The sequence below is a fragment of the Oncorhynchus masou genome, chromosome 4 (assembly GCF_036934945.1).
Source record: "Oncorhynchus masou masou isolate Uvic2021 chromosome 4, UVic_Omas_1.1, whole genome shotgun sequence".
Classification (NCBI taxonomy): domain Eukaryota; kingdom Metazoa; phylum Chordata; class Actinopteri; order Salmoniformes; family Salmonidae; genus Oncorhynchus; species Oncorhynchus masou.
The window spans coordinates 4,845,180-4,917,268 of record NC_088215.1 but is presented as its reverse complement, the minus strand read 5'-3'; the positions used below and the strand labels follow the sequence as shown (position 1 = coordinate 4,917,268).

The 72,089-nt window shown below is 42.3% G+C and overlaps 1 protein-coding gene and 1 pseudogene across 2 annotated transcripts; one reads left to right on the top strand and one right to left on the bottom strand.

Moving 5' to 3' along the window:
* The first annotated feature begins 22,899 nt into the window (after positions 1-22,899).
* On the top strand, positions 22,900-34,687 carry LOC135521975 (GTP-binding protein 2-like). 2 transcript variants are annotated; one of them, XM_064947826.1, is made up of 12 exons: positions 22,900-23,453; positions 23,938-23,964; positions 24,137-24,321; positions 24,507-24,618; positions 24,920-25,117; positions 26,753-26,927; positions 27,320-27,539; positions 28,546-28,681; positions 29,031-29,089; positions 31,161-31,332; positions 33,470-33,634; positions 34,463-34,687. In XM_064947826.1, exons 1-12 carry the CDS (start codon positions 23,238-23,240, stop codon positions 34,655-34,657), a joined length of 1,860 nt encoding a protein of 619 aa, XP_064803898.1. In that variant the 5' UTR covers positions 22,900-23,237; the 3' UTR covers positions 34,658-34,687. The 2 variants fall into 2 exon arrangements, with proteins under 2 accessions (XP_064803898.1, XP_064803906.1); XM_064947834.1 differs by lacking the exon at positions 22,900-23,453 and adding an exon at positions 23,462-23,632.
* Positions 34,688-40,367: 5,680 nt separating this feature from the next.
* LOC135520291 (apoptosis-stimulating of p53 protein 2-like) lies at positions 40,368-60,061 on the bottom strand (annotated as a pseudogene).
* Positions 60,062-72,089: the final 12,028 nt, after the last annotated feature.

Sequence of the window (72,089 nt, the reverse complement as noted above, 5' to 3'; positions counted from 1 at the left end):
CTCCGCTATGCAATCTGGTTTCAGAGCTGGTCATGGGTGCACCTCAGCCACGCTCAAGGTCCTAAATGATATCATAACCGCCATCAATAAAATACAATACTGTGCAGCCGTATTCATAGACCTGGCCAAGGCCTTCGACTGTCAATCACGGCATTCTTATCGGCAGACTCAAAAGCCTTGGTTTCACAAATGACTGCCTCGCCTGGTTCACCAACTACTTCTCAGATAGAGTTCAGTGTGTCAAATCGGAGGGCCTGTTGTCCGGACCTCTGGCAGTCTCTATGGGGGTGCCACAGGGTTCAATTCTCGGGCCGACTCTCTTCTCTGTATACATCAATGATGTCGCTCTTGCTGATGATGATTCTTTGATCCAACTCTACGCAGACAACACCATTCTGTATACTTCTGCCCCTTCTTTGGACACTGTGTTAAAACCTCCAGACGAGCTTCAACACCATACAACACTCCTTCCGTGGCCTCCAACTGCTCTTAAATGCAAGTAAAACTAAATGCATGCTCTTCAACCGATCGCTGCCCACACCCGCCCGCCCGTCTAGCATCACTACTCTGGATGGTTCTGACTTAGAATATGTGAACTACAAATACCTAGGTGTCTGGTTAGACTGTAAACTCTCCTTCCAGACTCACATTAAGCATCTCCAATCCAAAATTAAATCTAGAATTGGCTTCCTGTTTTGCAACAAAGCATCCTTCACTCATGCTGCCAAACCTACCCTTGTAAAACGGACTATCCTACCGATCCTTGACTTTGGTGATGTCATTTACAAAATAGCCTCCAACACTCTACTCAACAAATTGGGTGCACTCTTTCACAGTGCCATCCGTTTTGTCACCAAAGCCCCATATACTACCCACCACTGCGACCTGTACGCTCTCGTTGGCTGGCCCTCGCTTCATATTCGTCGCCAAACCCACTGGCTCCAGGTCATCTATAAGTCTTTGCTACGTAAAGCCCCACCTTATCTCAGCTCACTGGTCATCATAGCTGCACCCACCCGTAGCACGCGATCCAGGAGGTATCTTTCACTGGTCACCCCCAAAGCCAACTCCTCCTTTGGCCGCCTTTCCTTCTGCCAATGACTGGAATGAATTGCGAAAGTCACTGAAGCTGGAGGCTTATATCATCCTCACTAACTTTAAGCATCAGCTGTCAGAGCAGCTTACCGATCATTGCACCTGTACATAGCCCATCTGTTAATAGCCTAACGAAACTACCTCATCCCCATATTATTATTATTTTCTCCTTTGCACCCCAGTATCTCTACTTGCACATTCATTTTCTGCACATCTATGACTCCAGTGTTTAATTGTTAAATTGTAATTATTTTGCCACTATGGCCTATATATTGCCTTACTTCCCTAATCTTACTACATTTGCAGACACTGTATATATACTTTTCTATTGAATTATTGACTGTACATTTGCTTATCCCATGTGTAACTCTGTGTTGTTTGTGTCGCACTGCTTTGCTCTATCTCGGCCAAGTCGCAGTTGTAAATGAGAGCTTGTTCTCAACTGGCCTACCTGGTTAAATAAAGGTAAACTAAAAAATTGTCATTAATGGATTTCACCTTTGAGTTGTCTCGCGGAAATGTTCTTACTCTTTCAAGTGACTGTTCGACATGTTGACTGCTCGATCCACACAGCAGACATAGGGGGCTAGGTTAGGAATGCTGTGTTGCACGTGTAGCGCACAGTTTTATGTGGTGTCATTACGTCATGTACCTAGGTTATATAGGTATGCACATCGGTGTTAAACTAGACATCGGGCCGATGTTGGCATTTTTAGCGAATATCTTCCGATTCCGATATGTTCACAGATATATCGTGCATCCCTAATTGTAGTTCTCAATATCCATTTCTGCTCAGCCTAAATACATGACATTTCATGAGAGAACAATTAGATTTGAAGCTCTACATCATTTGTTTTTTCATTCTCAATTGTGTTGATGGCCACCTAGTAAAAAAAAAAGAAAAAGAAGATGAGACTAAATGTTCTGAAAAGACAGGTTATTAAGGGATCTGATTTGGATTGAATCTAATAGGATGTTGGATTTATCATGTGGAGGTTTCATTTAGGTCTCTCTGTTTAACTGAATACTCTGTTTTTGGCAGGAGAGAGATCAGACTCTCGCTCTGCGAGTGGGAAGAGTCCTTCAGAGGAACCAGACCTAGAGAAGCCCAAACCAGCCAGACCACATCAATGCTCCCACTGCGGAAATAGTTTTACTTGGTTAGTGGATCTGAAAAGGCATAAGCGTATACACACAGGAGAAAACCTTTACCACTGCTCTCAGTGTGAAAAGAGATTTTCAACATCAGTCATTACAATTGTACCAGAGAGTATACACAGGTGCAAAACCTTACCACTGCTCTGAGTGTGGGATGAAGTTTGTGCTGCCAGGAAATTTGAAAAGACACCAATTGGCACACACGGGAAAGAATTATTACAGCTGTGATCAATGTGGGAAGAGTTTTACTACCTTCAACTCCCTGATAAACCATCAGCGAATACACACCGGAGAGAAGCCTTACAACTGCTCTGTCTGTTGGAAGAGTTTTAATCAACAAAGCAACCTGAAATCACACCAGCGGAGAGACTCAGGACAGAAGCTTCATCACTGCTCAAATTGTGGAATGAGTTTTACTACTTCTAGGGAATAAAAACAATTCACCTGTGAACACACACACAGGAGAGAAACCTTACAGCTGCTCTGACTGGGAAGAGTTTTGCTAAAATAGATGGACTGATGGTACACCAGGGAATAACAGAGCAGAGAAACCTTTTAGCTGTGATCAATGCAGGAAGACATTCACTCAGTCAGCACATCAGGCTCTACACAAGAGAATACACACAGGGGAAAGCTTTATCACTGCTCAGACTGTGGGATGAGCTTTACTAACTCAAGCCACCTGGCAGCACATCAGAGAATACATACAGGAGAGAAGCCTTATGGCTGTGATGAATGTGGGAAGAGTTTTGTTTTGTTAATTCAGGATCTCTGATTAAACACAAGCAAACCCACACTGGAGAGAGGCCTTTTCATTGCTTTGAATGTGGGAATTGTTTCGTTGGGTTGGAACATTTTAAATTGCACCAACGAGTACACACAGGAGAGAAGCCATACTACTGCTCTGACTGTGGGATGAGTTTTACTCTGGAAAGCAACTTAAACAGCCACCAGTAAACACACGGGAGAGAAGCCGTACCCTGCTCTGACTGTGGGATGCGCTTTACTTTCTCAAAAACCCTGACCATACACCAGAGAACACACGCGGGAGAGAAGCCATATCACTGTTCTGACTGCGGGAAGCACTAGTATTGATTTAGAGTGTAGTTATATTTCTATAAAACAAGGTATCTGGAAAAGAGACCTCGGTTGGTCCAAGGTTAAATAAATATAAAACAACAGATGTTGTGTACCGCCACATTTCAGATATTTAATGTTTGAGCAAAAATATTTAATAAAACAAGGTAGATTGGTCCTACTACTGCTCAAATGGCGGTACACAACATCTGTTGTTTTATATTTATTTAACCTTGATTTTTACAGGGAGTCAATGTCTATACCGAGGTCTCTTTTCCAGATGAGCCCTTTATAGTACGACAATACACATAGAAATACAAATAACTACACATTCATATACACAATAAAATACACGCCAAAACAAAATAAAAGACAAAGTAACAAGGTCCCCTAACAACCACATTCCACACTAAAAGGTGCAAGGAAATTAAAAGCTGATTTACCTAACTCTGGACACTAAAGGAGTCTCCAGAGTTAACCAACCCTGTGAACGGGTTTGATAACTTGTCATTTTTATTCTTAACCTTTGATGTTTTTTAGTAGGACCAAGCTACCTTGTTTGGGGCGGCAGGGTAGCCTAGTGGTTAGCGCATTGGACTAGTAACCGGAAGGTTGAGAGTTCAAATCCCCAAGCTGACAAATCCCCACAACAAATCTGTCATTCTGCCCCTAAACAGGCAGTTAACCCACTGTTCCTAGGCCGTCATTGAAAATAAGAGTTTGTTCTTAACTGACTTGCCTAATTAAATAAAGGTAAAATAAAAAAGAGAACATGGAGGAGGCTGAAAAGTTGTCTGTGTTGTTTTCATATCACTTTTACAGTAGTCTATCACACAATGTCTGTGTGGAATGCAAATGAATGATAGGCTACACTTGGTATTGGTCCTACAACATACAAAATGTAAACAAATGTAGGCCTATATGGTACACAATAACGTAACGTTATGACTATAACTACAGTTCCCTGAAGGAGGGAAACTATGGGGGAGTCACACTCTCGCAACTTCGGTTGAAAGATATACAATCATGCCTGACAAGGCCAATGAAATCCGTGCCTTGCTGGAAGTCCCACCTTCCACAGATAAGCGTGAGGCTCGGAATCATTAAAAAAAAGTCCCAGGGGAAAATGTTTTATCGTGGTTACGCTACCAACCAGTCACAGGCGAGAAAGCACCTTGAATCCCAGGAATGAGCCATCTATGGGGGAGGGTCGCCACCTCAAGGACAGACACCCAATTTATTACTCTCATCCTGGGGAGATTGATATACATTACACCTTAAACAGTGAATACTGTGGAACACGGAGTAACAGAGGGAGCAGCATAGCCTGTACAAATAGCCTGTACGTCAAATTCTTATTTTCAATGACGGCCTAGGAACAGTGGGTTAACTGCCTGTTCAGGGGCAGAACGACAGATTTGTACCTTGTCAGCTCGGGGATTTGAACTTGCAACCTTTCGGTTACCAATCCAACGCTCTAACCACTAGGCTACCCTGCCGCCCTGCCTCATGACCAAAAGTATGTGGACACCTGCTCTTCGAACATCTCATTCCAAAATCATGGGCATTGATTTGGAGTTGGTCCCCCATTTGCTGATATAGTAGCCTCCACTCTTCTGGGAAGGCTTTCCACTAAGTGTTGGAACATTGATGCGGGCACAAAGGTGTTTGATGGGGTTGAGGCCAGGGCTCTGTGCAGGCCAGTCAAGTTCTTCCACACACATCTCAACAAACCATTTCTGTATGGATCTGGCTTTGTGCATGGGGGCATTGTCATGCTGAAACAGGAAAGGGCCTTCCCCAAACTGTTGCCACAAAGTTGGAAGCACAGACTTGTCTAGAATGTCATTGTATGCTGTATTGTTAAGAATAGTATATCAATCAACAGCAATTAGAGCTGTAAAACCAAGCAATGACATTAAGAATGAAATAAAGGACATACTGTATAATATTCTATATGCCGGCTTGTTTGTAGAATGCCTAGGTCTGGTTTTGACTGGCCTTATACACAACAAACTTACCTCCTGCAATCATGTGTTGGGGTGGAAGGTAGCCTAGTGGTTAGAGCGTTGGACTAGTAACCAGAAGGTTGCACGATTGAATCCCCGAGCTGACAAGGTAAAAAACTGCCATTCTGCCCCTGAACAAGGCAGTTAACCCACTGTTCCTAGGCCGTCATTGAAAATAAGAATTTGTTCTTAACTGACTTGCCTAGTAAAATAAATTAAAATCTGTCTCATAATTCAGGGATATCTGCACACATTTTAACAATGTCGTTTTATCATAAAATATGCTGAACTCAGACGCTATTCATATACTGAAGATAAACCTGTTCTAAACCTCCTATATTGTTTAATACATGCTGTTTCAAAACCTGCAGGGTAGCTAGTCCTGACACCTCTAATGCGCTTAGTTGGCTTTTATGGTATCTTAAAAAATGCCAAATGGAACATCTCTAATGGTAAAATATGTTTAAATATGCTCTCTGGCTTCCACAGACTTGAATGGTACAGAGTTGACTGCTTTGCGCACAATTCTTGCAGCACTCACATGATCTGTTGTGTGTTAGAGGACAATTCCAGACAGTACTCCTATGGCTCTGATGTCACAGAGACAGCCAACTTTTCCATTGACTTCCATAATTGCATGAGCAAATATGCCTTTCGTACAAGATCATCGACCTTCTATGTGCCACACCACAGGCCTGTAGACTGCACACTTGTACACTGCTCTGAAGAAAGTATTGGAAGAACCTTTTATAGTACATGCAGGAGAATATCATTTGTTTTATAATAGTTATAAATATTTCATAACTAACTGAACTGAAAAACAAACTTCATAACTAATTTAACTGAAATTGTAATTGTGTCCTCGGAAATATTTCTGTTGACTTTTAGATTTGCCCTCCGGTTCGGGTAAAGCACACCATGACTGTAAACATGGGACAGACTGTGTAAGAACGAAGCCAATGTAAACTTGGCTGATTACAGCCTGCAGAATTCTCTGAATCTCAAGGTAATATATAAACAGGGGCACAACTTTCACTGAGGGGGGGAACATATGGACGCCTGGATAAAAATAACAGTAAATAGTTAAACTACAGTATACAGTACCAGTCAAAAGTTTGGAAACACCTGTTCATTCAAGGGTTTTTCTTTGTTTACTATTTTCTACACTGTAGAATAATAGTGAAGACATCAAAACTATGAAATAACACATATGAAATCATGCAGTAATGTGTTAATTAAGCAAATTAAAATATATTTTACATTTTAGATTCTTCAAAGTAGCCATCCTTTGCCTTGATGACAGCTTTACACATTCTTCTCATTCTCTCAACCAGCTTCATGAGGAATGCTTTTCCAACAGTCTTGAAGGAGTTCCCACTTATGCTGAGCACTTGTTGGTTGCTTTTCCTTCACTCTGCGGTCCAACTCATCCCAAACCATCTCAATTGGGTTGAGGTCGGTTGATTGTGGAGGACAGGTCATCTGATGCAGCACTCCATCACTCGCCTTGATCAAATAGCCCTTACACAGCCTGGAAGTGTGTTTTGGGTCATAGTCCTGTTGAAAAACAAAGGATAGTCCTACTAAGCGCAAACCAGATGGGATGGTGTATTGCTGCAGAATGCTGTGGTAGCCATGCTGGTTAAGTGCCTTGAATTCCAAATAAATCACAGACAGTGTCACCAGCAAAGCACCTCCACACCATCACACCTCCTCCATGCTTCACGGTGGGAACCACACATGCGTAGATCATTCGTTCACCTACTCTGCTTCTCACAAAGACACTGTGGTTGGAACCAAAAGTCTCAACTTTGGACTCAGACCAAAGGACAGATTTCACTACCAGTCTCATGTCCATTGCTCGTGTTTCTTGGACCAAGAGAGTCTCTTCTTATTATTGATGTCCTTCAGTAGTGGTTTCTTTGCAGCAATTTGACCATGAAGGCCTGATTCACGCAGTCTCCTCTGAAGAATTGATGTTGAGATGTGTCTGTTACTTGAACTCTGTGAAGCATTTATTTGGGCTGCAATCTGAGGTGCAGTTAACTCTAATGAATATATCCTCTGCAGCAGAGGTAACTCTGGGTCTTCATTTCCTGTGGCGATCCTCATGAGAGCTAGTTTCAGCATAGTGATTGATGGTTTTTGCGACTGTGCTTGAAGAAACTTTCAAAGCTCTTGAAATGTTCCGTATTGACTGACCTTCACGTCTTAAAGTAATGATGGGCTGTTTGCTTATTTGAGCTGTTCTTGCCATAATATGGACTTGGAATTTTACCAAATAGGGCTATCTTCTGTATACCACCCCTACCTTGACACAACTGATTGTCTCAAACGCATTAAGAAGGAAAGAAATTCCACAATTAACTTTTAACAAGGATCACCTGTTAATTGAAATGTATTCCAGGTGGCTACCTCATTAAGCTTTGTTTAACATTTTTTGTTTACTGCATTATTCCATGTGTTATTTCATAGTTTTGATCTCTTCACTATTACTCTACAATGTAGAGAATCGTAAAAATAAAGAAAAACATTTGAATGAGTAGGTGTGTCCAAACTTTTGACACGTACGGTATATTAATAAGATTACTTGAGCTCTTATTAATATACACAGTATTGGCCAGTTTCCCGGACCCAGATAATGCCTAGTCCTGGACTAAAAAGCATTTTCAGTGGAGATTCTACTTTGAGCATGCTTTTTGGTCCAGGAATAGGTTCATCCGGGCCAGGGAAACTGGCCCTTAAATGTTGATTATGTCTGTCTCTCTCTTTTCAGACTATGACCTGCCATTTTGTCGTGCTTGAGGTCCCACATTCTGCCTTTCCAACCCCAAGCTACCTTCTGTTGGACCAGTGCAATTGACATGGACTTGGAATTTAAGTTTGTCAAAGCATTCTGGAATGAACTAACCCTGCTGTTGCATCACCATACATCTACAACTCCTTAAAAGCATTTTGTCAACACAAACACAATATTTGGAGCTTGACATTTAAGCTTTGATTTTACAGTCTTTGAACTCTTTTAGTATGTTTTACCTGTTCTTTGGTCACCACGGTCAAGTTCTACTGATTAATTAAGAGCTTAATAAATTACTTTAAAAGGGGAGTTTTGGTGTTGTTTTTTTTTACTTGATTTAATACATTTTTAATTTGTCAAACTTAGTAGTAGGAACACATGGGTATACTTTATTTCACTTCAGTTTTAAAAAGTGCCTTTGATGGAGACCTATAAATGTTTGTAATTTGGAATGTCAGAGAAACTATTAACTATCCTTGGTAATGTTCTCTCAGTGTTCTTTCTGTCACAGACGTGTTTAAATTCTCATGCAGTCGTTCCCCAAGTTGTGTATGTATAAAAAAAAGGGCACTGAGCCCAAGTCTACATAATTTCAGTAGAGGTGTTTTAAAATGAGGGGTGCTGTAGCTCTGTTGGTGTTGCTGTTCTGTCTGTCTGGGGCATGGGCTCAAGGAGAGCGTGGATTTTTGCTCAGGGTTTTGGAAGTGAAAAGGGTATTGCAATAGTAAAATGGAAAATGCTAATTTGATGTAGCCCTACTTCGCCCATTCATCCGGAGAGAAGGTAAAAAAATATATGTTTTATTGTCACACACCTGATAGGTGCAGTGTTGAAAAAAGTACCCAATTGTCATTCTTGAGTAAAAGTAAAGATACCTTAATAGAAAATGACTCAAGTAAAAGTGAAAGTCACCAAGTAAAATGCTACTTGAGTAAAAGTCTAAAAGTATTTGGTTTTAAATATACTTAAGTATCAAGAGTAAAAGTATAAATCATTTCAAATTGCTTATATTTAGCAAACCAGACGGCACAATCTTCATGTTTTTTTTTGTATTGCAGATAGCCAGGGGCACACTTCAACACTCAGACATAATTTACAAACAAAGCATTTGTGTTTAGTGAGTCCGCCAGAACAGAGGCAGTAGAGATGACCAGGAAGGTTCTCTTGATAAGTGTGTGAATTGGACCATTTTCCTGCCCTGCAAATCATTCATAATGTAACAAGTACTTTTGGGTGTCAGGGAAAATGTATGGGAGTAAAAAGTACAATATTTTCTTTAGGAATGTAGTGAAGTAAAATTTAAAGTTGTCAAAAATATAAATAGTAAAGTACAAATACTCCCAGAACTACTTAAGTAATACTTAATAACCTAATAATCAGTGTGGCTATTTAAACTCTGAATATCAGCTACCCAAATCCATCAGGAGTTATCATGAGCCTATTTACAATGTGTTTACACCACGGGAAATGCATAATAATTGTTTTTCTTCGCTATGATGAGCTTTTACTTTGACCTGTCCTGTTTTTAGTTGTTTGTTAATATGACAGCTCATTATTTATTGGATTGAGTGCCATTTAAGTTAGGCTATTTAATCGTAGAAACCCGCATGATGTGAAGGTGACCATCTCATTACATTGTCATACATGTTATGTAATTAATTTCATTATTCTTTTGGCCAAATTTCATATTCACAAATGTACATTTACAAACAAAACACCACATTTTCTTACCTTACAAAAAGTAATTGAAATGTATTTTAAGACAATTAAATACTCTACTAACAAAAAAGCTGTTAGAATAATAAGTGTATTTATGTCCCCTAAGGTCCTTGTGTAATGTGATATTGTACCCCTTAGCCCCGCCCCCAGCCCGGCCCCCTATACCCCCTAGCCCAATTGTCCTTTGAATATTATTTATATATACTTGTGTTCCCACATGTACTTCATGTATTGATTTGTTTTTAATAAAAAAATGTAATAGGTTAATTCGATTTCAATGGAGTTTCCTATCTCCTCAAAAGTATATCTGACCTGCCCCCATGGTCAGGAAGCGATTGGTGAGGTCCTTTCTCCCGGTATTCACGAGTTACCACAGCCTCAAAGTCATAAACTCCGCCTATTTCTGCAATTTATCTTCTTAAAATTGTATTTTAAACCTAACCTTAACCACACTGCTAACCTTATGCATAACCTTAAATAACCAAAAAACACTTTTTGTTAAAAAAACAACTATGTTTTTTACCATTACAGCTAATTTCGACTCTGGCTCTGGTATTAACAAATATCAACAAACAAAAGAGGAATAGTCACATGCAAACAAGCATACATACAAACTATTTACATTGCCAGAAATCCTAAACAAACAAATCATATTCATTAATAATACAACAAGTTGTAATTGCCTTTTTGTTTTTCCTTTTAGTTAAAGAAGTGCCATATTGTTTAAATTCATTTATAAATTGAAAAAAGTTAGGTTTCGAAGTAGACCATTTACATTTGTGAATATGAAATGTACCTAATATTATTCACAGTTGAATTAAAAATACTACAATGTCAGAATTTCTGAAATAAATCCTTATTTTAAAACCATTAAATAGTACAACCGGTCATATATTTTTTGTAACAAAATTCTGTTTGTCAATCCAAAAAAATTCCTATAAATACAGGCAAAAAATGGTCTCCTCCATTCCACAAAAATCCCATTTATAGTCAATAAATTATATGTAACATTTTAAATTAAACGGATACAATATTTGTTAGCAATTTTCTGTGCTGTCCCCCATTGTATTTCACCATTGATATTTGACCAAAAGAATCTTGCTAGAGGGAATTGTAGTATCATAAACAATATTCTTAATCTATTTATTACTACATTTATCTTTGATGTTAATATTGCCAATGAATATATTTTCATGTAAATCTATGTTACTTACATCAACCACAGATGAATTTAAAAGAGATATAACCCCCCCCTGGAATCGCATCAAAAACAATTGCATATTCGTTCGGGGTTATTGGAATTTTAAACTTATCCAGAAATTCCCCATATGAGAGTAGATATCCATCCTCATTCAGTAACTGACCCACCAAAATAATTTTATTCTCAAACCAGTTATGAAAAAAATAGACTTATTTTTAAAATCGTATATCTTTGTTATTCCATAGAAAGTATCTGTGAGGGGAAAATTTGTGTTTACAAGCGAACATCCAAGCTAATATTGCCTGTTTATGGAATTTGGACAATTTTACTGGGATTTTATCAACATCAAAAGTACATCGAAGCAAAAATTCTAAACCACCAACAGAGTCAAATAAATACTTAGGGAAGATACCAAATACTCTTCTGGTTCTACTTCAGAATCCAATTTATTTTACAATTATTATTTAGAGTATTGAAATCTAAAACCTCAAGACCTCTTTGTTCCTGGGTATTAGTGAGAATATCTTTCCGTAGATAGTGAGGCTTGTTCCTCCAAATAAAATTATGAAGAACCTTATCTAAGTCCTTTACAATTTTAAGGAATAATTCAAGTGATAATGAGACATAAACCGATCTGGATAACCCTTCAGCTTTGGACAATAACACCCAACCGTGTAACAAAATATCTCCCAGCAACCAGAGGTTCAATTTCTTCTTTGCTTTCTCAATAATGGGGTTAAAGTTTAATTCACTCCTTTGTTTTTCATCGTTGCATATAACAATTCCAAGATAAGTAATCTTATCTTTAATTGGGATACCCTAAACTTCCTGTAAAACACAATACTTGAGTGGAAATAAGACTGACTTATTGATATTAATTTTCAAACCCGAAACGAAGAAAGTCTTCAATACAGGAAAATGCTTTAGAAACATAATTCCTGTCTCTCAAAAATATGGTGGTATCATCAGCCAGTTGACATAGTTTAAGTTCATTGCCAAGTGCTGAAACACCTTGAAAATTCCCTTTCTTGATATGAAAAGCCATCATTTGAGTAACCAATAAAAATAAAAATGGACTAATTGTGCAGCCTTGCCTAATGCCACAGCCAATATCAAATCTTTGGGATGTCCCGTGAGCTAATTTTACAGCCACTATACAAAGTTTGGACTGCTTTCCAAAAAAATTCACCAAACCCCAAAAAAACGTATTGCTTTGAACATAAACTCATGTCCTACTGTGTCAAAAGCTTTATGAAAATCAACAAACATAAGAAAGCTATCATCAAGGATGAGGTCATTATAGTCAATCATATCTAAGATCAACCTGATGTTATTACTAATGTGTCGACCATGCATAAAACCAGATTGTTCTTCATCAATTATATGATGCAAGCCTTGTTTCAATACAAGGGCAAATCATTTCACATCATTATTCAACAGGCTAATGGGTCCCCAGTTGTCTATATAAAGACTATCCTTATTAGGTTTGGGAATCAAAGTAATTGCACCTTGCTTTAAGGAAGCTGGTAACTCCCCTTTTTCTATTGATTCTTGGAACATAGCAAGAATGAAAGGAATCAATTTATCATTGAACGCTTTATAAAACATGCCTATTAAACCATAATTTCCAGTGGACCTATTGTCCTTAAGGCTTTTAATACCGTTTTTTTTATCTCAATTTCAGATAACTCATCACAAAAATCCTTGAAATCATTATCTATCTTCTTAGCAATGTTTGCTACATTGCCTAAGAAAAGATCCATATTGGAAGTTGACTGGGCTGATGTATACAGATTCTGATGAAACTGGGCAACATGCTGAGATTTCTTTTGGATTTTCATTGAAAGTATTATTAATCATTAATTTACATATGGGAGTCTTTTCGTCTGCCCTTTTTTCTAAATTAAACAAATATTTTGTATTTTTCTCTTCCTCTTCCATCCATTTTCATCTCGATCTTACAAACGCTCCCCGGGCCTTTTACTAGTAGATAACGTCTAACTGCATTTGCAATGATGATAGCTCCAGTATAATCCATTATTCCCTTTATGATGTCATATTCTTTCTCTCTCTTGGCATTAGCAATTTCTTTCCCCATTGAAATAGCCAAAAGCATTATATCAAATTTCATTAGCTCCCAGGCACAATTCTAGTATTTATCAATAATTCCTGCTACTTCCTTCTTAAATACCTATGTGAGAATGCTGTTCATCGACTACAGCTCGGCATTCAACACCATAGTGCCCTCCAAGCTCGTCATCAAACTCGAAGACCCTGGGTCTCGAATCCGCCCTGTGCAACTGGGTACTGGACTTCCTGACGGGCCGCCCCCAGGTGGTGATGGTAGGTAACAACATCTCCTCCCCGCTGATCCTCAACACTGGGGCCCCACAAGGGTGCGTTCTGAGCCCTCTCCTGTACTCCCTGTTTACCCACGACTGCGTGGCCACGCACGCCTCCAACTCAATCATCAAGTTTGCGGATGACACAACAGTGGTAGGCTTGATTACCAACAACGACGAGACGGCCTACAGGGAGGAGGTGAGGGCCCTCTGAGTGTGGTGTCAGGAAAATAACCTCACACTCAACGTCAACAAAACTAAGGAGATGATTGTGGACTTCAGGAAACAGCAGAGGGAACACCCCCCTATCCACATCGATGGAACAGTAGTGGAGAGGGTAGAAAGTTTTAAGTTCCTCGGCATACACATCACAGACAAACTGAATTGGTCCACTCACACAGACAGCATCGTGAAGAAGGCGCAGCAGCGCCTCTTCAACCTCAGGAGGCTGAAGAAATTCGGCTTGTCACCAAAAGCACTCACAAACTTCTACAGATGCACAATCGAGAGCATCCTGGCGGGCTGTATCACCGCCTGGTACGGCAACTGCTCCGCACTCAACCGTAAGGCTCTCCAGAGGGTAGAGAGGTCTGCACAACGCATCACCGGGGGCAAACTACCTGCCCTCCAGGACACCTACACCACCCGATGTTACAGGAAGGCCATAAAGATCATCAAGGACATCAACCACCCGAGCCACTGCCTGTTCACCCCGCTATCATCCAGAAGGCGAGGTCAGTACAGGTGCATCAAAGCTGGGACCGAGAGACTGAAAAACAGCTTCTATATCAAGGCCATCAGACTGTTAAACAGCCACCACTAACATTGAGTGGCTGCTGCCAACACACTGACACTGACTCAACTCCAGCCACTTTAATAATGGGAATTGATGGGAAATGATGTAAATATATCACTAGCCACTTTAAACAATGCTACCTTATATAATGTTACTTACCCTACATTATTCATCTCATATGCATACGTATATACTGCACTCTATATCATCGACTGCATCCTTATGTAATACATGTATCACTAGCCACTTTAACTATGCCACTTTGTTTACATACTCATCTCATATGTATATACTGTACTCGATATCATCTACTGTATCTTGCCTATGCTGCTCTGTACCATCACTCATTCATATATCCTTATGTACATATTCTTTATCCCCTTACACTGTGTATAAGACAGTAGTTTAGGAATTGTTAGTTAGATTACTTGTTGGTTATTACTGCATTGTCGGAACTAGAAGCACAAGCATTTCGCTACACTCGCATTAACATCTGCTAACCATGTGTATGTGACAAATAAAATTTGATTTGATTTTTGATTTAAATACTTTATTCTCTAGTAAAGTCTTATTCATATTTCAGTAACCTTTACTAACTTTTTTTGTTGACAAACCATGCATATTTATCTTTATTGAGATCCCTTTGTGGTCTGTTCAAATTGATGGTTCAATCAAGACTATCAACCTTGTCAGCCATATCTTCAGATATCAGCCAGAAATCAATACGGGATTGTATAGATACATCTTTGGTACTCCATGTAAACATAATCTTATCTGGGTTCTTATGTCTCCAAATATCTAGAACACCTAACCGTAGACATATATTCCTTATCTCACAAACAGAATGTATATCCTTAGGAGGCCATATATCTAGATTATCTTGTAATACTGTATTAAAATCTCCACCCCATATTACTTTGGCCAATGGAAATTTAGACATAATGTTACTTATTTTCCTCTCAATGTATCTAAATAAAATCAGTTACTTGACTTATTATTGAAAGCATACGTATTTACAACAATGAATTGAATGTGGTTGAATTCTACAAATAGTATAATCCATCTCCCTGTATTATCTGCTTCATGACTCAATATATGACCCTTCAAGTAGCCTTTTAAAATAGCGACACCTGCTGACCGATTAGTACCAAACGAAAACCAAATATCATTCCCCCAAAACGCAGTATCTGTGGAACAGGCATGAGTTTCTTGAATGAAATAAAAGTCGGCACTCTTACCCTTACAATACAAAAATAAAGATTTCCTTTTCAAAATATTACGGATTCCCCTGGCATTAATAGAAAAAACTGAAATGGACATTTACTATCACAGTGACTATATGAAGAATATTAAACTTGTATATGTTCACATGAAGCGGGTTCTCACAAAAAGGAAAGTTCTTACTAGTTGCAAATAAAAACAGTCCTTTGCAAGTAGTTGACCTAAATTATATATTTTTTATATAGTTTTATATATATATATACAATTGCAAATAACATTGTGCCATAGATTGGTAAGACGAATAGCCATCAATCTAACATTGAGTGTCAGTGGGAATTTCCCTGCCATAAAATATATATATATAAAAAGCTTGGCTCACACAAACAATGCTCTTTCCTCAAGAAATATAAAGTTATCTCAGATGCAAATATAACTCAGTCCTGCACAACTCACTTGTAAATCCAGCAGTCAACAAACTAGGCGTCAGCGTGAATTTCCCTTCCATTAACAAAAGCCTTGGCTCCCGCAAAGTATGCACTTTTCCCTTCCTTCCTTGCTCTCTCAATCATCGGCCACAGACGATTCCGAGCATATATATATATATACAATTGCAAATAACATTGTGCCATAGATTGGTAAGACGAATAGCCATCAATCTAACATTGAGTGTCAGTGGGAATTTCCCTGCCATAAAATATATATATATATATAAAGCTTGGCTCACACAAACAATGCTCTTTCCTCAAGAAATATAAAGTTATCTCAGATGCAAATATAACTCAGTCCTGCACAACTCACTTGTAAATCCAGCAGTCAACAAACTAGGCGTCAGCGTGAATTTCCCTTCCATTAACAAAAGCCTTGGCTCCCGCAAAGTATGCACTTTTCCCTTCCTTCCTTGCTCTCTCAATCATCGGCCACAGACGATTCCGAGCTTCTTTGTCAAATGCTGTCAGATCCTCCTTGAACCTCAGGTGGTTGTTTTTCTTTAAATAGTCATTTTTCTTTGCACTTTTCCATGTCATATCCCTCGCTGTCCTGGAGATGAATCTCATGATCACTGGTCGTGGTGTCTGGTTATTTTCCCCATCTCTCAGCCTACCCACTCTTGCTTTGATGTTCTCGTCAGATTTTTCTGTTATTCCATAAATTCGAAGATTCCATCTCCGACCATACCGGTCATCCTCGTTTATTTTTGCTCCATTTCAGTGAGTTTCTTCTCCTGCTTTGCAACCTGAGTGTTCAATGTTGCGTTCTGCTGCTTCATAGTTTTTACTTCCTCAGCATTGAAATCAATCGATTTCTTCAGGTTAACAATGCTGGTAGTGTTCTTTTACATCATGATGTCATCTGCGCTCCCTTTGATGTTAGCCGTGAGGATGCGGACGATGTTGTCCTGCAGCTGGCTCAGTGATGGTTACTTCTCAGCTTCTTTGGAAGTTGAACCTTGGTTGGGGTATTCGGGTATGAATCACATTCACCCCCTTTTTTTACAAGTTTCAACAATGCCTCTTTTCTCCTTGGAAGTTTCAACATCCATTATATCAGCAACAGTTTGTTCATATTCTGATTACATGCTACAAGCTCTGAAGACGTTAGCAGGCTAACTTAACTAAACACGCTGAAACTCTTCGATAGCTAGCTTGTTCGTTGGAAATCGTCAAACATATATATTCAATGGTATGATTAATTACAACATTATTCAAAATAGCTACATTGTATGGTTAGATATAAAATATATTTAAAAAAACGAATTGCACCTGCAGCCTAAAACTATAAACTGTGAGAAAACCCTAAAATTGTTCCTCAGCTAGAAATGTCACCCCTTCTCATGCCGCCATCCTGAGCCCCCCTCCACACGGATGCTGGTGGTGGAGGCTCGCTCCACACAGGAGCGTCATCCTCTTTTTACGGTGTTAAGTACTTACAATGATGACTACTGAATTCACGATCATGTTTGTTACAGAGTTTCTCTATTATGTGTGGTAATTTGGGGACAGAATTCCACATTTATTTATTTACCAGGTAAATTGACTGAGAACACGTTCTCATTTACAACAACGACCTGGGGAATAGTTACAGGGGAGAGGAATTGTTATGTACTTGAGTGAAGACCCAAAAGCGGTTTTAACAGAAAACAGAGTTCTTTAATGAAAAACAGGAATGGCATAAATCCTCTTCCAACGTAGTCAATGGAACAAAAAGAACGTTAGTATAATGCAGGATGCACCTGCCAGGCAGACTCCGACAGGATAGGACAAGGTGGAAGCAAACGCGACGACAGCTTGCTTCTGGCATCAAAAACACAAACAAGAATCAGACACTGAAAGTAGCAGGAACAGAGAGAGAAATAGAGACCTAATCAGAGGGGGAAGAGAGAACAGGTGGGAAAGAGTGAATGAGCTAGTTAGGGGAGATGTAGAACAGCTGAAGAAAGAGAGACAGAGAAGGTAACCTAAAAAGACCAGCAGAGAGAGACAGAGTGAAGAGAAAGGACAGGAACAGACATAACAAGACATGACAGTACCCCCCCCACTCACCGAGCGCCTCCTGGCGCACTCGAGGAGGAAACCTGGCGGCAACGGAGGAAATCATCGATCAGCGAACGGTCCAGCACGTCCCGAGAGGGAACCCAACTCCTCTCCTCAGGACCGTACCCTCCCAATCCACTAGGTACTGATGACCACGGCCCGAGGGCGCATGTCCAAAATCTTACGGACCCTGTAGATGGGTGCGCCTCGACAAGGATGGGGGGAGGGACGAGCGGGGCGCGAAGAACGGGCTTAACACAGGAGACATGGAAGACCGGGTGAACGCGACGAAGATAGCGCGGGAGAAGAAGTCGCACTGCGACAGGATTAATGACCTGAGAAATACGGAACGGACCAATGAACCGCGGGCCAACTTGCGAGAAGCTGTCTTAAGGGGAAGGTTCTGAGTGGAGAGCCATACTCTCTGACCGCAACAATATCTAGGACTCTTGGTCCTACGCTTATTAGCGGCCCTCACAGTCTGCGCCCTATTACGGCAAAGTGCCGACCTGACCCCCTTCCAGGTGCGCTCGCAACGCTGGACAAAAGCCTGAGCGGAGGGGACGCTGGACTCGGCGAGCTGAGATGAGAACAGCGGAGGCTGGTACCCGAGGCTACTCTGAAAAGGAGATAGACCGGTAGCAGACGAGGGAAGCGAGTTGTGGGCGTACTCTGCCCAGGGGAGCTGTTCTGACCAAGACACAGGGTTACGAAAAGAAAGACTGCGTAAAATGCGACCAACAGTCTGATTGGCCCGTTCGGCTTGACCGTTAGACTGGGGATGAAAGCCGGACGAGAGACTGACGGAAGCCCCAATCAAACGGCAAAACTCCCTCCAAAATTGAGACGTGAACTGCGGGCCTCTGTCGGAAACGACGTCAGACGGAAGGCCATGAATTCGGAAAACATTCTCGATAATGATCTGAGCCGTCTCCTTAGCAGAAGGGAGCTTAGCGAGAGGAATGAAATGAGCCGCCTTAGAGAATCTATCGACAACCGTAAGAATAACTGTCTTCCCCGCTGATGAAGGCAGTCCGGTGATAAAATCTAAAGCGATGTGAGACCACGGTCGAGAGGGAATGGGAAGCGGTCTGAGACGGCCGGCAGGAGGAGAGTTCCCAGATTTAGTCTGCGCGCAGACCGAACAAGCGGCGACAAATCGACGCGCGTCACGTTCCCGAGTGGGCCACCAGAAACGCTGGCGAATGGAAGCGAGCGTACCCCCCGAACGCCGGGGTGGCCGGCTAACTTGGCAGAGTGGGCCCACTGAAGAACGGCCGGACGAGTAGGAACGGGAACGAACAGAAGGTTCCTAGGACAAGCTCGCGGCGACGGAGTGTGAGCGAGTGCTTGCTTTACCTGCCTCTCAATTCCCCAGACAGTCAACCCGACAACACGCCCGTCAGGGAGAATCCCCTCGGGTCGGTGGAGACCTCAGAAGAACTGAAGAGACGAGATAAAGCATCAGGCTTGGTGTTTTTTGAGCCCGGACGATAAGAAATAACAAACTCGAAACGAGCGAAAAACAGAGCCCAACGAGCCTGACGCGCATTAAGTCGTTTGGCTGAACGGATGTACTCAAGGTTCCTATGGTCAGTCCAAACGACAAAAGGAACGGTCGCCCCCTCCAACCACTGTCGCCATTCGCCTAGGGCTAAGCGGATGGCGAGCAGTTCGCGATTACCAACATCATAGTTACGTTCTGACGGCGATAAGCGATGAGAGAAAAACGCGCAAGGATGGACCTTGCCGTCAGAGAGAGAGCGCTGAGAAAGAATGGCTCTCACGCCCACCTCTGACGCGTCAACCTCAACAACAAACTGACTAGAGATGTCAGGTGTAACAAGAATAGGTGCGGATGTAAAACGATTCTTAAGAAGATCAAAAGCTCCCTGGGCGGAAACGGACCACTTAAAGCACGTCTTAACAGAAGTAAGGGCTGTGAGGGGAGCTGCCACCTGACCGAAATTACGGATGAAACGACGATAGAAATTAGCGAAGCCCAGAAAGCGCTGCAGCTCGACGCGTGACTTAGGAACGGGCCAATCAATGACAGCCTGGACCTTAGCGGGATCCATCTTAATGCCCTCAGCGGAAATAACGGAACCGAGAAAAGGGACAGAGGCGGCATGAAAAGTGCACTTCTCAGCCTTCACATAAAGACAGTTCTCCAAAAGGCGCTGGAGGACGCGTCGCACGTGCTGAACATGAATCGAGAGAGACGGTGAAAAAAATCAGGATATCGTCCATGTAAACGAAAACAAAAATGTTCAGCATGTCTTCAGGACGTCGTTAACTAGTGCCTGAAAGACAGCTGGAGCGTTAACGAGGCCGAAAGGAAGAACCCGGTATTCAAAGTGCCCTAACGGAGTGTTAAACACCGTCTTCCACTCGTCCCCTCCCTGATGCGCACGAGATGGTAGGCGTTACGAAGGTCCAATTTGGTGAAAAACCTGGCTCCCTGCAGGATCTCGAAGGCTGAAGACATAAGAGGAAGCGGATAACGATTCTTAACCGTTATGTCATTCAGCCCTCGATAATCCACGCATGGGCGCAGGGACCCGTCCTTCTTCTGAACAAAAAAACCCCGCCCGGCGGGAGAGGAGGAGGAGACTATGGTACCGGCGTCGAGCGAAACCGACAAATAATCCTCGAGAGCCTTACGTTCGGGAGCCGACAGAGAGTATAATCTACCCCGGGGGAGTAGTTCCCGGAAGGAGATCAATACTACAGTCATACGACCGGTGTGGAGGGAGAGAAGTGGCCTTGGAACGACTGAACACCGTGCGCAGATCGTGATACTCCTCCGGCACCCCTGTCAAATCGCCAGGCTCCTCCTGTGAAGAAGAGACAGAGGAAACAGGAGGGATAGCAGACATTAAACAGGTCACATGACAAGAAACATTCCAGGATAGGATAGTATTACTAGACCAATTAATAGAAGGGTTATGGCGCACTAGCCAGGGATGACCCAAAACAACAGGTGTAAAAGGTGAACGAAAAATTAAAAAAGAAATGGTTTCGCTATGATTACCAGAGACAGTGAGGGTTAAAGGCAGCGTCTCACGCTGAATCTTGGGGAGAGAACTACCATCTAAAGCGAACAAGGCCGTGGGCTCCCTAACTGTCTGAGAGGAATGTCATGTTCCCGAGCCCAGGTCTCGTCCATAAAACAGCCCTCCGCCCCAGAGTCTATCAAGGCACTGCAGGAAGCAGATGAACCGGGCCAGCGGAGATGGACCGGAAAGGTAGTGCGTGATCCAGAAGGAGAGGCCTGAGTAGTTGCGCTCACCAGTAGCCCTCCTCTTACTGATGAGCTCTGGCTTTTACTGGACATGAGGTGACAAAATGACCAGCGGAGCCGCAGTAGAGACAGAGGCGATTGGTGATTCTCCGTTCCTTCTCCTTGGCCGAGATGCGGATACCCCCAGCTGCATAGGCTCAGCATCCGAGCCGGCGGAGGAGGGTGGCAGTGATGCGGCAGGTGGCAGTGATGTGGAGAGGGGAGCAACGGAGAACGCGAGCTCCTTTCCACGAGCTCGGCGACGAAGATCAAACCGTCGCTCTATGCGAATAGCGAGAGCTATTAAGGAGTCCAGACTGGAAGGAACCTCCCGGGAGAGGATCTCATCCTTAACCTCGACGAGGAGACCCTCCAGAAAACGAGCGAGCAAAGCCGGCTCGCTCCAGTCACTAGAGGCAGCGAGAGTGCGAAACTCAATAGAATAATCCGTTATGGATCGATTCCCCTGACATAGGGAAGACAGGGCCCTGGAAGCCTCCTCCCCAAAAACAGAACGGTCAAAAACCCGTATCATCTCCTCCTTAAAGTCCTGATACTGGTTAATACACTCAGCCCTCGCCTCCCAGATTGCCGTGCCCCACTCACGCGCCCGTCCGGTAAGGAGAGAAATGACGTAGGCGATGCGGGCTGCGCTCCTGGAGTAAGTGTTGGGCTGGAGAGAGAACACCACATCACACTGAGTGAGGAATGAGCGGCACTCAGTGGGCTCCCCAGAGTAACACGGCGGGTTGTTGATCCTGGGCTCCGGAGACTCGGAAACCCTGGAAGTGGGCGGTGGATCGAGGTGGAGTTGGTGAACCTGTCTTGTGAGGTCGGAGACTTGGACGGCCAGGGTCTCAACGGCATGTCGAGCAGCAGACAATTCCTCCTCGTGTCTGCCTAGCATCGCTCCCCTGGATCTCGACGGCGGAGTGAAAAGGGTCCGGAGCCGCTGGGTCCATTCTTGGTCTGATTCTTCTGTTATGTACTTGAGTGAAGACCCAAAAGCGGTTTTAACAGAAAACAGAGTTCTTTAATGAAAAACAGGAATGGCATAAATCCTCTTCCAACGTAGTCAATGGAACAAAAAGAACGTTAGTATAATGCAGGATGCACCTGCCAGGCAGACTCCGACAGGATAGGACAAGGTGGAAGCAAACGCGACGACAGCTTGCTTCTGGCATCAAAAACACAAACAAGAATCAGACACTGAAAGTAGCAGGAACAGAGAGAGAAATAGAGACCTAATCAGAGGGGGAAGAGAGAACAGGTGGGAAAGAGTGAATGAGCTAGTTAGGGGAGATGTAGAACAGCTGAAGAAAGAGAGACAGAGAAGGTAACCTAAAAAGACCAGCAGAGAGAGACAGAGTGAAGAGAAAGGACAGGAACAGACATAACAAGACATGACAGGAATGAGCCAATTGTAAACTGGGGATGATTAGGTGACCGTGATGGTATGAGGGACAGCTTGGGAATTTAGCCAGGAAACCGGGGTTAACACCCCTACCCTTACAATAAGTGCCAAGGCATCTTTAATGACCTTAGAGTCAGGACACCAGTTTAACGTTCCATCTGAAAGACCGCACCCTACACAGGGCAGTGTCCCCAATCACTGACCAGGACCAACCCTGCTTAGCTTCAGAAGCAAGCCACTAGTGGGATGCAGGGTGGTATGCTGCTGGCAAATTAAATCAATTGGAGCTGATTTACTGTTTTTTGTAGTATTGTATGTCCAACAATGAAAAACATTTAAATTCGTTAATATAAAAAATTGTAATATAAATAATATAATATAAATCGGGACGCGGGCCGCCAGTTGGGGAGCCCTGAGTATGGCCTAGCTAGCAGAAGGCAAGTGATGGAGAGAAGGCCAGCCTCAGTTGGACCGATTGCGTTAGCTACCCATACTGAGCCCATATGTATGTGTATTTATTCATTTTCAGGCGTACAACTTTAAGTCCGTTATATTTTTACAGCGTGGGTTAGCGTTAGCTAGTTCATTCTCGTGATGAATGCGCAAATATCAGGCGGGACCGGTGTTGGTACAACCGCTAACGTTAGATCAAATTTGCCTAACGTTAGATCAAATTTGCAAGGACCTAGTTCAGGTAACGGGAAAAGGATGACGTCCAAAAAAACGCGTTCAAAAAAGGGGAAAAGAAGAAAGAGACGGAGGAGTAAAAAGACGAAGACCAACAAAACACCACCATATTTACCACCGGAGGTAACTTGACTAACGTTAGCTACTGTATGTAGCTAGCTGCAGCTTGCAATCAAGTTCATGTTAGTTGGCTAGCTAGCGATATTATCCAATGCTAGGCTAGCCAGAGCCTAGCTTTTTACAAATTCGGACATTATTTTAGCTAGCTTCTGGCAGATGCTGTCGTCTGAGCTTTTTCTATGGTAAGAAAACTTTTTGGCCATACATGACGTTGTTATAAGCAGGGAATGGGCATTTGTTTGTTTGTTGACAACAACAACAGCTGGCGTTCTCACATTACAATGTTGTGTCGACTAGCTGTAAGAGAGCAGCTTGACAGCTCCATGTTGTTGTAGATGTAAAACACTCTAGTGATAGCTTGCTGTGGTGTGGGTAGTTTTTATTCAGAAGTACATTAGTCAACAGGGGTGTGTGCTTGTCTGTCAAAATACAAAATACAGTATAGACACACCTTTTCAAAACATGTCCTTCCCTCTGTTTCTCTCAGGCTGAAGAAGGAAACATTGAATATAAGGTACTAGTATACATTTCTTTATTTTTGCATGCCATCATCCCTTTCACCTGTAGCTAGTAATCAAAAGTCAAAACACATCCATGTATATGCATGCTCTCTCTCAAACACGTGGTTCACTTGTTGGACAGTTCTTGGTGGTGAAGTGCTGTCCCGTGCTCTAACTTCACTGCAGCTGAAGTTGGTGAACCCCACACAATACCGATTTGAACACCTGGCCACCCAGCTAAAATGGCGTCTTCAAGAGGGACGGGGCGAGGCAGTGTATCAGATTGGGGTGGAAGACAATGGTCTGCTTGTCGGACTGTCAGAGGGAGACATGAGAGCCTCGCTGAAGACCCTACGGAGGATGGCAGAGAAGTATGTCACTACCTCATATGCAAATGTCACCAAAGGCACAATCTGGGGTATTTTCTTCTGCTTAATGGTCATTTAAATTATACCCATTGATTCTTGAAGAAACTAGTTTATAAATGTCTAATTTGACAGTTTGCCATTGTTACTGTATTTAACATGTGATAAATGTGATATCTCTGCCTCATCAGGGTTGGTGCTGAGATCACACTTCTACGGGAAAGAGAGGTGGATTACGATTCAGACAGAAACTGCCGGAAAATCTCAGAGGTTCTTGTCCGAAAAGTTCCAGATGACCAACAGGTGGGATAAACAGCACCTTGTCTTATTTCAGGGACCGTTCTAACACTCCTGGCTCCTTGCACATATGCGACGCTCGCCGGAGTCTGTGGTTCAAATCACTTCTCACTGTCTCCTTCTCACCTATCTCCCATTCTTTATTTTCTGTCTATCAATTAAGCATTAAAATGCGAAAGAAGAGTGACTTGTTTTGCACTCAATTATATAAATGGTCAATGGTAAGCTGTACATACAATGAAGGATTTCTGCCACGCCAATCTGCTGTAATTTCACTGCTGTGTCTCTTGTGTGTGTATGAGAGCAGTTCTTGGACCTGCGTGTGGCGGTACTGGGAAACGTGGACTCGGGGAAGTCCACGCTGTTGGGCGTGCTGACTCAAGGCGAGCTGGACAACGGGCGAGGTCGGGCACGCCTCAACCTCTTCAGACACCTTCATGAGATCCAAACGGGCAGGACATCAAGCATCAGCTTTGAGATTTTGGGCTTCAATAGCAAAGGGGAGGTGGGTAACTGCGTCTTATAGGTGACAAGATACAGAAGGAAGGAAAAAAATGCATGAGTTTCCCCTCCTTTGAGCAAGGACATAAAAAAAAGTACTCCTCAAAAACACAGACAAAAAAGTAACAACACAATAAACTGTGTAACAGCACACTAATGTTTTGAACATCTTCCATTTGTTACAAAGGCCAGACAAAATTGATTCACTGTTTAACGGATTTTCCTCCCAAAAAAGTGAGGTGAGCGAGATACATTTTTTTAATTAAAAAAGTATTATTATCATTAGGTGGATAAGGAATAACAGTACTTTACCACATTGTCCTAGGCTATATGGACATGGACAATAGGCAAAATATTACATTTCAGACTAATTGTCACAGCTAACTAGGTGTGTAGGTAGGAATCAGGTGCAGAGAGCAGAGAGTTCCAGGGGGAAAATGCACTTTATTCCGGCACCGAAAATGGTAATGCCCAAAACACAGGGCGCAAACGCTGACCAACCCAAACACAGGGTAAACACAGTCCGGAGCACAACAACACTTATGACACAAACGTAAACACAAAAATAATCCCGCACAACAAAGGGCGGGTTCCACAATCTTAAATAGGGAAACAAATCAAGAAACACAAATCGGAAACAGGTGCAACTCATAAGACAAAACTAACAGAAAAGGGAAAAGGGATCGGTGGCGGCTAGTAGGCCGGTGACGACGACCGCCGAGCGCCGCCCAAACAGGCGGGGGAGCCAACTTCGGCGGGAGTCATGACACTGATTTTGAGGAGGCCTTGTAGAGGCCCTGAGGAGGCCTTGTAGAAAGAGGATCAATCAAGTTAGGTCTGCCAAATTAATGTAGCATTGGGAAAAAAATACATAAATCCAGCCATCCAGCTTTAATCATAATTTTTTTTTTATGGTTTATAACATGCACAATTAGAAGCATCAATCTATATAGAGCAAGCGTGACTAAATTCGAGCCCAGTAACTTTGCTCACCGCATCCTCCTTCGATTGTCTCATCTGGCTACCACAAAAAGCCCCCACCTGCTGATCTGCACGAAGTGTGTGCGTGCCACTGGCGATGTACTTTGCTGGACATGCTAGTTGTTCTCGGCGGTGGGTCATCACTTCAATCGCATTCCGTTGTGGTGTTATCGGTTGGCCTACTGCTACCGGTAATACCAGTAGTTATGAATTTCAAATCACCATACAGCTAACAAACTTTGATTTCATCAATCATTTTGACTTAAATTTGGTTGTCCAAAATACTATTGGCTTGCACTGCGTCTTTGCTGATGAATGCCCTGATCTCTGGCCAGAAATGAAACATCTGCACGTCGCCTGCAGGTGCGAGCGTGTGTGTTTCACTGTCCAATCCGAGGCTCGAACATGACCCGAGCGCGTGATTTGAGGCTGTTTGATCTGTTGGGCATCAACTTAGGAAAGCCTCAAGGGAGAGCGGACAGTGCATTATAAACAAATAGCCGCATATATTGGACAAAGAATAACACATCTGAATTTACTTGTTTTTTTGGTGTGGAGCAAAGTGAGGCAGAGTAATTCAACTTTGCCTGGCCTAACCCATAAAAACAGTGAAACAACACACAAATTAATTGAACTTCCTCTCATGTGGCTTTTGAAGGTGGTGAACTACAGTGACTCCCGTACAGCCGAGGAGATTTGCGAGAGCTCTTCTAAGATGATCACCTTCATTGACCTGGCTGGCCACCACAAGTACCTGAAAACCACAATTTTTGGCCTCACCAGCTACTGCCCAGACTTCGCCATGCTGGTGGTCAGTGCCAACACAGGCATAGGTAAGCCCGATCATATAGCTATAATAACAGTGTAGTTTGTGCGGGCCTTGTTAACTTCTACAAGATTTGTTTGGTCCAGCAAGCTATGAAAAGTGGTGTGCGTTTAACTACCTATGTGGCCACTGACTAGGGTTACAAAGTGGGCGTTAATTGCAAATGAGGTCATTGTTGATTAGATGTTTTTCCATTAATCTCCTCCTGAACCACATGGTCTATTTACAAGAAATTCATGGACACCATTTTTACTCAAGTATAAATTACCAAAGTTTCCTTAGATTTCCAAAATAATCAGTAAATTACCAACATTTCTGAAGTCTGGTTACTTTGGTAAATTACTGGGAGTTTTATGACCCTACCACTGACCCAACCAGATAATATTTTCTCCCTCTTAGCTGGCACCACCCGCGAGCACCTGGGCCTGGCCATGGCACTAAAGGTGCCCATCTTTATCGTGGTCAGCAAGGTGGACTTGTGTGCCAAAGGAACAGTGGAGCGCACAGTACGCCAGCTGGAGCATGTCCTCAAGCTGCCCGGCTGTAACAAAGTGCCGATGGTGGTGGCCAGCCCAGACGACGCCGTCACAGCCGCCCAGCAGTTCGCTCAGTCCTCCAGGTATCTGCTGAAAAGGAGAAAAGACCTAGAAGGAAACTGGAATTGAGATTCACAACCCAATATACACCACATAGGCCTTTAGTCCAGGGTGACGAGAAAGGAATTGACTTAGCAAGCGGCAACGTTGTTTGTATTGGTGGGGGAAAAAATCAATACAGTTGCATATTTTTTACGATATATTGTATCGTTTTGACAATATCGCAATATTATTTTTGCGATAGCTGCACCAAAACTCCAGTATGTTTCCTTCATAGCTTGTTCTCCATCTTTTTAAATAGGGGCCAATTTGTTTTCTACACTTTTATTTCCATGACTGATCAAAACTTGTTTTCTCATGGCTCTCGCTTGTCCCTCTGCAGAAGATATATGGTGAGCAATATGTTTGGAACATCGAATCACAATAAAATTGCTGTATCGAATCGCAATACATATAGAATTGTGAGAATTGCAAAAAATATCGTATCAGCGCCAAAGTATCATGATAGTATTGTATCGTGAGGTCCCTGTCAATTCCCAGCCCTAGTTATTTGACCTAAGTCTCATTTAAATATCAAGGGACAAACTAACTTAGTGGGCAGAATTTGGCATGGGACATCATAATAACGTAATTTCCCTGGTGTAACTAATTTTATGGAAGTCAGTTAACCAGGTGATAAGTTTTTTAGACTTTTGAGCAACCATAAAAATAGGTCTATCTGGTTGTTATTTGGTTATCTGACCAGATAACATCCAAAATATGACATCTTTATGATTTGATGTATCGGATGTCTCCTCAACCAGAAAACCAGTTGACATCCAAACCAGTTGACATCCAGAGAATGACGTTACGATCACCCAAGTCAATTTCTTTACACAAAATTACATAATTACGACAACTTTTTTGACGTTATGCATAGGTTATATTCTGGTCGTAAAAGTCACCTCATGCCCACTTTCGCTACGTGTATAGTCTGTGCTTGAGTGTTCAACCCTGGTGTGTCCCCCACGTTGTCTTTTTGTGCCGTAGCATCACACCCATCTTCACCCTGTCCAGCGTGTCTGGAGAGAGTCTGGCCCTGCTTAAGGTCTTCTTCAACATCCTGCCGCCTCTCAGCAACAGCAAGGAGCAGGAGGAGCTCATGCAGCAACTCACTGAGTTCCAGGTACTACACCTGCGTATGCACACACACACCCAGACACATTAACGTATACAATTATTGTGTGACTTATGTGTGTCCATGCACACTCACAACTAACACAATAATACACATACACACGTTTGTGCAGAAACAACAAATATATTACACACATACACACACTCTTTACAAACACACCACACCCATCCAAATGCATACATGCATTCATGCACACGCATAACAAAACATACACCCACACATGCATTGCACACATACGAGATGTGAACATGCACTTTCACACATTCAGATTCACACCCAATATTCTGTATCAATGCTAGCAAAATATACCTCCTCATTCCTCTGCTTGTGAATATAGGTAGATGAGATCTATACCGTACCAGATGTGGGGACAGTGGTGGGAGGAACTCTCTACAGGTCAGTTGGCCATACAGTGGGGCAAAATAGTATTTAGTCAGCCACCAATTGTGCAAGTTCTCCCACTTAAAAAGATGAGAGGCCTGTAATTTTCATCATAGGTACACTTCAACTATGACAGACAAAATTAGAAAAAAAATCCAGAAAATCACATTGTAGGATTTTTAATGAATTTGTTTGCAAATTATGGTGGAAAATAAGTATTTGGTCACCTACAAACAAGCAATATTTCTGGCTCTCACAGACCTGTAACTTCTTCTTTAAGAGGCTCCTCTGTCCTCCACTCGTTGCCTGTATTAGTGGCACCTGTTTGAACTTGTTATCAGTATAAAAGACACCTGTCCACAACCTCAAACAGTCACACTCCAAACTCCACTATGGCCAAGACCAAAAAGCTGTCAAAGGACACCAGAAACAAAATTGTAGACTTGCACCAGGCTGGGAAGACTGAATCTGCAATAGGTAAGCAGCTTGGCTTTAAGAAATCAACTGTGGGAGCAATTATTAGGAAATGGAAGACATACAAGACCACTGATAATCTCCCTGGATCTGGGGCTCCACGCAAGATCTTACCCCGTGGGGTCAAAATTATCACAAGAATGGTGAGCAAAAATCCCAAAACCACACGGGGGGACCTAGTGAATGACCTGCAGAGAGCTGGGACCAAAGTAACAAAGCCTACCATCAGTAACACACTACGCCGCCAGGGACTCAAATCCTGCAGTGCCAGACGTGTCCCCCTGCTTAAGCCAGTACATGTCCAGGCCCATCTGAAGTTTGCTAGAGAGCGTTTGGATGATCCAGAAGAAGATTGGGAGAATGTCATATTGTCAGATTAAACCAAAATATAACTTTTTGGTAGAAACTCCACTCGTCGTGTTTGGAGGACAAAGAATGCTGAGTTGCATCCAAAGAACACCATACCTACTGTGAAGCATAGGGGTGGAAACATCATGCTTTGGGGCTGTTTTTCTGCAAAGGGACCAGGGCGACTGATCCGTGTAAAGGAAAGAATGAATGGGGCCACGTATCGTGAGATTTTGAGTGAAAACCTTCCATCAGCAAGGGCATTGAAGATGAAACGTGGCTGGGTCTTTCAGCATGACAATGATCCCAAACACACTGCCCGGGCAACGAAGGAGTGGCTTCGTAGAAAGCATTTCAAGGTCCTGGTGTGGCCTAGCCAGTCTCCAGATCTCCACCCCATAGAAAATCTTTGGAGGGAGTTGAAAGTCCGTGTTGCCCAGCAACAGCCCCAAAACATCACTGCTCTAGAGGAGCTATGTATGAAGGAATGGACCAAAATACCAGCAACAGTGTGTGAAAACCTTGTGAAGACTTACAGAAAACGTTTGACCTCTGTCATTGCCAACAAAGGGTATATAACAAAGTATTGAGATAAACTTTTGTTATTGACCAAATACTTATTTTTCACTACAATTTGCAAATAAATTCATTAAAAATCCTACAATGTGATTTTCTTGATTTTTTTTTTCCTTCTCATTTTGCCTGTCATAGTTGAAGTGTACCTATGATGAAAATTACAGGCCTCTCTCATCTTTTTAAGTGGAAGAACTTGCACAATTGGTGGCTGACTAAATACATTTTTGCCCCACTGTATGTCATCTTGATACTCATGAATGGAATGATAATGGATTTATTTAGCACTGATTGTTCACCCAAATTACAAAATTACATATTGGTCTCCTTAACCTGTAAGCTGTCTATGGACAAGGTCTGACAGCAATCCTGCTTTAGTTTAGTTTCCCTGGCACTGTTTTCAAGTGCTAATGTTTTAGCATTTGTGGCACAAATCCCATTTAAGTCATGTTACCGATATATTATAATTTTTCGGGCATCATGTTCAAATCTATAGGTGACTTTGTTGATCTTTTTTTTAAGATCATGTCAGAGGATTTGCTCAGTTAAGCTTTTAGCAAATCAAAAAACAATTTTAAGTCAATGTACTGCAAACTGTGTAACCCTGAATTGCTGTTAAAAATAATTTTGCCCTGGAGAGTTCCCACTTTGACATATCATAATGTTTTTCCTCCCGTTGGCCCGCGGACAGTGGGGTGTGTCGCGAGGGGGAGAGGTTGGTGGTTGGCCCTACGGACGAGGGTCGTTTCCTGAGGCTGAAGGTGGGCAGCATCCATAGGAACCGCTCGGCATGCAGGGTGCTGAGAGCCGGCCAAGCCGCCACACTGGCCCTCGGCTACTTTGACCGCTCGCTGCTCCGCAAGGTCAGAGGGTTCAGCCACAACACAACCGCACTGCATGTGAATTTTCATGATATTTATCTATAAGATACTGTACTTTCCTCCCCATTTTCTATGTTCTGCCAATCACATCGCTTAATATGACTGAACATTGCAGGGTCACAATTGGAAACAGGATGACTGCACAAACTGCTCATGGTTATGATACTGTCATCTGTCCTATGTTTTGTGTGTTACATGTGAAACCTCAAGTATAGGTAGGAGGTCTGTGTAGCCAACTATGTTTTGGTTTGTTTCTTTTTGAAGCACTCCAGACAAGAAGTTCCCTCATGGGAAATATAAATCTCTTCTATAAATAAAGTAATTCTAAAATTGATAGCTATCAGTGAAAAACCTATTTTTGTCCTTGAACAATCTGACACAATGTCCATGCACACTCATAACACAATATAATACATTTACACTCCATTTTTCACAATTTAATCCTAGTAAAAATTCCTTGTCTTAGGTCAGTTAGGATCACCACTTCATTTTAAGAATGTGAAATGTCAGAATTATAGTAGAGAGAATTATTTATTTCAGCTTTTGTTTCTTTCATCACATTCCCAGTGGGTCAGAAGTTTACATACACTCAATTCATTTTTGGTAGCATTGCCTTTAAATGGTTTAACTTGGGTCAAACATTTCAGGTAGCCTTCTACAAGCTTCCCACAATAGGGTTGGGTGAATTTTGACCCATTCCTCCTGACAGAGCTGGTGTAACTGAGTCAGGTTTGTAGGCCTCTGCTCGCACATGCTTTTTCAGTTCTGCCCACAAATGTTGTATGGGATTGAGGTCAGGGCTTTGTGATGGCCACTCTAATACCTTGATTTTGTTGTCCTTAAGCTATTTTGCCACAACTTTGGAAGTATGCTTGGGGTCATTGTCCATTTGGAAGACCCATTTGCGACCAAGCTTTAACTTCCTAACTGATGCCTTGAGATGTTGCTTCAATATCTTCACATAATTTTCCTGACTCATGATGCAAGTGAACCAGTCCCTCCTGCAGCAAAGCACCCTCACAACATGATGCTGCCACCCCTGTGCTTTACTGTTGGGATGGTGTTCTCCGGCTTGCAAGCCTCACCCATTTTCCTCCCAATATAACAATGATAATTTTGGCCAAACAGTTCTATTTTTGTTTCATCAGACCAGAGAAAATTTCTCCAAAAAGTACAATCTTTGTCCCCATGTGCAGTTGCAAACCGTAGTGTGGCTTTTTTATGACGGTTTTGGAGCAGTAACTTATTCCTTGCTGAGCGGCCTTTCAGGTTATGTCGATATGAGACTCGTTTTACTGTGGATATTGATACTTTTGTATCTGTTTCCTCCATTATCTTCACAAGATCCTTTGCTGTTGTTCTGGGATTGATTTGCACTTTTCGCACCAAAGTACGTTCATCTCTATGAGACAGAACGCATCTCCTTCCTGAGCGGTATGACAGCTGCGTGGTCCCATGGTGTTTATACTTGCATACTGTTGTTTGTACAGATGAACATGGTTCCTTCGGGCATTTGGAAATTGCTCCCAAGGATGAACTAGACTTGTGGAGGTCTCCAATTTGAGGTTTTGGATGATTCTTTTTTTGATTTTCCCATGATGTCAAGCAAAGAGGCACTGAGTTTGTAGGTAGGCCTTGAAATACATCCACAGGTACACCTCCAATTGACGCAAATGATGTCAATTAGCCTATCAGAAGCTTCTAAAGCCATGATGTCATTTTCTGGAATTTTCCAAGCTGTTTTAAGGCACAGTCGATTTGTAAACTTTTTTGTAAACTTCTGACCCACTGGAATTGTGATACAGTGAATTAGACGTGAAATAATCTGTCTGTAAACAATTGTTGCAAAAATTACTTGTCTCATGCACAAAGTAGATGTCCTAACCGACTTGCCAAAACTATAGTTTGTAAACAAGAAATTTGTGGAGTGGTTGAAAAACAAGTTTTAATGACTCCAAACTAAGTGTATGTAAACTTCAGACTTCAACTGTACATGCACAAACAACTCACAAATCAAATGCAGTCAAAATGTATTCTACTGTTGTTATAAAACCAGTCCCACAATGGTTGTTCCTTTCCCATCTCCCAAAGTACTTATTGGTGCGTGTGTGTTGAATAGGGTATGGTGATGGTCAGCCCGAAGATGAACCCCACCATCTGCTGGCAGTTTGAGGCGGCCATCGTCCTTCTCTTCCACGCCAAAACATTCCGTCGGGGCTTCCAAGTGACTGTGCACGTGGGGAACGTAAGACAGACGGCTACCGTGGAGTGCCTGCATGGAAAAGTTAGTAATAATTATAAACTGGGTAGTTAGAGTCCTGAATGCTGATTGACTGAAAGCCCTGGTATATCAGACCAAACTACTTGTTTACTGTTCTAATTACCTCGGTAACCTATTTATAATAACAGTAAGGCACCTCAGGGGTTTGTGGTATATGGCCAATATACCAAAGCTAAGGGCTGTATTAAATCAAATCAAATGTATTTATATAGCCCTTCATACATCAGCTGATACAGAAACCCAGCCTAAAACCCCAAACAGCAAGCAATGCAGGTGTAGAAGCACGGTGGCTAGGAAAAACTCCCTAGAAATGCCAAAACCTAGGAAGAAACCTAGAGAGGAACCAGGCTATGTGGGGTGGCCAGCCCTCTTCTGGCTGTGCCGGGTGGAGATTATAACAGAACATGGCCAAGATGTTCAAATGTTCATAAATGACCTGCATGGTCAAATAATAATAATCACAGGCAGAACAGTTGAAACTGGAGCAGCAGCACGGCCAGGTGGACTGGGGACAGCAAGGAGTCATCATGCCAGGTAGTCCTGAGGCATGGTCCTAGGGCTCAGGTCCTCCGAGAGAGAGAGAGAAAGAAAGAGAATTAGAGAGAGCATACTTAAATTCACACAGGACACCGGATAGGACAGGAGAAGTACTCCAGATATAACAAACTGACCCTAGCTCCCCGATACATAAACTACTGCAGCATAAATACTGGAGGCTGAGACATGAGGGGTCAGGAGACACTGTGTTGCGTCTGCCTACTGATTGTGGCCCTGCTGATTTATGCGTCAACACGAACCGTTTTGTGTCCCCTTCCCTGTTTTCACCACCAGGAGGAGCTGCGCACAGGAGAGAGGGCTGTGGTCTGCTTTCGCTTCATTAAACACCCCGAGTACCTCCGCATGGGCGCCAAGTTGCTCTTCAGGGAGGGCGTGACCAAGGGCATCGGCCATGTCACCAGCCTCCTGCCTGACTCTCATGACCAGAACCAGATCCATGACCAGAACCAGAGGGAGATAGAGAAATAGAGAGGAGGATAAAGGAGGGAAAGAGAGGAAATTATAAGCTCTCCTGAACATGGAGATAGAGAAATAGAGAGGAGGATAAAGGAGGGAAAGAGAGGAAATTATAAGCTCTCCTGAACATGTATCCCCCTCTGAGTAAGTTTGTGTGAACTGCCGGCGCCGGACGTCATCCCAGTAGATTGTTATTGAACCACACACTAGTATTTTAATCCCCATGTGTGTGTGTATCTAAGTGTGTCTGTACTGTACTTTCCACATCTGCACTTCGTGCCATGTAGAGATGTGAAGCCCTATTGAAACACTTGATATTTCTCAGTGGTGGATTCTGGAACAAATGCTTTGAGTGTGGGTAGAGGCAAAGGTCGGTGTCTTAAATCAAAGTCTGGTGACCTCGTTGAAGGCTGGCTAAGCTTTCATCTAATCTGCTGTGGATTGCTTGAAGGAACCATTCCCGTCCCTCTCTTGGTCATTTCATAACAGATACAATAGATCAAATGCCTGCTCTCCCTGTTTTACTATACTGGACAATGTGGAACGTACTCAGCATACCCATCCGTTGGAGGTTTAAAGGGATAGTTGGCTTTTTAAAAGTATTAGGTCATTGTCAACTTACCTAAGGCAGGATTTCCCAAACTCGGTCCTGGGCCCACTCCCCTTGGTGCAAGTTTTGGTTTTTGCCCTAGCAATACAATTAACCAACTCACCTTCAAGCTTTGATAATTTGAATCAGCTGTGTAGTGTTAGGGCAAAAAACAAAGCGTGTACACAGGGGCGGCCCCAGGACCGAGTTTGGGAAACCCTGACCTAAGGCGTTGTCGTTTTTAAGTTTGTTAGCTTGTTATTTACCAACATCCAGAATGGCTAGCATGTAGTAATGCTAGTGTAAGCAGGTTGTATCATTTAGCATTGCTTTCAAAAGCATGAGCAAAGCAGGGGAGTTGACCAGTGGTGGTCCTGTCTGCAAATGAAAGAGCTCTTTTACCATGCTTTTGAATGAAAGTTTCCTTATGTGGTTTACTCTGCACTTAATTCGTCTTGGTTAGTATTAATGAAAAGTAGACTACGTGCCGCCCATTTTGGTGGCACAAGTGGCACTAATACCAACCGTAAATGCTGCCATGCTAATTTTCCAAATGTCAAATTCAACTAAGGCTGTAGGGCAGCAGTAATGTGTGAGGGTTGACAATGAGCAGAGTCAAGACTCTTGGATTGCAAACCCGTTCTGAAAGAAATGCAGGGGCAAGTATTTTAAGTTATGTGATGTGGCGACACAGCTTTTTTTCATGGTGGCGACACTGCTTTTGAAACCCTGTTATAATGTTAACCCATTGAACCCAATGCTACAGGTTAGCAATGGGTAACCTAAACAGGTTTAAACTATTTATACTGTGTCATAGCTTCAGGCTCATCTGTGTACAAGGGAGCTTTGTGCAGCTAGATACCCATGAGGAGTCTGCATGCTTAATAGGGACTTGTGAAAATCTTGTCAGACAAAATGGACTCCTAAATTACAAATATTTATTGAACTCTTGACTTTATCCCTTATCCTTCACGGGGTTGTGTGCAATTATAACTAAAGCATTGAATGTACTGTACTTGAACTTCTAAATACCATATTGAAGCACTGAAATTGTAGTGGGAGTTGTCGATTTTGCACTTTATTTTTTTGAAATAGCTTCTGCATGTTTGTGTGTATGCCAGATGTTACCGAATCTAGTCCGGGAGAGCTTTAAGGTGTGTAGTAATGAAACACGGGATTCAATTTATCATGGTGTTGATGCATATTGAGGTCTTGGTGACCACAGATGTATGCTGTTTATTCAAGTATCAGCTGATCTTTACAGTATCTTAAATGTTTACTGTCATAGGAAATATACAAATTTAGTACAGAAAGCATGCAGAGCACTTTTCTTTTAGATTATATTAAATATTACAGGTATTATTAGCTTCTATTCAGTTGAGACAAGTGGCAAGTTTGCAGTATGTGTATGTATTGCATCAAGGTTGTGTAAATATTAAACATGTTTTATCATGACATCCATTGAAACATCAAAAGACAATCTTTTTGCATATTTCTGACTTTTTAAAAGCTGAACTTACTTGGCTTGATGGTCAACACCGATTGTTCACATAACACATTTAATGTGAATTTTGCAGTTTAGCTGATAATGTTTTTGAAATGTCACTGGTTTAAATTACTCAATGCCGTTAATAAAATGTGTTTACACTTTTATAATGGCTTTCATGAATAGGCTAAACATGTATAAATAGTTAAGGGTCTATATACTATTCATATGACTATTTCATAATTTACATTGAAATTAGGTATTTTAAATAATTTAAAGGATTAAAACGCATTTATAATGGCTTAATCATGAAAGTTGTGTATAACCAAAAAATGCTGGTCATATTCTGTCTGGTCCATGTGCAGGGCTGCCCTATCCTGTTCCTGGAGAGCTACCCTCTTGTAGGTTTTCGCTCCAACCGCAGTTGTTCACTGACCCAATTCAGCTTCTCAACCACCTAATTGTTATAAATAGGATGGGCAAGATTATGGTTGGCGCAAAAACCTACAGGACGATACCTTTTCACGAACAACGTTGAGCATCTCTTTAAGATATGAAGGTTTGGAATGAGGTGATGTTGAGCAATGCCGTTGAAGCTTGTGCATTCAACATTATTAGCACAGCATGCCAGGCTACATACAGTACTTAACACACACACAACACACAATGTTCTACAAAAACATTGGAAAATAAACATTGATAGGAAAACTGAAAGTAACAACATTACAGAGCTTCAAATCTAGGTGGAACTACAGTGTCTTTAGAAAGTGTTCACACCCCTTGACCTTTTCCCACATTGTTGTGTTACAGCTTGAATTTAAAATTGATTAAAGCAGATTGTGTGTCACGGGTCTACACACAAATTAATTAAAAATGAAAAGCTGAAATGTCTTGAGTCAGTAGGTATTCAACCCCCTTTTTTGCTTAACAAGTCACATTAGATGCATGGACTCACTATGTGCAATAGTGTTTAACATGATTTTTGAATGACTCATCTCTGTATCCCACAAATACAATCATCTGCAAGGTACCTCAGTCGAGCAGTGAATTTAAACCCAGATTCAACCACAAAGACCAGGGAGGATTTCCAATGCTTCACAAAGAATGCCCATGATACTTGGTAAAACACTTCAAAACATACATTGAATGTCCCTTTGCTGGTTGCATGGTTAAGTTATTGCACTTTGGATGGTGTATCAATACACCCAGTCACTACAAAAGGTTCAGGCGTCCTTCCTAACTCATTGACGGAGAGGAAGGAAACTGCACAGGGATTTCACCATGAGGTCAACGGTGACTTTAAAACAGTTAGAGTTTAATGGCTGTGATGGGAGAAACTGAGGATGGTTCAACAACATTATAGTTACTTCACAATACTAACCTAAATGACAGAGTGAAAAAAAGAGCCTGTACAGAAATAAATATTCCAAAACATGCATCCTGTTTGCAATAAGGCACTAAACTAAAACTGCAAAAAAATTGTGGCAAACAAATGAACTGTATGTCCTGAATATTGTTAGGTTTGAGGGAAATCCAACAACATATCACTGAGTACCACTCTTCATATTTTCAAGCATGGTGGTGGCTGCAACATGTTATGGGCATGCTTGTCATCGGCAAAGACTAGGGAGTTTTTTTTGGGATAAAATAAAACAGAATAGAGCTAAGTACAGGTAAAATCCTAGAGGAAACCTTGGTTGAGTCTACTTTCCAACAGATGCTGGGAGACAAATTCACCTTTCAACATTACAACCTAAAATACAAGGCCAAATATACACTGGAGTTGCTTACCAAGATGATATTGAATGTCCCCGAGTGGTCTCGTAACAATTTTGACTTAAATCGGATTCAAAATCTATGGCAAGAATTGATAATTGCTGTCTAACAATAATCAACCAACTTGACAGCGCTTGAAGAATATTTTTAAATTATAATATGCAAATATTGTACAACCCAGGTGTGTAAAGCTTTAGAGAGAGATTAATCCAGAAAGACTCAGCTGTAATGTAACATGTAATGACTCAGGGGTGTGAATACTTGTTAATTAGATATTTCTGTATTTAATTTTCAATCCATTTGCAAACATTTCTAAACCATGTTTTCAGTTTGTCATTATGGGCTATTGTGTGTAGATTGGTGAGAAAAGAAACACATTTAATCCATTTTGAATTCAGGCTGTAACACAAAATGTGGAATAAGTCAAGTGGTATGAATTACTTTCTGAAGGCACTGTATACCCACAGCAAGATTGTTTGTGATAACGGAAGATAAAGGGAAAGTCAAATACACAACCAAAGTTTTTATATACTGTATCTTGTGTGGATATAAGCTTGCCATGACGTAGAAAAAGCTTTACATTTCCAACTGCCACAGTTACAAACCCTTACAAATGGATTCTGCTCAGAAAATCACACATCTACAAAAAAAAAAAAACGTTCAGAAGTCTCCATTACAAATGTTGCACTGTGTATACATTCCTGCAGTGAAAAGGAAACAGCATGACCATGTGAATATTATCCATACATAGGTTGAAAACCCTTTAGCATGATATGGGTCTTTCACAGACAGGTCCAAAAGCTTGAAGTGGAATGCTTGACTTTGACATCCAAAAGACCAGAAGTGTGAAATGTAAGCACTGGACTTTTAGGTTCTTCATTCGCCTTTCAAAAAGTAACTTCTTCGTGAACTTCGAGTCGGAGTAGTTTTCAGCGAGTAGGGTGGAACGTGAGCCGATATAATTTAAGCCAAGCTCCTCTGCCGTGGCTTGATCCTCAGATACAGCTAAAAAAAATAAGAAAATACCATTTTAAAGATCATATAACTATAGTAAGCAGGGGGCTGAGATTCTCATTTAGATGTCTCAATTTAGATTCAGCATTATTACATAATATTCTTAAGTGACAGGATTTCTAGTTAAATAAATCTATTAATCATTGCCAGATCTGGGATGACCTCCATATGTGAAATGGCAGACAAGTTTTTGTCATTACTAAGCTAGGTCTTTACAAGGCATGCGTGACTAAGAAATGACGTTGCATAGCACAATGTATTACTAATACAACTAATATAAGGACAGAACATGCGACAGGAGTAGAAACTAACATGGGCATTGTTTAATGCGTTTCACAGGACAAAACATTCCCAGCATTCCAACGTAGGTAAGCACGGGGGGGGGGTTGAAGGTGTTAAAGGGACAAACTAGAATATCAATACACAACAGTTTTCTTCTAATCAGAGAAGTAGACCAAGGGCAATTTCTTCCCAAATAGATTGCAAGTTGCACTTTTCACCAGGGGCACAGTTTTGGTTTTAGAAGTGGGGGTGACATAATTATTCTTATACATTTTTCTTCGGTTGGATAAACACTCCAAGCAGCCTACCCGACCGCGTCCGCATGGTAATAAATTACACCGTTGCCTCGTTTTGTACCCCCCCCTCCCCAGTGAAAGTTGCGCCCTTGCTTTTCACTGAACATGTTCTTCGAACCTCCAGCACCGGGGCCAGTATTCACAACATCTCAGAGTGTTAGAATGCAGAATGTTAGAGTAGATGAGGTTAGCTACATTTTGTAAACCAGTGGAGCGGTCTAGTGCAAAACGGAAAAAGAGTAGACACACTGTTTGGAGCAAATAATGTTTGTGCTCCAGTCAGATTACACTAGTGATCTCACCGTAGAGGAACTGGGAGCACTGTGCGTAGCCCTCCTCCATCTCCTCACACTTGTCTGCATGTCACTGCAGGTGGTGGCGAACACAGCAGCCCCGGACTCCACCAGGAACGTACACACATGCACATTGTTACAGGAGGCCACGCAGTGCAGCGGAGTCCTGGGAGAGAGAGAGACATGGAGAGTTAGAGTGAGGTAGGAATGGAAGAAAGAAAGAAAGAAAGAAAGAAAGAAAGAAAGGAGGTAGAGAGGAGGTAGAGAGGAGGGCAGAGGGAGAAGGAGATAAGAGAGGGAACAAGGTGGGAGAGTGAGGAGGGGTGAGGGAGAGAAGGAGGGAAGAGAAGAAAAAAAAAACTAATAATAGTGGGCGACTGGATAACATCATCCACATGAAATCATTGGATGTGACGTGCTGGGGGTTGCTGGGGGTGAAGCTACTGTAAAGTGACAACAACCACTATAAAGTTACTGTAAAGGGACAACGGCAACTAAAGTGACAATGGCTCACCAGCCATTGCTGTCGGCAGCGTTGCCGTTCACGCCAAACTGCACCAGGAACTTGGCGATCTCGGGGTGGCCGGCACAGACGGCGTTGTGCAGGGCTGTGATGCCCTCGTCATTGGGCAGGCTGGGGTCATCCACCTATAAGGCGGAAAGTTAATAGGCTTCAAGACATTTCCTAGAAAAGGTCAGTTATTGGTCTTTACCCCTTACGGTTGATGTTAGGATTTGGGGAGGGATCTTAGATCTGTCCCCTAAGGGCAACATGGTTGAGGTTAGGATTTGGGTAGGTTTTAGCAGGTCCTATAACTGTGCCTAAGGGCAACTTCTAAGCTTAGCATTTTGACGGCCATTGACCAGCATTTCTCATTGCTTAAGAGTACTACCTAAGCATTACTTGCAGTGGCATTGCCAAGCCTTTGCTTATGAGACGTCTGCGTGGAAGAGTCGCCTGAGGTTATCCAGTCTGTGGTATTAACATTGAAACAGACGAAATTAACAGGGCTAATGATGTAAAACTCACATCACTGAGAATCTGACCAACAGCCCTTTGACCCCCATTTTCTTCCCAACGCTATACTATCTATTATCTACTATCTGCTAGCTATGGTCATCAAAATTGTTAAAAGGTTTTAAAATGACTTATAATAAATGCAACAGTTGGACAATGGATAAAGATCCTCCAAACTTTTAGAAATTGTATTATCCATCAGATATTGACTACATTATAGCACAGAAAACATTTTACTGTCTCAGACAAATAATGACTGCAGTTCAAGGACTTTGGTGGAAATGCAGGTATTTTGTTTGTCCAATATAAACATTTTAATATTGTGTCAGGTATTTTTTTTGGTGTGTGTTAAAAATATAATTATATGTGCATCATATGCAGAAATACACACATGACACATTAACATAAAGGTTTGGAACAGGACTGCTTCGTTAATTACTGTTGTCACATTCTCTTGCATAATTCAACAAGTGTGTCAATAGCAGAATACCCTCGGATAAAAAAATAAACACGCTTGGCTTTACAATACACCTATATAAACATACTTTACATTGTTTGCGAAATCGGACATAATATCACTATAATCCGAGTGTTCATTTTCGGGAAGTTGCTTTATTTCAGGGAAATCTAATTCGTTAACATTTTATCTTTTTTCCTCAACTGGATTAAATTATTACTTTTCAATTCCACAAAAAAATGAACACCCATCAAAATAAAGTTATTTATTCGCTTTCTTGTGATGTAAGTGACGAGACTGTTAAATCCCAGACGAAGCTTTAGCGTTCTTATAGTCAACAGAAAGCCAATGTATTCCATTGAGCCCATTTCAGCCATTACCGGGGTGTGTTTGACAGGTCAATACAAACATTTCCGCAGTCGTAATGTTCACGGGAAAAAAATACAGGCACAAGCAAGAGTATGTAAGAGTCGCAGGAGTAAAATGAAAACCATCAATCCAACTAGTGACGAGTAGGGCTGTGGCGGTCATGAAATGTTGTGAGCCAGTTATTGTCATTCAAAAGACAGTTCATTTAACAAACATGTTTAGCATCTCCAGGCCTCCAAGCATACAGCCGCATACAACCCGCTGATGTGCGCCTTTGGAACATCTACATTTTTTTTGTTAAATCTAAGAAATCTATTTAATATACACTATCACAAAAAAAATCCATTATTTATTTTAGGCAGGTGTAAAACATTATGATTATGAAGAAAATGTATTTCAGAAGAACGGAATGATTTGACCAAGGTACATTATTTGGCTATGCGCCATAGGCTGTAGGCTAGTTCATTTAGCAAACAAGATATGTTTATAATTCCTGTGCTATTATTTTATACAGTATTACATGGTTTTATGGTAATAAGAATAGAATTTAACTTAGTGCACCTTCAGAAAGTATTCAGACCCCTTGACTATTTCCACATTTTTTTATGTTACAGCCTTGTTCTAAAATTGATTCAATATTATTTTTCCCCTCAGCAATCTACACGCAATAATGACAAAGTGTAGTGTTTTTAGAAATTGTTACCAATTTATAAAAAATAAAAAAATGAAATATCACATTTACATAAGTATTCAGACCAGGGAATAGGAGACTAGCCAGGATCAAGGGAAAGATGAATGGAGCAAAATACAGAGAGATCCTTGTTGAAAACCTGCTCCAGTGCACTCAGGACCTCATACCGGGGCGAAGGTTCACCTTTCAACAGGTCAACGACCCTAAGCACACAGCCAAGACAACGCAGGAGTGGCTTCTGGACAAGTCTCTGAATGTCTTTGAGTGGCCCAGCCAGCCAGAGCCCGGACTTGAACCCAATCGAACATGTCTGGAGAGATCTGAAAAATAGCTGTGCAGCAATGCTCACCATCCAACCTAACAGAGCTTGAGAGGATCTGCAAAGATGAATAGGAGAAAATCCCCAAATACAGGTGTGCCATGCTTTTATACCCAAGAAGACTCGAGGCTGTAATCGCTGCCAAAGGTGCTTTAACAAAATACAGTGTAAAGTGTCTGAATACTTATGGAAATATTTTTTCAATGTCATTATGGGGTATTGCATGTAGATTGATGAGAAAAGGGAAACAAATGTAGTCCATCTTAGAATAAGGCTGTAAAGTAACAAAATGTGGAAAAAGTCAAGGGGTCAGAATAGTTCCGAATGCACTGTTGCTGAATAAAACAAAGGATATTTTTCCTATTCCGGAGCGAGTGCACATATGAAGTGGCTTTGTTGAGTGTAAAAGTGACAATTTGAAACAGGTCCTATACACTAGATTTAGAGTTATTTGATAACTTTAGTTGTGATGATGGGGTGCATGATGCGACTGTAGGACATTGATGATTAAAGTCGCAAATAAAAGCTTGCGCTCTGTTCCTTGCCTCAGACTGCACATGCTGTCCTCTCATCAAGCGATCATATTTTCACTCATCAATTTAGTCTTGACTAATACAGTACCAGGCAAAGGTTTGGACACCTACTCATTCCAGGGTTTTTCTTTATTTGTACTATTTTCTACATTGTAGAATAATAGTGAAGTCATCAAAACTATCAAATAACACATATGGGATCTTGTAGTAACCAAAAAAGTGTTAAAGTAAAATATATTTTGATTTGTTTAATGTAAAATTAGTATCGATTTAGAATGAATTGCCCCTTATCAAATGGCCAGGAACAGGGGCAAAAAACATCTGCTCTCGAATAGTGAATGGAGGCCGCTTTCCTGCCATGGCGGACTGGTAGGCTAATCCAGATTTATAGTGGAGCATGTGCTTAATATGAGCAGCTGAAAATAAATATAGTAGCAGTATCCTCTTCAGTGGCAACCATCAAAACCCTGCTTTCACACTGGATTACATATAGAAAAGTCTGGGTTTATAAGAACACGCATTTCATATACAGGCCCACATAAGCTCTAATTTGCATATTGGGGTTTTGAAAAAAATCATCACCTCAGAAAGCGCTGTCCATTTTATTGCGTTAGGCTTTGAAACAACATCCACAATGACCATGTTTTCCAGTGAGTTTCAAGCTGTTGTTGAACTTCTTTCTTCAAATTGATCAATCACAGTGCGGTGAGTTTGAAAAACACTGTTCTGATAAATGTTTGATGTGATTTTCAATTGCATTTATGTCCGAGTGGTTAGACTAGAGGGACAATAGAGCGCTGAGTACCAGGCGAGTTGGGTATAACCAACGCATGTCCAGAGTGCATAAAAGGAGATTACCTTGACTCAACATGGAATTTTACTGCGGTCATGACTCATGACTGCCGGTGTGGAGGTAATATGGTCACCGCAACAGCCATACTGGCAAGTGGATTTTACACCCTTCAAACACAGAGGACTGAAAAAGACAGATCCTCTGGTGGGCGTATATGTTGTATACAGTTGAAGTCGGAAGTTTACATGCACTTAGGTTGGAGTCATTAAAACTCGTTTCTCAACCACTTCACAAATTTCTTGTTAAACTATAGTTTTGGCAAGTCGGTTAGGACATCTACCTTTTTTCAACAATTGTTTACAGACAGATTATTTCACTTATAATTTACTGCATTACAATTCCAGTGGGTCAGAAGTGTACATACACTAAGTTGACTGTGCCTTTAAAAACAGCTTGGACAATTCCAGAAAATGACGTAGTCGATTTACAAGCTTCTGATAGGCTAATTGACATAATTTGAGTCAATTGGAGGTGTACCTGTGGATGTATTTCAAGGCCTTCAAACTCAGTGCCTCTTTGCTTGACATCATGGGACAATCTAAAGAAATCAGCCAAGACCTCAGTAAAAAAAAAAAATTGTAGACCTCCACAAGTCTGGTTCATCCTTGGGAGCAATTTCCAAATGCTTGAAGATACCACGTTCATCCGGTACAAACAATAGTACGCAAGTATTAACACCATGGGACCACGCAGCCGTCATATCGCTCAGGAAGGAGACGCATTCTGTCTCCTAGAGATGAACGTGCTTTGGTGTGAAAAGTGCAAATCAATCCCAGAACAACAGCAAAGGATCTTGTGAAGATGCTGGAGGACACAGGTACAAAAGTATCAATATCCACAGTAAAACGAGTCCTATATCGACATAACCTGAAAGGCCGCTCAGCAAGGAAGATGCCACTGCTCCAAAACCACCATAAAAAAGCCCATTTTGCAACCGCACATGGGGACAAAGATTGTACTTTTTGGAGAAATGTCCTCTGGTCTGATGAAAAACAAAATAGAGCTGTTTGGCCATAATGACCATCGTTATGTTATGAGGAAAAAGGGAAAGGCTTGCAAGCCAAAGAACACCATCCCAATTGTGAAGCACAGGGGTGGCAGCATCATGTTGTGGGAGTGCTTTACTGCAGGAGGGACTGGTGCACTTCACAAAATAGATGGCATCATGAGGAAAGAAAATTATGTGGATATATTGAAACAACATCTCAAGACATCAGTCAGGAAGTTAAAGCTTGGTCACAAATGGGTCTTCCAAATGGACAATGACCCCAAGAAAAGTTGTGGCAAAATGGCTGAAGGACAACAAAGTCAAGGTATTGGAGTGGCCATCACAAAGCCCTGAGCTCAATCCTATAGACAATGTGGGCAGAACTGAAAAAGCATGTGCGAGCAAGGAGGCCTACAAACCTGACTCCGTTACACCAGCTCTGTCAGGAGAGATGGGCCAAAAGTCACCCAACTTATTGTGGGAAGCTTGTGGAAGGCTACCTGAAACATTTGACCCAAGTTAAACAATTTAAAGGCAAGGCTGCCAAATACTAATTGAGTATATGTAAATTTCTGACCACTGGGAGTGTGATGAAAGAAATAAAGCACTCTCTACTATTATTCTGACATTTCACATTCTTAAAATAAAGTGGTGATCCTAACTGACCTAAAACAGGGAATTTTTATTAGGATTAAATGTCAGGAATTGTGAAAAACTGAGTTTAAATGCATTTGGCTAAGGTGTATGTAAACTTCTGACTGTATGTCACACAAACAACACATTAATCAAAATGGTTTCCATTTTGTACCCAATATCCATACCAGCACAACTTTTAGTATGTTTGGCTAAAACATGACCTCATACTATATAGTATGCTAGTATGGGGTATTTGGTGTGGCTACATACCGGAGGCAGAGTGACCTGTCCCGTGACCTCCGGAGCCTTCATGTTGAGGGTGTCCTCCCCCAGGGCCTGCTCCCCTATGCTGGGGTATAGAGGGGGCGGGTACTCCTCCAAGTAGACTTCTGGCTGATGGGGGGGGAGGGGGGGGAATCTGGCTCCTCTTTCTCCAGCGACAGGGGCATGGTGTGGCTGGAGGAGGAAGAGGGCTCTGGGATGGGCGAGCGGGGGGGAACCTGTGCATCTTCCTCGGTCTCAGCGAGGGTCACTGCAGCGGTGAAAACTTGGGACGTACCAGTGCAGTCTGGGGCTCCACTGGCACTGGCCCCCTCCTTCCATGTTCCTCCACCTTCACCCTCGTAGGGAGACGCCACAACAGTCTCCATGGCGGACAGTGTGGTCTTCAGGTAGAGAAGCTTCTGGATGTTGGGCCCCGCGGTGCCCTCAGGCTCTGTGATGGAGCTGGGCTTCTTGAGGAGTCGCGGGGCATGGTGTAGCCGACGGCGCAGGGCTTCCAGGTCGGTGTCGCTGGGGTGCCGGTGAGGGTGCGAGATGAAGGGGAGGAGCTTGGTGGGGCTGAGGGGACAAGGGGTCCGCTCCGTCTCCTTGCCCCACTGGCTCTCAGGAGACAGAGACGCCCCCTGGTCCACCTCAAAATCGCCGGCCCCCAAATAGGTGGAGACCTGGAGGAGCGACTGCTGCCCCCCACTGCCTGAGATGACTGGTTTTCCATACACTATCAGAGAGAGAGAGTGAATGGTCAATCTAGCATGCTAACACAATAACATCTTTTTTAAGGTTGTTAAGTAGGGAAATTTAAGGCAGGTATTTTCCAAAACAATAACAGAAAATGCAGAATGATTTTAACAAATTACTCAGTTTAGTAACATGGTAAAGATCCAAGAGTCACAGGAGTAGCCAAGACACGACAGTAGCCCATGGCTCCTTCTCTCACCTCTGGGCTGCGTGCGTGTCAGAGTGCCCCCGCCTGTCCTGGGCTGTTGGGTGTACATGGAGTAGATGGAGGAGGCAGCCACCGTCTGTGGCTTCTGGAGGACAGGCACTGCCGCTGTGGACTCTGGAAGATCCGGGGTGAAGGGGCGCACCATAGCCGCCGGAGGAGCCTCCTGCTTGGGTGGCAGAGGCAGGGTGTGGCTATGGATGGGCGGAGGTGCACCCAGATGGAGGGAGGCGGACGGTTTTGCCTTGCCCGGGAAGGTGCCCGTGCTGTGGGGCGGTTTGCCGAAGGCCGGGGGCTTGGTAGGGATAGGAGGTGGCACCTTGCCGAGAGCCTTACCACCCACCTATCAAGTCAAGAAGACCGTAACATACATAGTATGATGAAAATTAAATGCATAATAATATAACTGCAACAATGTCAGTTAACAGATGGTTTCATCCAATGCAATTGTTCAAACACAAATCCAGTATGTGGGCCATGAGGGAATCAAACCTACAAATGGTGTTGCAAGTACAACGCTCCAACCAAAAAACAACCCTGTATATCAAAAATACATTGAAGCTGCTTCATTGGCTAATCGGGCATTTATGAAATAGCTCAAAATAAAAATGGAAAGCAGAATAATCTATATCTCTGACCACATTCTCTGTGGGTTTGTGATCATTTCTAGGAAGGATGGAAGTCGGGTAGGGAGGAACATAGCAAGGGAGCATCTTTTAAGTATACTGTATGAACGTTCCTAAAATGCTTCTGAAAATCAGTGCAGTACCTGGGTATCCCTCAAGAGGTCCTCGCTGCTCTGATTTTTCTGTGAGTGGACGGGAGCCGGGGCACCAAACATAGAAATGTGACGCCCCTTTTGGTCCTTGAGGGTCTCGGCATCTCCTGCAACCACAGAGGAAAACACATCAGAACATTATCTGAACCATATGACATTTACATTATTAAAACCAAATGACATAACATTATCAGAACATTATCCAAACCATATGACGTCCACCAAACATAATCAAGATGGTCAGAACCATATACACGTCACAATCACTGTAACTTGGAGACAGTCTTTATTTTTAATATATTCCCAGCATCAGTTTAATAAAACACTATACTACACCTGACATTCATTTCTAAATTATTGAAATATGGCCTTCGCAAGAATTCCCTTCATTAATTCAAAATTGCACAAATTTCTATTAGGATTTGTTAATTCATGCAGTGGAACTGACCCCAACCTTGTTTCCGAGCCAAGTCGAAAGGAAGATGGTTACCTGAGCCCTGTGAGGAGAGGCTGGACATGCGAGGCAGAGTAGAGGACATGCCAAGATGACTGCCGCTGGACTCTGCTCTGGAGCTGGACCAGTCGGACAGCTGAGACGTCTTGGATGACTGAAAACACTTCTCCCAGCTCTGACAGGTTAATACATGGAAAGAGCACCTGAATTGCAAAGGCAGATATACACAATCTACTACAGTTACACACATGCACACTAACACAGCCACAAGCACACAATCACAATTGAACACACACAAAGTAAAATCATCCATAACGAAACATTCTTACCTGGGTAGGGTTTAAGCGGTCTCGGAGGGGCCTTCATGGAGGAGTCTGGCATGGGTAAGGTGGTGGTGCCGTCGGGGTAGGCAGGCTTGATCAGCAGCTCCTGTCGGCTGGGCACCGGAGGCCATGGGGCCGCAGTGGAGGACAGGATGTAAGGACCCACGGCCGCCACCCTGGAAGGGCCACATGGCTGCTGGGCTTGGCTCTTTGTGGGGACCTGGAGAGAATGTTTGGGTAACACATTATCTAAAGTTAGCAGGTATGACACTTTATTAGTTGTTATTAGCAATGTATGAGCCTTTATAATATCTTATTATGAGCCTTTTATGTTATGTCACCCTACATAGGCCCGGGATGGGCAACTGGCGGCCCACGGATCAATTTCCATTAAAAAATAATAATAAATAATATAAATGTTTTTAGGAACTCAATGGGAGTCTCAACTATCTGCTGTCAAGAGGGGGCTGCTAAAATGTTTTACTTGCATGGTGTGGGGGGTGATGCATTTCCCTGGCCTCATTCCTAAGCTTAGTTTCAAAAAACATGGGGCTGATGTGGTCTGATGTACACTGCCCTAAGGGAACAATAAAGCTTTTGAACATCGACTTGACTCACGGGCAAGTTCGCCTTCTGCTGTAGCGCTGCCTTCTTCTTCCACAGGCGTTCGCGGACTTCGGCCACTCGCTTGTCCATGGTGGCCACCTCCAGGTTGCGCTTGCTCAGGCTCTCACGCTGCTGTTGCAGCTTGGCACTCTGGTCCTGGTTCAGCTTATTCCTCAGCTTAAATCGGGGGGAGAAGGGAGAAAGAGCTAGAGTCAGCTTTGTGTGTATAGCGATTTTCCCACTACTGAGCCCAACTAAGCCGAGCCAAACCAATCTCTACTGAGTTTGCCTGGTTACATATCCACCATAGTTGCTGGAACCGTGCTGAAAAGGACCGTGTGAAAAGAAAACTTCAGAGCCAGCAGTGTTGTTCTGGGTGTATACACTATATATACACACAAAAGCATGTGGACACCCCTTCAAATTAGTGGATTCGGCTATTTAGGCCACTGACAGGTGCATAAAGTTGCTGAGAGGTGCATAAAATTGAGCACACAGCCATGCATAAAAATCGTCTGTCCTTGGTTGCAACACTCACTACAGAGTTACAAACTGCCTCTGGAAGCAACGTCAGCACAACTGTTCATTGAAAGCTTCGTGAAATTGGTTTCCATTGCCGAGCAGCTGCACACAAGCTTAAGATCACCATGCGCAATGCCAAGTGTCGGCTGGAGTGGTGTAAAGCTTGCCACCACTGGTATCTGGAGCAGTGAAAACACGTTCTCTGGAGTGATGAATCACGCTTCAACATCTGGCGGTCCGACCAACGAATCGAGGTTTGGCAGATGCCAGGAGAACAATACCTGCCTGAATGCAGTGCCAACTGTAAAGTCTGTTGGAGGAAGAATAATGGTCTGGGGCTCTTTTTCATGTTTCGGACTAGGCCCCTTAGTTCCAGTGAAGGGAAATCTTAATGCTACAGCATACAATGACAATCTAGACAATTCTGTGCTACCAACTTTGTAGCAACAGTTTGGGGAAGGCCATTTCCTGTTTCAGCATGACAATGCCCATACATGACCATACAGAAATGGTTTGTCGAGATCGGTGTGGAAGAACTTGACTGGCCTGCCCAGAGCCATGACCTCGACCTCATCGAACACCTTTGGGAATTGGAATGCCGACTGTGAACCAGGCCTAATCACCCAACATCAGTGCTGTGGTTATGATGTTATTTTGCAGAGTCTACCTGTAAATGCCACAAAAAGAAACTTCTGTGGAAGCAGACAAATCTGATCACACATACACACATTTATTTTTTTACCTTTATTTAACTAGGCAAGTCAGTTAAGAACAAATTCTTATTTTCAATGACGGCCTAGGAACAGTGGGTTAACTGCAGGTTCAGGGGCAGAATGACAGATTTGTGCCTTGTCAGCTCGGGGGTATGAACTTGCAACCTTCCGGTTACTAGTCCAATGCTCTAACCACTAGGCTACCCTGCCGCCCCAGACATGCACATTACTCAAATTTGAAAAGTAACATTTAGAGAATGCTAATGATGTGTTAGGTCAAACCAAAATGGAATGTTCCGTTAACGTCAATATTTGATCTTAGACCTAAACATGCTCTGTGAATGTCTAGTATGGTAGATATAAAATAAAAATTGAGAAATGATTTAGCTAAAATTGCACCTTCAGGTTGCCATAACCGTCAGGTATACATTCTCAGAACACACAAATAACTGGACAAAATAATATCCTGGATACCTAAACCTGGAATCTTCTTTTGAACCAAAAGTAGTTAGCTGGTTGTACACTGTAGGCCTAAGCCAATCAGCTAAAAGAAATGTCAAGTCCGTCAAGTAGGAAAAAAAAACGTGTCACCCAGAAAGCCCTACTCAGCTCCTTCCCCAAACCCCTCTTCATCGAGTGTCTTGACTCCTCGCTCTCCCCTTGGCACTGACCCAGTTTGCTGTTGCTGGGGCGTTTCTGCTCCACTTGACCCTTGAGGACCCGCACCCGCCGCAGCTTGGTCTCCTGGTTCTCACGAAGCTGCCGTAGTCTCTCATGCTCTGACGCCTGCTGCTGCTCCTGCAGCTTCAAGTAGCGCAGACGTAGCTCCTAGCCGACCAAACAAGAAAACATTTTCAGATTAAAGTTTTTAATAATAGCCACATGGTGTATTAAAAGTAGTCAAAGTAGTAGTATTTGGTCCCATATCCCTTGCACACAATGACTACATCAAGTTTGTGACTATACAAACTCTTGTTTTGGGTGTCTTTCGTATCATGTCTTGCCCAATAGTAACTAAATACGGAATAATTTATTGTCATTTTGGAGTCACTTTTAGTGCATGTGAGAATAGAAGATGTTTCTGAACACTTCTATATTCACATGGATGGTGCCATGACTATGAATTAATCATAAATGAAGCATGAATAATGATGAGTGAGAAAGTTAGAAGCACAAAGATGATTCCCCACTCTCCGGATAAGAGGGTCAGCTTAATGACTAAAATGTCAAATGCTAACCTTCCCTGTTACTGGTGATGGTGTGAGGTTAGCACCATTTACTTTAGCCTTTGTAACCTTCTAACTCAGTGTAGGAGAACACACTGCCCTTCCCTTTAAAGAAAAATACTTGTCTTTATTGAGCTTAATAAAGAGAAGGCAGAGGAGACCGTGCGAAGTAAAACTGTCTAGGAAGAAACCTTGACAGGAATCAGACTCTAGAGTAGGCCTATTCAACTGGAAGTCTATGTCAAGCTAATAAGAAAGGGAAAGAACAACTTTTTTTTATTGGACATTGTCTCATCTAGAGCCCTGCCCTTACAGGCCCATCTGCCTCATGCTGGCCTAGGCATGAGACAAGGTGAATAATTAGATGTCTTGACCTTTATTTAGTGGCTGTACTTCTCTGCCAAATGACTCAATGGGCTTGTTTGACATCGACTGCACTGACGTACAAATCCCCTTGCACCATAAATAACTACTGATTATAATGTATATCCAAGTCGGTCAGTCACAATTTACCCACAACGTATCATGCTCTCCAACATGGCCAATGTCTTGCCCTACCTTTGAGGCCAGGAGCTGCTGCGAATTGATCTGCTGCTGTTGCCATGACGCCAACTCCTGCAGCTCGGAGAGGGTGATGTCCATGCAAGGTGGTGCCACCTGGGGGGGGGGGGGGGGGGTCAATAATGACAAAGAATGTGTCACACCATACCATTTAACCATCGGCTTCCATCTTCCTTCATTTTACTGTAGTACCGTTTTTGCACTCACCCCATTCTCCATGCATCGGTCCACAGGCACCTTGACCATGTTCCTTTTAGCGGAGGGATCGCAAACCCTTGATCCGCCTATACAAGACAAAACACAGCGGTCTTGTGGGTGTGTGTGTTTATATCTAACTGTTGGAGAGGGACGTGCATTTGCTTCACAACTGATCATGGGAAGTATCATGGCAAGAAGCTAATTGCTATTTGGGGACAATTACACATTCGGAGGCATCTCTGTTAAAAGGGGGCTCCAATTTGTTTGTGTATTAGTCTGTTTATGACCAAAGTTGGAACAAACAGGACCGGAAAACCCGCAAGACCCGAGCACTGCGCCATTAATAGGGGTCATACTCTTGAGGATACGGGATGAAAAGGACAAGCATGAGTTGGAGAACTGCTCATTGTGTAATAACTGGCTGAGCAGCCAAAAGAACCAGGCCTCTTCCACACAGTTGCTCTTCAGGTGCCAGTGTCTGACAGTTATGCAATGCTGTTTAGCGAACTCCTTATATGGGTAACCCAAAAAGGCCGATCGCTTTAATAAGCTCTTTGGGGGTCACAACTCAGGCTTATTAGTTACACAACCCAAATGCTACACCTTATATGGTAATAACGGCACAAGCTAAACAGGGAGCCAAACCAGACTAGTTGTAATTGACTACAATCGTGTCCCAAATACAAATAATAAAGCCTTTGTGCTGTGATATCCCTTACACTGTTCTGTTGCGCAAAATGGCTTTGTCCTGCGTAGGGGGCCGTTCCAAACAACTAGAAACCCAAAACGAATACTTCACTGCTTGAGAGAATGTGTCCTATAGGCTACATTGTATTCCAGGTAGCCACAGATCATTCCAGTTTTCAGAATAAGACGTGCGGAGGCAGTAGTTGTATAAACAAAGCAATGATATAATTGAAAACAATACATTCTTATTCTATGGATAGGTTCTATATAAACACTTATGGCAGGTGGCTTGATTGAATACAATTCCCCTGATTCACACAGCTGGGGAAAGGCAGAGCACTTTGATTTTGCATGTGGGTGCAGCCCTAATAACACAACACTGCCCTTCTATTCAGACAGATCAGACAGCTCCGGGGTGAAGTTTCCCCTAAGTACACATCTCGGATCAGCTTCCCCTCCCCCAATCAAAAATAAATTGCAAAACTAACCCATGATGAGCGTCTGGGGCAACTTAACCCTCCTCCGATCAGACATTGGCCTGCGATGTCTAGTCTGTGGTAAAAAATAAAATAAAAATGTTTCACAGTGTGGGGCATCTAATGAGATCAGTTAGGCTAAGCTTCTCATTAATGGAGCATCAGTGTGACTGAGAACAAACCTCATTAGCAATAGAGATTCTTATTTGGTGGAGGATAAGGCGATGAGCTAAGTGCTATGATATCTTCGGAAATGTTTGCTGTAATTGCAAATTGTTCCTCTGTTATTAGGCGAGATGGGCATTTGACCACGATGACTCGGACAAGAGACTATACGACCTTCCCTTAACACATGTCAACTAAAATGTGCTGTATTTCATCATGTAACCATGACTAAATCACTGTTGGTAGGGATAGACTAAATTAAATCATGGATTGTGGTCTTCATCCAAAATCTAATTACTGACAAAGCCCTTCTTGTGCCTGCAAAAATAAAAATAAATAGCATGGGAAGCCTTGAGGAAATCAAAATAACCTTTTTGGTGACATTCATAATTGGTGAATTATTGTGCTGTGGTGATAAAAATGCTAGAGCGCCCAAAAGTAGACATGGAAGGAGAACAAGTTGAAATGATACACACAAGTTGTTATAGGACATTTGGTTAATAAACAGGTTGAGTGAATTGTCGATATACCATGACGGACTCAAATTGAAAGCCAAGTAATTGGAATAGAGTGAATATTGATTAAGTTTGCTGTGACGGCAGTTACAAGCTACAGGAGTAATCCAATCCACTGCAGTCATTCATCATTCATGCCAATAACAGCATCCAACAAATGAGCATCTGTATTCACATGCATCGTCAAGGCAAAGCCATGCTACAGAGTCCGACTTCAAAGAACTGTTGTGTTTCCTCTTGAAACGGGGACCTTTTCAGTTGAAGCGGTATAATTTTCTCCATCACGTGTTTTAAAAAAAATATTAGCACTAACTCTTGACTTGTGGTTGTGTGGCTCTTTAATACAGGTTGGCAGATTTGGATAGGTTTGCAGGCCGTTACCACTGGTCAGCTCCCAATGTTTTGGCCATGTGGCCAGGCTCACGTGACTTTACTATTGAATCAGCGTAGCAGTAGCAACCCTCCCCCGTTCCCAACCCCCACTGTGCTGAGCATTACTCTGGGAGCAGAAAAAACAGTACTGGGTGAAAAACAAACACAACCCAGTCACTGAAAAGTTCACATTTTCATATGGCATTCGGGACAATGGGAAATGTCATTGAAAATCTCCACCAACAGCCACGGAGCAGTACTTTTGACTAATCGCCTAATGGATTTATAAATAGCGTAAATGTAGCAGCAGGAAGATTGTGTGTCTGTCTGTGTGCTTGCTTTACTGGTCACTTACTGTTACTGGTAACAGTTGTAAAGGCCCTCTAACCTCAGACGTGGGATGAGTTTAACAACGGTAATCAATGACATTTGGAACCAGATAACAGAGTTAGGTGGAGCCTATCAACTAATCTGTTATTTACTACCTGTATCACCCCTGACCCTGCTAAATAATTGTTTCCACAAAATGTGTCCCCCAAATAACTGGTGTCACTTTTTGGTGCAAACCTTGGCTAATACCTCACTTGTAGATATGATGTCCTTGCCAGTTGAGTAAAAATCTAGTCTCAGTTCACATAACCAAGTGATGGAACAGCCTGAAATAGATTTAGCCTTAGCACCTCGTTTATGAATTCTACCAGGGCTAACAATCTCCCAGGATCTCGACATATATAAAGAAATACAAGATGTTGGGCCAACACCATAGGGCTCCCAAGAGGAACAGGCAGGCATGCGGAGTTATATTTCTCTCACCATCACTACAGTTTAACAATGCAGGATCATTGTTCTTCAAATAATAGTTAGAATTCTTGTTTTGTGTCTACTTTCCAACCCATGTTTAACTAGCAAAATGACAACTGCTCAGGCAACTATCTTCTTCTTCACTGGGTTCAACTGTTGTTGTCAAGATATGTCATCCACTCATTAGTCAAGATTTTTTTTTAAAGAACTGTCTGGTTTAAACAAGAAAAGGGAAATGTTTAGATGTTGTTGAGGATGACATGTTGGCTCCAATTCACACATCACTAGGGTATATTGTTACACAGTAACCATGTACTCTACCATGTCCAAGGTCTATAAGGACAGTCATCCTCACTTGGAAACACAAGGAAATCTGACAGATTAAGATTCTGGAGGTTGTTCCCGATTTTGCCATTGCAAACGTAATCACCAAAGCCTAATTGTTTGTGTGTGTGTATATATATATATATATATATTTTTTTTTTTATCTAACCTTTATTTAACTAGGTAAGTCAGTTGAGAACAAATTCTTATTTACAATGAAGTCCTACACCGGCCAAACCCGGACGATTGTGCGCCCCCCTTTGGGACTCCCAATCACGGCCGATGATGAGTTATGACTTTCCATAAGTGAAATAGGCTATTCCCACAAGGCACAAACTGTTTTTAATGTTTTTACTAAAAATGTTGTACTTTTTTTTCTCCCCAATTGGTAGTCACATTCTTGTCCCATCGATGCAACTCTCCTACGGACTCGGGAGATGCAAAGGTCAAGAGCCATGCGTCCTCCAAAACACAACCCTGCTGAGCCACAGTGCTTCTTGACACACAGCTTGCTTTCCGTGTTAAGCGAGCTGTGTGTCAAGAAGCACTGTGGCTCGGCCGCACCAATTTGTTGGAGGAAACATCGTCCAACTGGCGACCGTCATCAGCTTGCAGTCGCCAGCTTGCAGGCACCTGGCCTGCCTGCAGGCACCTGGCCTGCCACAAGGAGTCGCTAGAGCGCGATGGGACAAGGAAATCCTGGCCGGCCAAACCCTCCCCTAACTCGGGACAATGCTGGGCCAACTGTGCGCTGCCTCATGGGTCTCCCGGTCACAGCCGGCTGTGACACAGCCAGAGATCGAACCCGGGGCTGTAGTAACGCCGCAAGCACTGGAATGCTGTGCCTTAGACCAATGTTTTTTTATGAGATCACAATCAATCAATTTGACACTCATTGGATTTACACACAAAAAGGCCATTGTCAAAAACATTATCACCATGTCATCCAACAATGTTGTGTATGGACAGAATAGCATACACTTGGATTGTGTTAGACAACCACAAACCTTTAAATTGGGATTTTACTTCTGTGTGGTCCATTGAAGCTTTTCTTGCAAAATATGGTGTAGTAGCCTAATTGGCAGTTAACCTCATATGCATGCAGCATGATTTTAAACCATTCTTTAATTTCTGAAATGTCATTAGATATGATTAAAGGAAAGCAAAACCTGCTAGCTAGACATTCAGAGAAACATGGGATTTCTGAACCACATTAGCAACAATAGCGGAATCGGCAGGTCACCTTAAAAATAAAAAAGTCTGCCATTGAAACTAATGCAAACAGATGAAACTAGTGAAAATAAAGTCCCGCAATAAGAACTACAGCACTAATATTTGTGCAAACTCTTTAGAATTGTAATCTGGGGGTGTCACGGAGTAGGCTGAATCCCCATTTTATGGACCCATGATCCATAGGTAAGGCTGTACATGCTCAAAACACATACAGTAGGTTGACTGGTGAGTTTAAAAGGAAAAACCCACCCAAAACCACTCATTTCTTGAATTTACAGTGTTAAAAAAAACAAATATGTGAGAAGAATATTTTTTGGTGAACAAATGTTTCCTTTTGGAATTATAACAAAGGTTGGTAGCAATAATGAAAATCGTTGTGGAGATCTGTTGCATCTCAAGTCAATTACACAATCCACAATGCAATGCTCTCCATGGGCTGGCTGGCTAACTAACTAGCAAACACAGCTACACTCAATAATACCAAATACTATCTACGTTACATGCTGATATTTAAGTGCATTTTGTTTAGGCAATTTTACAGCTATCAATTTAGAAGTCTACAATCTCAACCTGCAGATCGATGTGCCTCACAGAGCGGAGTCTGACATTCGCAACGGCAACGTTGCCCATGCTACGTCAATGGGCCGTGGGGTGAATTCTGGGCGATTCTGGGACAAGGAGTGCTCTCAGTCAAGGAGTGAAGGAGTCTATTGGCCGGTAGCTCAAAAACCCAACATTAGCACGAACTTCGTCAACAAGAAGTACAACATTACAAATATTTTACGAGATGTTAGATAATCTGTATATCTATCTGTAGTATCGTATAGTTTTGGATTCGTAACTTTACGTACTATCTGGATTGCGTGACGATTAGCTTAGCAACCGCGTGAAGCATCATGACAACGTGAACGCGATTGGTCGACAGTCTGCTGCGTGGGGCGTTATACGTTCCTTCAGTCATTGGAATCCATATCTTGGTCAACTGCACCATGCAATAAACCCTGGACTTCAGAGGCAGACAACAGGAAAAATTTGCTAGACCCTCCATTAAATTACACATTTCTAGAGGTACGAATATCACAAAAAGATGATCAATGACAGTCGAGAGGAGACATACTCTCGAGTTATGACATCGGCCAGTATTGAAATCTAACATGTATGATAGACATTTTGATCTAAAACTCTTATTCCTATTAACTTCCAGTGTAGTGAGAGCGATTATCACTGTGCTAAATGATACCAGAAGGATTTCTGCCTGCTTGATTGCCAATAACTCAGATGCACATGAAAACATGAAATAACCCAGGGAATTAACAGAACATCACCCAGAGATTCACAAAAACAATATAACATTCAAAAAAGGGGGTAACCTTTCCTTTAATATGTTGCTAATTTCACAGTGGTTTCAGAGTCCCGCAATAAACTACGAGAGCTAATATTTGTGAAAACTCTTTACAGTTCTGTTCTGTGGGTGTCACTGACGAGGCTGATACCCCAATTTTAATGAACCCAAGATCCATAGGTAAGGCTGTACATTGCAATACTTAAGTCTATACACCCACAGTGCAATTTCAACTGATTTTTACTTTGTGTCAGATTAATTAGTTATTGTCTTTTGTTGAATGAAAACACTAACCTTGTTTAGCAGTATCTAGTACAATTGTGTCATGATTCCACAATGTTTATCTGTTTGCATCAGTTTCAATTGGGGACTTTTATTTTGAATGCAAACCGCCGATTCCACTAATTGTTAATCACGCTAATGTTGTATACAACACTCGGGCCAGTAACCGAAATGTCGCTGGTTTAAATCTCGATTTGACTACGTCAAAAATCTGTCAACGTTATCAGTGCTTAACCGTAATTGCTCCTATAAATCTGCTAAATGACAAAAATAGTATTTACAGAACCTGCTATTCGTTACGTTGACTGTCAGTGTGCTAAAAACATGTTCAGATTTTGTGTGGTAATCCTTCCTTTGTCTCAATATAACAGAAATAGGGATGGTTGGTATGGCTGAGGGACGAGATACAACATAGCCCAAGGAGTAAGATCACATGCTAAACAATTCTGTCTTGTCTAATCGAAATCTCAATCATAACACGAACATAAAAGGAACATGTAGTCTGTTACAATAACTCACCGGCATCATATTGGCAACGTATCACGTGCAACGTTGGCTACTGCTATCTTCGACTCTAGGATATTAAATCCCTCACGTATTCGATAATCCAACAGAGCAGTGACATCAGATCTAGTTCATTCCCTTTTCTGTCGCCCGTATATTATACGTACGAGCGCCTCTCTAATTTTACATTCTTCCGTTCCACAATTATTGATGTTGTCTTTACTGGAGACCTGTTGCAATGGAACTGTAACAAGGCCCTTCTCAAAGACAACGATCTATCCCTTGAAATTATTTCTCAGGATTAGTCCGGTGACCACCTGATCGACATGGTTATTTGGCCCAACAATGTGCAAATGTGCAACCATGAATAATAGAACGGCAGAAATAGCCAACTGTACGTCCATTGTTAAATCCAATTTTCAATCCATCTTTATCTCGATCTACTTACATTTTTAGACCATGTGTATCTAGAAGTGTACTTGCCCACTAGGAAAGGTATCGGTTGAATTAACAAACGTCGGTAACCCAACCCTAAAGCGAGTGAGGCGTTCTGCGAATATAATAATGCTGCCTTCCTAACCAAGTGGGAAGGTGGTAATCATCAGTTGTGAAGCAGTAAATGGGAGTTGTGTACATTCACATGCGTTCAATTCGTTGAGAAACGCTGAATGGCTAATGGCAAACAAGCTGCGTCAACCATCAATTAAAAGTAGAGCTATCATGCTCGTGAACAAATTAGACTTCAAAAACCATATTAATAATGTTTTACTGTTGCATTTAACTGCTGAAAATGCTGTTATAGCAGCCGACTTTTATAGACTAGACAGTAACATAGTAAAGTACACTCAAATTACTATGATATGTTACGTTTGGTATATGGTTATGTAAGACTTTTGGGCGACCAAACCAAATTCAAATCAAATCTTATTTGTTGTTATTGTATCGTTGCTTTTATTTTTTACTTTAGTTTATTTAGTAAATATTTTTCCTAACTCACTTTTTTTTCTTAAAACTGAATTCTGGTTAAGGGCTTGTAGTAATTAAGCGTTTCATCTTAAGGTGTTGATGTGACAAATCAAATCAAATTGTATTTGTATGCGCCGAATACAACAGGTGTAGACCTTCCCGTGAAATGCTTACTTTACAACCCTTAACCAACACTAAAGTTAAGAAAAATAAGAGTAAAGAAAAGATTGACTAAATAAACTAAAGTTTTTAAAAAACTAACACAATAAAATAACTACATATATATATACAGCTGGTACTGGACTGAGTCAATGTGCGGGGGTACAGGTTAGTCGAGGTAATTAAGGTAATGTGTAAAGTGACTATGCATAGATAATAAACAGGGGTGTCAATGCAAATAGTCCGGGTAGCCATTTGATTAGCTGTTCAGCATTCATATGGCTTGGGAGTAGAAGCTTTTTGGACCTAGACTTGGTGCTCCTGTATCGCTTTCCACACGGTAGCAGAGAGTCAAGTCATATTACATTTATTTATAAAGCCCTTCTCACATCAGCTGATATCTCAAAGTGCTGTACAGAAACCCAGCCTAAAACCCTAAAAAGTAAGAAATGCAGGTGTAGAAGCACAGTGGCTAGGAAAAACTCCAGAGAAAGGCCAAAACCTAGGAAGAAACCGAGAGAGGAACCAGGCTATGAGGGGTGGCCAGTCCTCTTCTGGCTGTGCCAGGTGGAGATTATAACAGAACATGGCCAAGATGTTCAAATGTTCATAAATGACCAGCATGGTCAAATAATAATAATCACAGTGGTTGTCGAGGGTGCAACAGGTCAGCACCTCAGGAGTAAATGTCAGTTGGCTTTTCATAGCCAATCATTCAGAGTATCTCTACCGCTCCTGCTGTCTCTAGAGTTGAATACAGCAGGTGAACAGGTCAAGGTTCCATAGCCGCAGGCAGAACAGTTGAAACTGGAGCAGCAGCACGGCCAGGTGGACTGGGGACAGCAAGGAAGTCCTGAGGCATGGTCTTAGGGCTCAGGTCCTCCGAGAGAGAGAAAGAAAGAAAAATTAGAGAGAGCATACTTAAATTCACACAGGACACCGGATAAGACAGGAGAAATACTCCAGATAACAGACTAACCCTAGCCCCCCGACACATAAACTACTGCAGCATAAATACTGGAGGCTGAGACAGGAGCGGTCAGGAGACACTGTGGCCCCATCCGATGATACCCCCGGACAGGGCCAAACAGGCAGAATATAACACACCCACCTTTGCCAAAGCACAGCCACTAGAGGGATATCTTCAACCACCAACTTACCATCCTGAGACAAGGCCGAGTATAGCCCACAAAGATCTCCGCCATGGCACAACCCAAGGGGGGCGCCAACCCAAACAGGAAGACCATGTCAGTGACTCAACCCACTCAAGTGACACACCCCTCCTAGAGACGGCATGGAAGAGCACCAGTAGGCCAGTGACTCAGCCCCTGTAAGGGGAAGGGAAGAGGCACAGACAGCAAGGGTAGATCGTTGCTCCAGTGCCTTTCTGTTCACCTTCACACTCCTGGACCAGACTACACTCAATCATATGACCTACTGAAGAGATGAGTCTTCAGTAAAGACTTAAAGGTTGCGACCGAGTCTGTGTCTCTCACATGGGTAGGCAGACCATTCCATAAAAATGGAGCGCTATAGGAGAAAGCCCTGCCTCCAGCTGTTTGCTTAGAAATCCTAGGGACAATTAGGAGGGTTGCGTCTTGTGACCGTAGCGTGCGTGTAGGTATGTACGGCAGGACCAAATCGGAAAGATAGGTATGAGCAAGCCCATGTAATGCTTTGTAGGTTATCAGTAAAACCTTGAAATCAACCCTTGCCTTAACAGGAAGCCAGTGTAGGGAGGCTAGCACTGGAGTAATATGATCAAATTCTTTGGTTCTCGTCAGGATTCTAGCAGCCGTATTTAGCAATAACTTAAGTTTATTTAGTGCTTTATCCAGGTAGCTGGAAAGTAGAGCATTGCAGTAGTCTAACCTAGAAGTAACAAAAGCATGGATTAATTTTTCTGCATAATGTTTGGACAGAAAATGTCTGATTTTTGCAATGTTACGTAGATGGAAAAAAGCTGTCTTTGAAACAGTCTTGATATGTTTGGCAATTTTGGGGCTTCACCATGTCTCATTGAAATGTACAGCTGTGTGTCATCCGCATAGCAGTGAAAGTTGACATTATGTTTTCGAATGACATAATATATAGTGAAAACAATAGTGGTGCTAAAACGGAACCTTGAGGAACACTGAAATTTACAGTTGATTTGTCAGAGGACAAACCATTCACAGAGACAAACTGATATCTTTACGACAGATAAGATCTAAACCAGGACTGAACTTGTCCATGTAGACCAATTTGGGTGTCCAATCTCTCTAAAAGAATGTGGTGATCGATGGTATCAAAAGCAGCACTAAGGTCTAAGAGCACGAGGACAGATGCAGACCCTCGGTCTGCCGCCATTAAAAGGTCATTTACCACCTTCATAAGTGCAGTCTCTGTGCTATGATGGGGTCTAAAACCAGACTGAAGCATTTCGTATACATTGTTTGTCTTCAGGAAGAAGTCTAGAGAAGTCTATGACTAGGGTGGCTGGAGTCTTTGGCTATTTTTAGGGCCTTCCTCTGACATCGCCTGGTATACTAGTCCTGGACGGCAGGAAGCTTGGCCCCAGTGATGTACTGATGTACACACTACCCTCTGTAGTGCCTTGCGGTTGGATGCCGAGCAGTTGTCATACCAGGCGGTGATGCAACCCGTCAGGATGTTCTGGATGGTGAAACTGTATAACTTTTTGAGGATCTGAGGACCCATGCCAGATCTTTTCAGTCTCCTGAGGGGGAATAGGCATTGTCATGCCCTCTTCACAACTGTTTTGGTGTGTTTGGACCATGATAGTTTGCTGGTGATGTGTTAAGCTCTCAACCTTGCTCCACTACAGCCCAGTCGATGAGAATGGGGGCATGCTCGGCCCTCCTTTTCTTGTAGTCCATGGTCATCTCCTTTGTCTTGATCACGTTGAAGGAGATATTGTACCACACTGCAAGTTCTCTGACCTCCTCCCGATAGGCTGTCTCATCGTTGTCAGTGATCAGGCCCACTGTTGTGTCGTCAGTAAACTTAATGATGGTGTTGGAGTCGTGCTTTGGTACGCAGGTGTGGGTGAACAGGGAGTACAGGAGGGGATTAAGCACGCACCCCTGAGGGGCTCCCGTGTTGAGGATCATTGTGGCAGATGTGTTGTTGCCTACCCTTACCACCTGGGAGCGGCCCGTCAGGAAGTCCAGGATTCAGTTGCAAAGGGAGGTGTTTAGTCTCAAGGTCCTTAGCTTAGTGTTGATCTTTGAGGGCACTATGGTGTTGAACACTGAGCTTTAGTTAATTAACAGCATTCTTACATAGGTGTTCCTTTTGTCCAAGTGGGAAAGGGCAGTGTGGAGTGGAATAGAGATTGCGTCATCTGTGGATCTGTTGGGGCGGTATGCAAATTGAAGTGGGTCTAGGGCTCTGTGATGATGGTGTTGATGTGAGCCATGACCATCCTTTCAAAGCACTTCATGGCTACAGATGTGTGCTACGGGTCGGTAGTCATTTGGCCAGATTACCTTGGTGTTCTCGGGCACAGAGACTATGGTGAACTATGGTGGTTTGCTTGAAACATGTAGGTATTACAGACTGGTTCAGGGACAGGTTGAAAATGTCAGTGAAGACACTTGCCAGTTGGTCAGCACATGCTCTGAGTACATGTCCTGCTAATGTGAGTTACAGATTTTTCATTCTCATTGAAAGCAAGTCTAAGAAGAGGTAAATCTGTGCTATGTACGCTATTTTGATGCTTCCCGTTCTTGAATTTAGTCTTTGCATCTTTTACTTTCAGTTTTGTACACCAGCTTCAAAAAGCTGAAAATACAATATTTTGGGTATTGAAAATATATTTCACAGTGGTTTAGATGTTAAAATGATTCTCTACATTGCTTGTTTTGTCTGGGTGTATACCCTGAAAGTCTCGCAACCCAATGGTTGCTTGTTCAAATCTCATCATGGAGAACTTTAGCATTTTAACTAATTAGCAACTTTGCAAATACTTACAACTTTTTAAGCTACTTAGCATGTTAGCTAACCCTTCCCCTAACTCTTCAACCTAACTCATAACCTTAACCTCTAGCCTAGCTAATGTTAGCCACCTAGCTGATGTTAGCATTAGCCACCTAGCTGATGTTAGCATTAGCCACCTAGCTGATGTTAGCATTAGCCACCCAGCCTCCTAGCTAATGTTAGCAACAACAAATTGGAATTCGTAACATATCATACGTTTTGCACATTTGTAACATATACGAATTGTAATTTGTAAGAGATCATATGAACTGAATGATGGACATCCACAAATTAATACTTAACATACTATATGTAACACATACTTATTGGGAGTGTCCTGGATTTACATTTACTATGTTAAGTCTACCCCTGAGTCCAGGTTGGTTATAGAGGTCCTTTTCCTTTGTCAATGACATCAGAGTTGAGTTGAGAGAAGTGGGTGCTTATGTCGCGTTCAGATGCTAGTCGGAACTAGGAAACAATGTCATTTCCGACATGCTGTTTCATTGAAAGCAGCAGGTGTATAACTACAACCAGTTAGGAAGTCGGGAATTTCAGAGTTTCCTAGTTCCGACTAGCATGTGGAAGCGTCATAAGCATCCACCCACCCATTAGAGATGATAGACGTTTCCCAGTAATTACCATTTGGAGGGCCGGTTCAAATGGATTTTTCCAATCATATGTTAAATACCACCTTGCCACTTGGTTGTGAACGCAGCTTAATCCCCCCTGGCATCAATAAACTCCTCCTTGTTTCACCATTTTGGGATGTGTCTTCTACCGCCCCCCTGACAATGTGTTGAAAAGAGGGATGTCCACAGTAGCATCGAAATCCAGGTACAATGTAATGTAGTTTAGGGAAGTTCAATCTGTAAATCTGGTCTGAATGGTTGCTTTAATACAGTAAGCATAATATAATTCACGTCGTTTTCTATTCTATATGCATAGTGGGAATGTATGTTAGAGGTTACAAACATTATCATCAGCATAGAGCCCCACAGTGGAGGTGTCATAACACCCATAAAAGCTAGCAGTCAAATGGAAATGGTTCCAATCGTTTTTCCACCATCCATTTTTCCCATAGGGGATTTTAGTAACACTTAAAATAAGTGCTGTGTTTCGTGTAGGCTTACCCTGGCATGACGTTTTGATAACCATGGAAATCTCACTCAGACAAGGTGACTTTTATGGATATTATGACTCACACTGTGCTACTTTATAGAGTCATATCTCTCCTCCCGCTTAATGTCATGCGGCTTTCAAGTGCTAGTCGGAACAAGGAAATTCTGAAATGTTTGACTTGCTAACTGGATGAACAGAGCACTTAAATAGCTACAAATTTAGCAAGTTGAACATTTCTGAGTTTCCTAGATTATGACTACACTAAACCCTTTCTGTATGGACCTCACTTTGTGCACAGGGACATTGTCATGCGGAAACAGGAAATGTCCTTCGCCAAACTATTGGCGAAGCACCGAGACATTTTCAGCTTCCAGGAATTGTGTACAGATCCTTGCAACATCAGGCCGTGCATGATCATGCTAAAACACGAGGTAATGGCAGCAGATGAATGGCACGACAATGGGCCTCAGGATCTTCTCACAGTGTCTCTGTGCATTCAAATTTCCATCAATAAAATGCAATTGTGTCTGTTGTCCGTAGCTTATGCCTACCCATACCATAACCCTACCGCCACCATGAGGCACTCTGTTCACAACACTGACATCAGCAAAACGCTCACCTACACAACGCCAAACTATCTGCCATCTGCCCGGTACAGTTGAAACTGAGATTCATCCCTGAAGAGCACACTTCTCCAGTGTGTCAGTGGCCATCGAAGGTGAGAATTTACCCTCTGAAATCAGTTACGACGCTGTACTGCAGTCAGGTCAAGACAATGGTGAGGACGACGAGCTTCCCAGAGACAGTTTCTGACAGTTTGTGCAGAAATTCTTCTGTTGTGCAAACCCACAGTTTCATCAGCTGTCTGGGTGGCTGTTCTCAGACGATCCCGCAGGGGAATATTATTTTTTATTTATTTATTTATCCTGTCTTTTACGAGGCAAGTCAGTTAAGAACAAATTCTTATTTACAATGACGGCCTTGGAACAGTGGGTTAACTGCCTTATTCAGGGGCAGAATGGCAGATTTTTACCTTTCAGTTACTGGTCCAACACTAACCACTAGGCTGCCTGCCGCCCCCCAAAAAGAAGAAGAAGAAGCCGGATGTGGAGGTCCTGGGCTGGCATGGTTACATGTGGTCTGTGGTTGTGAGGCCGGTTGGACGTACTGCCAAATTCTCTAAAACAACGTTGGAGGTGACTTATCTTCTTGAAACTCCCCATCCCGGATCCGGGATCGTGACTAAAGCCTCAGGCTCATTAGCATAACGCAACGTTAACGATTTCTGAAAATCGCAAATAAAATGAAAATAATGCACCTGCTCTCAAGCTTAGCCTTTTCTTAACAACACTGTCATCTCAGATTTTCAAAATATGCTTTTGAACCATAGCAATTGACTAATTTGTGTAAGAGTATGCTAAGCTAGCTTAGCATTTTGAGTAGCATTTAGCACGCAACATTTTCACAAAACCAGATAACCAAATAAATAAAATAATTTACCTTTGAAGAGCTTCGGATGTTTTCAATGAGGAGACTCTCAGTTACATACCAAATGCGCAGTTTTTCCTGAAAGCGTCTGTGTGTAGGAGAAATCGCTCCGTTTTGTACATCACATTTGGCTACCGAAACTAACCGAAAATTCAGTCACCTACAACGTCAAACTTTTTCCGAATTAACTCCATAATATCGACAAACGTTGTTTGGAATCAATCCTCAAGGTGTTTTTTCACATATCTCTTCATTGATATATCGTTCGTGGAAGCCTGCATTCTTCTATAAATTCCATGGAAAAATACTTGCAGCTGACTTTTGCGCACCAATTTCGGCGCAGGACACCGGGCGGACACCTGGTAAATGTGGTCTCTTATGGTCAATCTTCCAATGATATGCCTACAAATACGTCACAATGCTGCAGACACCTTGGGGAAACGACAGAAAGGGCAGACTTACTCCTCTCGCATTCACAGCCATATAAGGAGACAATGGAAAACAGAGTCTCAAAAATCCTGCTCATTTCCTGGATGCCGTCTCATCTTGGTTTTGCCTGAAGCTCACGTTCTAGGGCACGCACAGAAAATATCTTTGCAGTTCTGGAAACGTCAGAGTGTTTTCTTTCCAAAGCTACCAATTATATGCATAGTCGAGCATCTTTTTGTGACAAAATATCTTGTTTAAAACGGGAACGTTTTTCATCCAAAAATGAAATTGCGCCCCTAGAGTTTCAACAGGTTAAGGTAGAGAAATCAACATTGAATTCTCTAGCAACAGCTCCATTCAAAATTTGTTGTGGAAGTTCTAAAGAATCAGGAGATTCTTGTTAACAAGGGAGCAGGTCAATGGAACACACACATATATGGTGAATCGATTGAGTGCTCAAATAATACAGAAACGCAAGGGGTTTATATAGAAACCCCAACATTTCTTGGTCATGGTTGGTTCCACCCTCCCCGCCAGATCAGGGCATCATAAACTACCTCGTTTTCTTCTTGTGGCCAGGTGTATCGGGTGTGTGAGGTCATAGCGGACAAACAAGTGATAATGGCAGTTCCGTTTACTCCTTTCTCTACCAAGCTAGACTTCTCTCTCTTCTATCTCCCGACAGCTGGGCCCTTGGAAGATAGTAAAAGAACAGGATGGACCGAAGAACTGTGGTCACTCTCAGAGGCTCTTTGTCTTATGTCATGTGACCAGGTTTCTCAGAAGCAAAGATGATTGAAAACAGTACAGGTCTATCTGTTCCTCAAGTTTATTTCTATCCCATGTACTTGACTACACACCTAGACCAGCAGCGGGGAGTGAATGTGCAAGAGATTAACCATCCTTTCTCAGAAGCACAGCATTGGCATTAAATAAATGTCTTTACCGTTGTTAAGCATATTAATAGATAAATATTAATATTAAACAAAAAAGGTAAATACTTAATTTCTCTCTCACACATTCCTGCAGTCATACCAATTGCATGCTCCCTCAAAACTTGAGACATCGGTGGCAATGTGTTGTGTCACAAAACTGCACAGCTTAGAGCGGCCTTTTGTCCCCAGCACAAGGTGCACCTGTGTAATGATTATGCCGTTTAATCAGCTTCTTCACATTCCACACCTGTCAGGTGGATGGATTTTCTTGGCAAAGGAGAAATGCTCACAAATAGGGATGTAAACAAATTTGTGTAGAAAATTGGAGAGATAAGCTTTTTGTGCATTTGGTAAATTGCAGAAATAAAAATTCAGCTCATGAAACATGGGACCAACGCTTTACATGATATGTTTATATATTTTTTCAATATACATCATAATGCCTTTGCCTATCGTGGAAATGGTGTAGATTACCTCACAATGCCATACAGCTGCTAATTTCGATCAGACTCATTTCACTATCCACGGTGTATTTTAGAATTGATGGTTTCCGAGCTGATAACTGTAAGCTATTTGCGCAAAATGAATGCAAGTGGTGGACCTCGGATACTGGGACAGATCCTCGTTGTCCGCCATATTTCAATTTGCCAGGAATAGCTCACAACTCCCAGGTCCATCAAGCACAAGGCTACAGGCTACTTGCCCACCTGACATTTGACAATTAAGTATTACTGTAGCACAGTGGGATAGGCAGAAATCGGTTGATTTATGGCAAGGAAAAATGTAGGTCGGCCATAATTTGGGCACTTACAGTGCTTTCGGAAAGTATTTAGACCCCTTCACTTTTTCCAGATTTGTTTTAACGTTGCAGCCTTATTCTAAAATGTAGTAAATTATTTTTGTTCCATCAATCAACACACAATACCCCATAATTGCTCCTGAGTGGAACAGTGGTCTAGGGGGCTGCATCTCAGTGCTAAAGGCGTCACTACAGACCTTCGTTCAACCCTGGGCTGTACGACAACCGGCTGTGATTGGGAGTCCCATAGGACGGCGCACAATTGGCCCAGCATGGTCCGGGTTAGGGGAGGGTTTGGCCGGGGTAGGCCAAAGTTTTAACTGACTTGCCTAGTTAAATAAAAGGTTAAAAACAATTTTTGCAAATGTATTACACATAAGAAACCGTATATACCGTAATTTCTGGACTATTAAGCCCACCTGAATATAAACCGCACCCACTGAATTATTACAAAAAATGTATTTTGTACATAAATAAGCCGCACATGTCTATAAGCCGCAGGTGCCTACTGGTACATTGAAACAAATGAACTTTACACAGCCTTTAAACGAAACACGGCTTGTAACAAAAATAAATAGGCTTTAACGAAACACGGCTTGTAACAAAAATTAAAACAGTAGCCTACCAAGAAAGTCATTGGTCACTATCTTCCTCCTCCTGTGCACTGAAACCACTGAAGTCATCTCCTTCGGTGTCGGATTTGAACAGCCTCAGAATTGCTTCATCCGATGTTGGATCGTTTTCATTGTCGCTCTCGTCAATTTCATCCGGAGGCAAATACCCCGCTGAGCTCATGCTTCCCCTTCAACACGCAGCAGTCCAGCCTTTCGAAACCCGTTGATGATAGTGGAATTTTTTGACAATGCTCCACGCTGTCAGGACCCACTGGCAGACTTGACCATAAGATGCTCTTCGCCTGCGGTCCGTTTTAGTGAAGGATTTCTCCCCACTTGTCATCCAAGCCTCCCACTGAACAAGGAGCGCCACCTTAAATGCACGATTTACACTGATGTCGAGTGGCTGCAAATACATTGGGCCATCTGCTTTTCTTCCCTCTGAAAGCTTTTGTTGTCTTTCTGCACTGAGTCAGTTCCTCACGCTGCTGTTTCCAACGTCTTATCATCGACTCATTAAAGCCAAGATCCCATGCAGCAGCTCTATTTCCTTTTCCAACAGCAAGATTTATCGCCTTTAACTTGAAAGCTGCATCATATGCATTTCTCCGTGTCTTTGCCATAATGAGGGTGACAAAATTACTACCGTAATCAGAATGATGGGAAGTTTGAGCGCGCTCGATTTACGTCACATTATGTGACGTGCTGTTTTTTGGCGGCAAGAATCTTGTGAAAGCGGGAAAAATCCATAAATTAGCCGCGTCATTGTATAAACCGCGAGGTTCAAAGTGTGGGAATAAAGTAGTTTATAGTCCGGAAATTACGGTACCTTATTTACAGATGTATTCAGATCCTTTGCTATGAGACTCGAAATTGAGCTCAAGTGCATACTGTTTCCATTGATCATCCTTGGAATGTTTCTACAACTTGATTGGAGTAAACCTGTGGTAAATTAAATTGATTGGACATGATTTGGAAAGGCAAACAGCTGTCTATATAAGGTCCCACAGTTGACAGTGCATGTCAGAGCAAAAACCAAGCCATGTGGTTGAACGAGGCACTGATCTGGGAAAGGGTACCAAAGAAATTCTGCATCATTCTTAAATGGAAGAACTTTGGAACCACCAAGAATCTTCCTAGAGCTGGCTGCCCAGCCAAACAGCAATCGGGGAGAAGGACCTTGGTCAGGGGGGTTACCAAGAACCTGATGGTCACTTTGAGATGTAGAGATGGGAGAACCTTGCAGAAGGACAACCATCTCTGCAGCACTCCACCAAGCAGGTCTTTATGGTAGAGTGGCCAGACGGAAGCCACTCTTCAGTAAAAGGCACATGACAACCAAATGTCAGATGCAGGACTCTCAGACCATGAGAAACAAGATTCTCTGGTCTGATGAAACCAAGATTGAACTATTTGGCCTGAATGCCAAGCATCACATTTGGAGGAAACCTGGCACCATCCCTACGGTGAAGCATGTTGGTGGCAGCATTATGCTGTGGAGATGTTTGTGGCTGTTCCACTGGATGTCAGAAGGTGAATTCACCAATTTGTAAGTCGCTCTGGATAAGAGCGTCTGCTAAATGACTTAAATGTAAATGTAAATGTATGTTTTACAGTGGCAGGGACTGGGAGACTAGTCAGAATCAAGGGAAAGATGAATGGAGCAAAGTACAGTGAGATACTTGATGGTCCAATTCACACACTTATTAAGAGAACATCCCTGATCATCTTTACTGCCTCTGATCTGACCGACTCACTAAACACATGCTTCATTTGTAAAAGTGTTGGAGCGTGCCCCTGGCTATCCATTTTTTTTTTTAATGGTGCTGTCTGATTTGCTTAATATAAGGAATTTGAAATGATTTATACTTTTACTTTTGATACTTAAGTATATTTTTAGCAGTTACATATACTCAAGTATAATTAAAACCAAATAATTTTAGACTTTTACTCAAGTAGTATTTTACTGGGTGACTTTCACTTTTAATTTAGTCATTTAATTTAGTCATTTTGTATTAAGGTATCTTAACTTTTACTCAAGTAT

What these genes read in the sequence shown, in the direction of transcription:
- LOC135521975 (XM_064947826.1), top strand. Translation starts at nt 23,238, where the DNA reads ATGAATGCGCAAATATCAGGCGGGACCGGTGTTGGTACAACCGCTAAC. An exon ending in CACCATATTTACCACCGGAG is followed by an intron (nt 23,454 to 23,937) that starts GTAACTTGACTA and finishes TGTTTCTCTCAG; the next exon opens with GCTGAAGAAGGAAACATTGA. An exon ending in GCTTCAATAGCAAAGGGGAG is followed by an intron (nt 25,118 to 26,752) that starts GTGGGTAACTGC and finishes TGGCTTTTGAAG; the next exon opens with GTGGTGAACTACAGTGACTC.